Source organism: Tenrec ecaudatus, chromosome 8, assembly GCF_050624435.1.
Source record: "Tenrec ecaudatus isolate mTenEca1 chromosome 8, mTenEca1.hap1, whole genome shotgun sequence".
NCBI lineage: Eukaryota > Metazoa > Chordata > Mammalia > Afrosoricida > Tenrecidae > Tenrec > Tenrec ecaudatus.
Genome location: NC_134537.1, coordinates 157111360 through 157183448, shown reverse-complemented (window position 1 = coordinate 157183448; position 72089 = coordinate 157111360). Strand labels below are relative to the sequence as shown.

Genomic DNA, 72089 nt, shown 5'->3' with positions numbered 1-72089 from the left:
CCCTTCATCCACTTTTCAGTTGTCCAGCCCTTGGGAGTAGGGTTAGATGTAGATCATTGTGATCGGTCCCCCTTTCTCCCCATACCTTCCCTGTGGTATGCAGCTGCCTTTTACTTGTCCCGTGCCTCCATTTGCAAGCTACACTACCTGTGAGACACCTAACTCGTGGATTGTGTCGCTGTAACTAGAGGTTCCTTCAAGTCTGGCTTCGCCACGCTACTGGAAGGTACATCTCTTGAGCTGAGGACTGTCAGACCCTGCCATCTGGCTGACTGTTGACCTGCTTGCTGTTTGCTGCCTGTGGCCGGATAGCCTGAATTGCATACCCTGCGGCCCTCAAGACTTGAAGGACTGCCAGTGTACTAGCTGTCTCATGGAAGTGAGTTGCACTGAGCCATTTGTACTGCTTTATAGATTAATTAACTGTCTATTTCTTATGTTATCTATCTCTACATATAAATATATATATAAAATTATTAGTGTCCTGGTTTTGTTTCTCTAGAGACCCCTAACACATTCCCCTTCCCCTCCTGGTATCAAGGATTCATGAGGGAGGGAGGGTGGGGGAGGGAGGAGAAAATGGAGAAGCTGATACCAAGGGCCCAAATAGAAAATGTTTTGAAAATGATGATGGCAACAGATGTACAAATGTGCTTGACACAATGGATGGATGTAGGGATTGTGATAAGAGTTGTATGAGCCCTCAATAAAATGAGTTTTAAAATAAATAAGTGCAAATTATAGGCTAATAACAAATATTGGCAGAATATATGCCTGACAATAGTCCAGCATCATCTAGACAAAGTGTTTCTAAAGAAATTATAAGAAAAGTACTATTCAATTAAATGTGAGCATGTATGGAAATTTCACCAAAGATAAAACCTTCAGTGGAGCAGGCTTATCTTTCTCCCACTGAGTGACTAATGAGTTTGAAATTTTGACTTGGCAGATCACAGTCCAATGTCTACGCAAAAGAGTTGGTGGTCAATTGTTAATAAGCGCGTGAAAATGTTACAAACACCATTTCTCAGAAAAATTCTAATTAAAACCCCAACTAGATACCAATGTACTCCCATTTATTGATATAAGAGTGAGCATTCCAAGTGTAGTAGTTGGATGATTTTATGTCAACTAGAATTTATATGAATCTGTATGGGCAGAGTTCAACCTGTCAATCAGGTTACAGCCTCTTTCTCTGTCCCTCCATCTTCCAGTTTGCTCAAACTGCCTGCCTACAGGGGTGGCCACATGTGGGCCATGCAGCACTAAGCACTTTCAGCACCCTGCCATGTTTCTACCAATCCTGGATCCATACAACCCTGCACCCTTTGGCCCATTCTGATACATATGTGAGGGCCACTGGTTTGTTTCTCTTGACACCCCAGCCTAACACACCAAATATTGGTAAGCATGCAGAGCAATTGGAGTGTTAAATGGTACAGCCACTTGGGGAAACAATTTGGAATGGTGGTGTGAAGAACTATCAAGACAGTTATAACTCAGAACTACTTGATAGACAACAGAATGAAACCTCGCCCAGTCCTGTGCCATCCTTAACAATTGCTCTGTTTGATCCCATTGTTGCAGCCATTTTGTTGATCCATCTTATTGACAGGCTTCCTCTTTTTTAGTTCTTTCTTTGGCCAAAAATGATGTCCTTTTTCCAAGGACTGCTCTCTCCTGATAACATGCCCAAGGAACATGAAGTCTTACCAGCCTTGCCCCTCGTGAGCATTTGATCTGTACTTCTTCCAAGACAAACTGGCTCGTTCTTTTGACCATTGATGTTTTCAATACTCCACCAACACCACAATTCAAATGCAATGATCCCTCTTTGATCTTCCTTATTCAGTGTCCGACTTTCACAAGCAACAATAGAAAATATGGCTTGAGTCCAACATGCTTAATCCTCAAAGCAACCTTCCTGTTTCAACAATTTAACGATGTCTTGTCTGAATGTTATACATCCTTTCATCTCTTGACTACTGCTCCACAAGCAGTATTGTAGATCCAAGCAAGATGAACTCCTGGACAACTTTAATCTTCTCTCTAGTTATCAGCATGCTACCTATTGATCCAGTTGTGAGAACTTTGGTCTTCTTTACATCGAGTTGTAATCCATACTGTGGGCTGAAATCCTTGATCTTTATCAGCAAATACATGGAGTCTTCCTCACTTTCAGCAGCATGGTTGTTCCATCTGTTAATAAACCTCCCTACAATCCTGATGTCACATTCTTCTTCATATTATCCAGCTTCTCTGATTATTTTCTCAGGGTACAGACTGAACAAGTATGGGGAGAGGATGCAACCCTGACACACCTTCTCCGATTTTAAATCATGTAGTATTCCTTTGTTCCATTTGTAGAACAGCATCTTGACCTATGAGCAGGTTACAAACAAGCACAATGAATTGGAGCACAATGAAAGGGTAATTCTGGAATTACCATGTTCCTCAAGGCTCTCTATAATTGGTTATGGTCCACACAGCTGAATGCTTTTAAATAGTCAATAAAACAAAGTAAACCGATTTCTAGTATTCTCTCAGCCAAGATCCACCTGATATCAGCAATGACATCACTTATTTCAGCTACTCAAAATCAGCAGCTAAAAGCAGGCCAGGGGCTGATTGTGGAATAGACCATCAATTTCTCAAATGAAGGTCAACTTATAGTGGAAGAAAATCAAAACAAGTCCATGAGAGCCAAATACCACCTTGAATCTATCCCACCTAAATTTCTAGACCATCTCAGGAAGAGATTTAACACTTTGAACACTAATGACAGAAGACCTAATGAGTTGTGGAAGGACATCAAGACATCATTCATGAAGAAAGCAAAAGGTCATTTAAAGAAGGTCCACAAGAATGAAGGGAAAGATCAAAGTTATTGTCAGAAGAGATTCTGAAATCTGCTCTTAATCATATAGTAGCTAAAGGAAATGGAAGAATTAATGAAGTCAAAGAGCTAAACAGAAAAATTTAAAGGCCAGATCAAAAAGATAAAGGCAAATATTACAATGAAATCTGAAAAGACATCGAATAAGAAAACCAAAAGGTAAGAGCATATTCAGCATATCTGTACCTGAAAGAACTCAAGAAAAAAGTTCATGCCTCAAGTTTCAGCCTTGATTCTATGAGCCAACTATTGAACGATGCAGGAAGCATCCAAAGAAGTTGAAAAGAATGCACAGTCACTGTATCAAGAAGAATTTCCTCATCTGTAGAAACACTTAATCCCTAGACCTTTAGACAGCATCATGATAGAGGAGAAATGGTGTAAGTTGTGAGGTATTTTGTCTTGCTTGTATTCACAACTGATGGTTACAGAAACAGCGATCTAGAGATGACAAGATGTTGCATTAGTAAATCTGCTATATAAAATCTTTTTAGAGTATTGAAAAGCAAAGATGTTACTTTGAGGACTAAGGTGCACTTGACACAAGCCATGGTATTTTCCATTGCCTCATATGCTTGTGCAAGTTCAATATTGAACAAGGGAGACCAAAGAAGAATAGATGCATTTGAATTGTGGTGCTGGAGAACAACATTGAAAGTACAACAGACTAGGAAAAGGAAAAATAAATCTGTCTTGGAAGAAATATGGTCAGAGTGCTCCTTGGTGGCAAGGATGGTGTGTTAGTCTGGTTAGACTAGAGAAACAAATCCAGGGAGATTCATATGTATATAATAAAGAGCTTTATATAAAAGAGCAGTTGAATATTGAGAAAACATCCCAACCCAGGCCATATTAAGTTCACAAATCCGATAGTAGCCCATATGTCTGATACCAATCTATTAAGTCTTCTTCAGACTCACGAAACATATGCAATGACACTGAATGCAGGAAGATCACAGGCCAGTGGGTGTAAAGTCTTGTGGATCCAGTGGTGGTAGAAGCATCTCAACGCTGGTAGGGGTCTCCACGTGGTTCCTCCAGTTCCCAGGGAATGGGGTCTATCAGTCCAGTGCCATGTGTCTCGTCAGTAAAGTATCTCTCAGGGAGTGAGTCAAGAAAAAGACAGTGTCTCCCGCTTCCAAGGAGGAAAATCAGGGGTTCCCAGAATCCTCAGAAGAAGGCCACTCCCACACAGAGGCCTCATTGGCTATATCCCGATTGACAGGCTAGACTCCACACCTACACTCTTAATCCTCAAATTGGTGCCAGATTATGTAACTACCACAGATGGCAAAAGTTTGTCCTACATACCTCGGACATATTATCAGGAGAGACCAGTCCCTGGAGAAGGACATCATGTTTTGTAGGGCAAAGGGGCAGCAAAAAATATATATATTAATGTGTTAATCTGGGTAGACTAGAGAAACAAATCCATGGACACACATATGTATATAAGAAAGATATTTATATACAAGAGCAATTGAACCTTGAGAAAACATCCCACCCCAGTCCAGATCAAGTCTATTAAGTCCAATATTAGCCCATATTTCTGATATCAATCTATAAAGTCCTCTTCAGACTCATGAAACACATGCAATGATGCCAAATGCAGAAGATCACAGGCCAGTGGGTAAAAATCTTTGGATCCAGTGTCATTGGAAACAGCGCTGACAGGGGTCTCTCTGTGGCTTCTCAAGCTTCCAAAGTCTGGTTGTGTCCATGTGGCTTGTTTTCTGCGATGTCTCCCAGGGAGTAGCAGAGAGAGAGAGGTGTCTTCCACCTCCAAGGAGGAAGTCCAGATTTCCCCGAATTCTCAGGAGAAGGCCATGCCTACAGAAGTCTCATTGGCTGTCTCTGGATTGACAGGCTAGACTTCACCCCTACACTCTTAATCCTTAAATTGACACCAGATTAGGTGAATATATATATATATATATATATATATATATATATATATATATATATATATATATATATATATATTCCCTCAATAAGATGTATTGACACCGTGGTTGCAGCAATGGGCTCAAGCATGATAACCATGGGTGGTGCAGGGCCTCGCAGTGTTTCATTGTGTTTTGCACGGGGTCCCTATGGTGCATCTGAACCAACTCAATGGCACCTAAGAGCAATAACAGTATAGCCTAAAAAGGATGAACATGCATGACACTTTTTTCTTAGTGGTGAATTGTAAGTGTTGATTAGAGAAACAAATCTAGTGACATTCCTATATGTATAACAAAGAGCTTTGTATCCACAAGTTATGATATATCAAGAAAGCATCCCAGCCCCATCCATAAATTCAATACTAGTCAATAGGTGCCCTTCAGCCACATACAATGATGCAGAATGCAGGAAGATCACAGGGCGATGGGTGCAGAGTCATGCGGATCTAAGGTTGGGACAGATGGCCGGGCTCTGGCAGCACCCAGGTCATTGTCCCAGTCCCAGCTGGAAGATGAAGAAAAAAGAGAAGGGGCCGTCCTCTCTCCCAGGTTAATTCTTTATGAGAAGGCTGTACTCCCAAGGAGGTAGCATCCGGCTGAGACCCGAATTCCAAATTTGACTCCACCCTTCACCAAGAGTGTCTTATTGACATAAGATCATCTAACCGCCACAGTATGAAATGCAATGTTTTAACTTCAGTTTTACCTTGGTAAAAGGAATGTCTCCATATGTCCCAGGTCATGAAGCCCCCACTAATGAAGTGGTAGGGTTTTGTTTGGTTGGTTTTTCTTTTTTGCTGATATATTTTAACTTTCAGTTATGATTTGTATGAAGATTTACAAATCAAGTTGGGTTTTCACTCAATAATTCACATACATTTTGTTTTGTGACCTTGATTGGATGGAATAGTCCTCATAACTCTCCTATGCTGACCATCAGTCTTCAGTTGCCTTTGTCTTCCTTCCTTCCATCCCTGCCTTCTGAGCCTAATCTTTGGGCAAACATCACCTTTTTCATTTCGAATGGTTGGTTGTTCTAAAGTATGAACATCCCTGGTGCTGCTGCTCACCTCTAGGCCAGTGGTGACGAAGGTGTAGGACGAGGCAGTGCTTCATTCCATTGAACACAGGGTCACTTTTAGTCAGAGTTAACACACAACAACTGTTTCTAGTAGTGTTTCTCTCCCTCCTGCCTCCTGGAGCAGGTGAGTCTTCTCGGGGCCTCCAAAATGCTTGCCATATTTTGCTAACCGCTGGTCAATATACAACCCAGGATACAGTGGGACAATTTAATGATCCACAGAACACTCAGGTGCTTTACCTCCCTTTTTGTGAATACGAAGAGTAAGAGAGAAAACATAACAGTGGAACAAGATTGTGAATGTATCGTGTCATCTTTATTATGTGAAGCCAAACTGCTCTGATCCTTTCTAAGAGGGGGCACAGGAAGAATATATTCTCCAATCTCTCCAGAGCAAAGCCTGCCTGTTATGTACCTGGCATTGCATTGATCCATTCAACTAAGACACCGCATCTAGCATAACTGCTGCGATTGGAGCTACTTGTTGATTAAGGCCTCCAAAATCCATCTGAGTTTTGTAGTGACTAGACACTACAAGATCTACTGGGGATGTGATAAAGAACATCACATCTGCATATTCCTTGTGTTTCAGAATGGTACCACTCTCAATCTCTGCCATTCCCTTTGGCTGGTTCTCTTAGCATGACTGGAAAGCAGGTGCAGTTTCAGAAGCTTCTAGTTGGCCTTTACCATGATACTAACCCTTCCATCATAGGCAAAGGACTAATGTAAAAGTTCTCCCAACTACCAAGTACAATTGTTCCAATGCTTAGGAATTTTTAAAATGACCATGTGATGAGTCCACAGACCCAGTGTATGCACGTGACCCAGATACGAGTTCAGAACTTGATTTTTTTTTTCTTTACTGGCTATAACAGATGGCCCATGATACCAGGTTCCTAATTTTAATTTTCTATCTAACAGTATTGAAGATGCCTGTGTATTTTCTTTCCCCCAGTATATGAAAACCCAAACAGTCCCTTTAGATAAAGACTTGGAAATTATTGTGATGTACATGTCATGTAGTATTGCTGTGTCTTTCTTTGGAAATTACCTCTCTTTTAGTCAGTGGATTATGAATTTAAAAACCATTTCACATTTTACCATTATTTGCCAATTAGCCATCTTTTGCCTTTTATTAAATTCCTCTAATATGTTGATAACACACAGCAACAACCATTCATTCCCATTTAATTTATACATAATAGTTATTTTGATTATTTATTATATAATAATTTACTCTTTATTGCTTATAATTAGTTACAATTACTACTTCCCTACCAGCCAGTGCATTTCCATCATGGCTATATATTCCAGTTCACCACTAGGGAAAGTTTTAATTACTGTTGAGCTACAGCATGCCGGGGCCTCTCACTCTCTTCCCACAGCTAGGAATGAGCCTCTTCATGCTAGCTAGTTGGGAATCGACCGTGTGAGATCAACATCTCTCTGGATGTTTTACTTCTTTATGTTATTCCTTACTTTGAATATTTAGATCACCATTCCAGAAAACAGTCTTCAAAATCATATTTTCCTACATAGAAAGTATTAGCGAATTTCTTGGCAACAATTGTGGGAGTGAGTGCAGAAAACAGGATTGAACAGAACAAGAAGTTAAACTGCCATGAAATTTCAACCAAAGGCGCACACAGCTTCAAAGGCATGTCCCCACAGGGTTACGGAGAACTGAGAGGGCTCCTCAGAGTTGTCCTAACCTGAAAGGAGAAGGGCATGGCGTTGCCCGTCTGAGGTGCCTAGTTCTGAATACCTGATGTTTATAATGTTGTGTGGTGCAGCTTCTTTTGGTCAAGGTCAAGTTCCAGGTAAGTGCTGTCATTCTTCTTTTTTTTCTTCCCCCAATGTGTCAAACATGCTTTATTCTGCCACAAATAAAACTTTTACATTTTAACAATCTTTTCCTTAGTAATCGTTCTCGTCTGCCTTTTCTGCATTACAACAATATAAATTTTTCCGATATGCTGGTGCTTATTATATTAACCTTAAAATATGGACTCATAGTGTTACTACTTGAATTGTCATGACCAGTTCTCCTCATTTCAGTTTCTCCACAATAAAAGAAAAGGTACTTAGTTGCTGTAAGGTTGCCATGTTCTTTTCTTATCTTCCAATCTCAGTCTCTTTTTAACATTTATATTAATTACATTGATAACTTTACATATGAACAAAGGAAAAATACCCACTGCCACCCAGTTGATTCTGATTCATAAGCTCACTGCCATCAATTCAAATGAGATTCATAAGAACCCTATAGGACAGGATAGAGACTGTAAATTTCTATGGGGGTAGAAAGCCTCATCTATCTCTTATGATCAGCTGTTGGTTTTGAACTGCCAGCCTTGTGGTTGAGTTTTAAACTGCTGAGCTTGTGATCAACTTAGTTTTCTGAAGCTGTAAGGGGGAAGATAGCTTCACTTTTGTATTGTTGTTGCTTAAAACTAGGTTCATTAAGCTAAAAACACATCACATAATTCAAAAGTTAATTATTCAATAGTTCAATCATATTAAGAAAGGCTGTACAAACATCACCACAACCAACTTTGAAACATTTTCTTCCTTCTTGATGTTGACTTCCCATTTTCTCCATTCTCCTCTTTCATGCCCCAAGTACTGTCTTCATAAATCTTGGCTTCCATATATATATATATATATATAAATAATCAAGGACAAAGAATAGAAAATAATTAAAGGGGCCCAACAGTAATGATTATATTAAACAACAAAAGACTTCTATTTAAGAAAAAACAAACAATAGTAAAATTGTAAGATAAATAGAAATGGGTCCAGAGGAATCTCGTGTGGCACTGTCGATGTGCAGTTGCTAGGAACCTCTTCACAACACTTTTTGGTAGATATTACGGCTCTTCACATTCCTCATCTGTGGGTAGTAGGGGTCACTGGGACTCGATCCATGTAAGAGCCCTGCAGAGGAGTTTGGGACTTCCACTAACATCCATACATTCTACAAACAAGGGGTGTAGAATTTAGGCACAGGTACTTTTCCCTCTTCTGGGTTTGGATCTTATTGTTTGTAATCCTTGCATCACACATGCTGGTGTGCTGCTTCTGTGTGAACTCAATTATATGGCTGTTTGTTTTGAAACAAGTTTCAGGTCCCAAACACTATTTTTCCTAATAGCTGAGCACCATCTGATTTCTTCATCACAATTTGCTATGGCACCCGTATCTTCTGTGATCTCGTGAGGCCGATTCCAGGTAAGTTCTTAATGGAGAATCATCATCATCCCATATTACTATATGCTGCTGGGGAATGCATGCCTAAGTATGAAAGCTGGGGTATGAGCAGGACCCCACGACACTCACTGATGGACTCCCAGTTTGTGTATCTCTTGGCTTCACACGAGCACAGCCCTATCTCTGATACTGCTCTCGTGTGGAAAGCTCTCCAGAGCAACAGCCCAGCCTCTCTGTCTCCAAATAAATAAACAAGCTCAATGTAACAGAAACTCTTGTGCCTCAGCTCCATTCCCTAATCCACCTTTAACAGCCATGAAACGAATAGCACACTTCTATTTTGATATGACTTGGTTGGCGGAGGGAGGTGAGGAGGGTCCTGTTTCTCAATTGGCTAAGATTCTAGAGTAAAAACTTCCTTTTTAAGTTCCCATAGGATAAGAGCAGACACATAACCTACAGATGAAAAAAGAAAATCAAATGAAACTATAAACAACACATGCCTACGGCATGCCTACAGAGAAAGCAGAACACTTCAAACTTTAATATTTATGGGAGTGATAAAATAAATATCCCAAATCAACACAAGCAGTTTCCAGGCTCATGCCAGCAGAGAGAGCAGGGCAAAGACTTCACAAAACAAAACTAGGAGAGTGTCTCATCCCGCCAGGGATGAAGGTACAGACAGTATTATGCCCAGGAGAGGAGCTCACTCTTAATGGGTAAATAGCAAGGAAATATCTGAGACCTACTAGGCCTATTATTGCAGGCTAAAATATGTAGCTACAAACGTGGCAGTATTTGGAAAAGCATCCCAGTCTGGTCCAACTCAAGTACACAGGTCTGATGCTCATTGCGAGCCCTCTTCTGACTCCTGTAGCTGCAGGCTGATGATGCAGACAGGTAGAGCGGGGTACAGGAAGATCACAGGCCAGTGGCTTCAGAGCTCATTGATCTAAGTCAGGGAAAACTTGGCAGGGCACTCAGAGCGCTCAAAGTCAAAGTCAGGTGGCCCTCAGGGGACTGTTCCTGGAAGCAGGCACAGAGTCCCAGCAAGAGGAAAGCGAAGAGGCAGAGAAAGAGGGCAGTGTCCCCAGCGGCTCTCTTCTCAAAAGGCCACAGACCTCATTAGGCTGTGACCTGGTGGACAGGTTGCATCCCACCCCATACACCAGTGCAAACATAAAATCGAATTGATATAAAAATCTAATGGCCACATCCTTGATAGCCTATCTGTCAGAAGGGTTGAACTAAACTTGATTTACCAACCAATTCTCCAGACCCACATCTTGATTTTCTTCATCAAGTTTTTACCTTTGTAATGATAAGAGGAAGATTGAACGTTGGGGAAAGAGAGCGTGTCTTTCTGAACCACAGAAAAAGTATGCCTATGGCCCGCAGCCACATGTGGCCCATCGAGGACATTTATCTGGCCTGCTGGGTGTTTTTGCCCCATTTTGTTTTTTTACTTCAAAATAAGATATGTGCAATATACATAGGAACCTGTTCATAGTTAAAAAAAAAAACAAAAAAAAACTATAGTCCTCCAACGGGTCTGAGGGACAGTGAACTGGCCCCTGTTTAAAAAGTTTGAGGACTCCCGGGCCCTAAGCCATTAGTGACTCCTTCCACAGCTCCACATTGATCTTCTAAGGTGAAGTCATTGAAAGGAAATGTCCACGTGGCCCACCAAATGAAATGAAAGAGTGAAGTGGTCCTCAAAGAATAATCACCGCGGGGCCAAGCCATCCATCATGGGTCCTGATGCAGAACGGAGACCTGTGAACTGCTCCCATCCCCCTTTCGCCACATTCTACCATCATTGCTTAAAGACAGAGTCCTGAGGACTACGGTTTGCCTTTGACACGTCTTCAGAGGTAGATGAGAGACAGTTATGCCTTCTCCAGAGAAAAGGAAGTCATAAACAAATGACATCCTTATATGGCAGCTTGTTAAAGTTTTGTTAATGATAGTATTCAAAAAGGCAACGATATCCTAGAACACTATGTCCATAGAGAGCCACTTCTGGGTCATTAGTTTCTCTTTAGCTGCCCATCCACCGTTCTGTTATTTTATTGTAGCGTTTATGTGAACCATTCTGCATCCCCTTGTGATAATATTTGCCTGCATAAAACCTAAAATTAGATTTCACTGGGGAAATATTAGACATAAGCACAGGAGCGACAATGTGTATAACCAGTAAAATGTGCATGAAATACGTTAACTTAAGCATTTGCCTAATTTCAGATTTACATATTCAGGATTCTATTGAAAGACACGACAGTTTTTGTGCTTAGTCAGGATAAAGAAAATGAAAAGATGCTGCAAGGTGTACACGTCTCTTTTTGATAAGCATTTTTCTTTTCCCTTGAAAATTTGTCCATATTGTCTCCAAAAAGCATCTTAATTATATTTTTAACAAACACTTCAAGGGTTGGATGATATTAAGTGTATGCATCACAGAGCCAGTACTGGTAATGCAGCTACATTATGTTCACCTGAACCGAGCAATATGTCTCAAATGTTTAATTGCTTTGGATTTACAATCTCTCATCTCCTTTAAGATGCAAAGTACAATTTATCAATATAGATATTTTGATCAGAGGAGCACTGAACATGGACAGTAAAATTGTGTAGGTCTCTAAAAAAACTAGGAAATGATTCCCACGATATATATATAGACAGTGTTCATAAGTGAAAGGTTGTAGCAGAAAGTTACTAAAAATTGGAGTAAAAACAAGAATGTGAACACTTGCTCCATTGCTTTAAGAATCTATTACTGGAGGACTTGATCAAGCTCTCAGGAGGTTTCCACCCTTCCCCAAACAGCAGGACACTAGAAAATGATGGAATTTAAATACATCACGGGCAAAAAGTCAAACATTAGATATTCACCCAGAGATGAGAACTCCACATAAAAGGAATATACTTGGGCCTACGGTGCCCATCAGTCATTCACCCTCCTGATGGCAGGATGTTTCATCAAATATGAGGAAAGTATGATATGCCCAAACTCAGCACTAAGCTGCATTGCAAATGAATCCAAACACAAAGAGGCCTAAAGGACTCTCAGGGCCACATATATACCTGTTGTCATTAAGTGGATTCCTTGTAGTCACCCTACTGCAACCCTATAGGATGGAGTGGACCTGCTCAAGGATATTTGCATGTCTGTAAACCTTTTTGGATACAGACTGCCACATCTTTTCTCCTATGGAGCAGGTGGTGGGTTTGAACCACCGACCTATTGGTGCCACGTGCACTCTTTCTCAGAACCATGTTATTGTAGTTGTTCTGACCTCTAGTGACCTTATGTACAACAGAAACAACATGCTGCCTAGTCCTGCACCATCCCCACAATTGTTTCTCTGTTTGAGACAATTGTTGTAGCCACTGTGCCAGTCAATCTCATTGAGATAGTTAACGGTTATTGTGCCAACCTGGCCAATGAACACATGTGGGATGAGTTGGAAGGCGGAGAGATAAATAGCTCGGTGAGCCTCACCTCTCTTGTCTCTCGCTCTTTGATCATTGGTGTGTGCGGCTGCCTTGCTTGTTCTGTGCCTCAATTGGCAAGCTACACTACTTATGGGACACCTAACCCGTTGACCGTATCGCTGTAATTTGAGGTTCCTTCAAGACCTGCTTCACCACACCATTGGAACTTACATCTCTTGAACTAGGGACTGTTGAACCCTGTCATCTGGCTGACTGTTGGTGACCTGCCCTGCTGTTTGCTGCCTGTGGCCGGATAGCCTGAATTGCTCTACAGAGGACTACCCAGCGGCCCTCAAGACTTGAAGGACTGTCAGTGTCTCACAATTGTCTCACAGGACTGAGTTGCACTGAGCCATTTATACTGCTTTGTAATTTAATTGTGTATTTCTTATGTTAGGTATCTATTTGCATAAATATGTATAAAATTATTAGCGTTCTGGTTTTGTCTCTCTAGAGAACCTTGTCTCACACACTCATCATGGGTCTTCCTTTTTTCATTGCCCCTCTACTTGGCCACGCATATGGCCTTTGCCAGGGATTGGTCTCTCTTGAGAACATGTTCAACGTGCACAAGACAAGATCTCGTCATCCTTGCTTCTATGGCATGTGCTGGCTGTACTTCTTCCAAGACAGATTTGTTGGTCTTATATGGGTACTTTCAAGATTCTTTGCCAGTTCCACAATTTCAATGCTTCAATTCCTCCTGTCTTCCCCAGTCAATGTCCACCTTTCCCATGCATAAGAGGTGACTGGAAATACTGTAGTGTGGGTCAGGTGCACCTAATCCTCAAAGTAACATTTTTGCTTTTCAATCATACCCTGTCCTTAAATCTAACTCATGGGGAAGGAGTGGGAGAGGCTCTGTCTGCAGGAGAGAAGAGGCCCTTTCATAGACACTCACCAGAAAGCCATTCCCAGACACTGACCAAATCAGAACTGGTGTTCCCTTATCTGAGGAACAGAGAGGGTGAGGACAGAATGAAGGATCTAAGAGAAGAGAGGAACTGTGTTCCACTTCAGTATTTCTCTTTTTAAAAAAGTGTGCAATCCAGATTTGAGTGACCTTAGTTTTAAAAATTAATTCATTAATTCAACAAAATATCTACTGAGATCTGGATAATAGCGTGTCTTAATCTAACACCGTCTATGGGGTGGTGAGTAAGACAGCCCATATCCCTTGTTTGAGGTGCTGGTGTTTTAATAGGAAGTAGAACCCAAACCCACTGCCACCGAGTTGGTTCCATCTCATGGTGACCATGTGTAGTGCTCTCAAGGCTGCAGACATCACTGAAACAGATCGCCTCATGTCGCTCCCAAGGAGCAGCTGTTGGGTTTTAACCAGCTACCTATACTAGCACCCCAACATACCTGATAGCATGCCCCAGGGCTCCTTGGGAAGACGCTTGCAGTATTTGACTAAATAGCGCTAAAGCCTAACTACTGCTGTGGAGGAAGTCATTAGGGTGATAGAATGGAGAATACCTTAAATATCACTTGCTGCAGTATAACAAAGAAAGACCCTTAGGAAAAGGTGTTCTGTGAGCTGAGTCCTGAATGCTGACAGCATTTCACCCCATTGAGGTCAATGTAAAGAGATTCAGACAGAGAAAAACCACAGTACAAAGATGCTGCAGTGGAAAGCGGAAAGACGGCCTTGATAGATAGGTACAGACCATGAGACGGAAAGAGAACGAAGGGACATACATTGTCAAAGAGGCTGAGTTCAAATGTAAGGCCTCCCAAATGCAAAGAGAAACTCATGAAAAACTTTTAAAAGGGAGCGATTACATGCTGATGTGTGTGTGTGTGTGTATGTATGTATGTATGTATGTATGTATGCATGAAAGCGCTACTTCTTACTGCTGTGCTGAAAATTGGTTTGGCAAGGTAACCAGGTTGAAAGTTTTGGATAAACAGCTGTTTAAATGACATATTATGACAGCTTGAACCAGGCTGTTAGTAGTAGAGATGGAGAGAAAATTAAAATTTTGAGATGCATTACTTTTATTTTTAATACTTTTGTTGGCATACAACTCACCTACCATATATATATATAATTCAATACTTCACTCATATTAAAAAGAGTTGTGAGCTCATCATCGAGGGCAATTTTAGAACAAGTATTTCTCTTTTCTTTCTTATTCTCATTGGCTCCCCATGGCTATCAACCTCCCCTTCCGTGCCCCTAGGGAATTGTTAATCCAGTTCCTGTCTCTAGAGAGTGGCCTATCCTGGATTTCCTATAGAAAAAACATGCAAAACAAATTTTTCAAAATGAAATAGAGTGAAACCTCAATCAAAAGAAAGCAAGAAATATTAAAAGCTGAAACAAATTTAACACAAGTCCAAAGGGAGATCAAAGAATAAGGTGTTACATTCTAACCTGACCTCATCCCAATGCTAGCAAGACTAGTCACGTCTCCTATGATCAGAGAGGGCTCACTGGAGGCTTCGTCCATGTGGGGACCCTGCACAAGGGATTCGGGGTCCACACTGTCATCCACAGCCTTCTGAAAACCAAGTGTTCACAACGGTTTAATCTTTGATACTGTTCCCGCCTTCGGATTTGGATTTTATTTTTTACAATCCTTTTGTCACACAGGATGGTATGCTTCTTCCATATGGATGTAGCTGATGCCTCACTTAGATGGATACTTGTTTTAAGACAAACCTATAAGATTCCAGACCCTATTCCTTATGATATCTGGTCAGTCACCATCTGATTTCGTCATTATATTTGCCTATAGCATCCATAAATTCAGTGATTTTTTTTCCACGAGGGTCCATAGGGCTACATCATAAGAACTAGATAAAAACTAGTTGTTCTTAGATTGGGCCTACAATTAACTGAAATCCCAAAATTCATTCATTTTCCTGTGGCATATATATATATATATATATATATATATATATATATATATATATATATATATATTTCACTGGATTCATATATATGAATCAGGTTCACTGTAGAGACTTTAGGATCCATTTTTAAAGGGCATAAAGTGAGATTTGACCATAGACAAAATGTAAGGAAGGAGAGAAGAGGAATTATCAAGGTGTCATTCATGGACCAGAACCCAAACCCATCGCCATGGAGTCAATTCTGACTCATAGTGGCCCAGTAGGAGCCTATATAAGCCCTGCATCCTCATGTTTCAGAGGTTCCACATCTGTACATGGACAGGCTGTCTCATATTCATCTCATGGAGCAGCTGATAGATTCAAACTGCTGACTTTATGGTGAGCAGCCCGACGTGTACCCCTCCCTGCCACCAGAGCTTCTGTCACTGAAAGGACCAGCAACTCAAGATTTGTCTCCAAATGTGGAGTATACCTTGAAATTAAAGAAAGAAGCAGGCAACTTCATTGTGGTGCCCGAAGGCGTTTACTAGGAGTATTGACATGCGATGACAGGTCCTCTTTGCTGCCTTCCCACGGGGAGGCCAAGGCTTTGATGGCTGTAATGAACAAAGGCAACTATCGAGGGAGACTTTCGACTTACAAGGCCATCCCCGCAGAAGTTACAGAAGATTGACTTAGCTTGAGCTAGTAAAAAAAAGAGTTGACTATGTTCAGCCTTCCAAAACCTATCTCCCATCTATAAGTAAGCTACTAACACTTACAATCTTTGGATCGAGCAATTGAGTGGATAACAATGTCATTTACTGAGATACAGAATATTGTAAGAGGCAGTTTGGGTGTGAGGAAGAGACAGAATCAAGAACTCTGTTTTGATGCCCACTGAATACGCACAAAGTCTCTAGGTAGTGCAAGCAGTCTGCAAATCAGCTGCTAACTTCAAGGTTAGTGGTTCAAACCGACCCAATGACATTGCAGAAGAAAGATGTGGGATCTGTGAAGATTAGAGCCAAGAGAACCTTGGCACAGTTCTAACCTGTGATACACGGGATCACCATGAATTAGAATTAAACTTGATGACAATGGACTTGAAATCAAAGGATGTCTAGAAGGTAATAGAAATGGTGAATCAGGGGCTCAGTATACACAAAGTAATAGAAATGGTGAATCGGGGGCTCAGTATACACAAAAGGCCTACCCATACAGATCTGGGGTTCATTAGAATGTTATTTAAAATGCAGAACTAGAAAAATTCCCTAGAAAGGGGTTTTCATTATTGAAGAGAAGAGCACCCCAGGACTATACCTCAAGGTATGAGGTAAACCCCCCAAAATGTACCCAAAGCCAGCAGACAGTGTATCAGGAAAGATGACAACAGTGTGACAGATCACGATGAAATTGAATGACATGAAAGGAATGCCCATTAGATTTGACAACAGGGAGATCATTTCGTAAATTGTATTAGTCTGCGTATTTTTGTGAAACAAAAGCAGGACACTCATATACTTATAAGAAAGAAATTTTTTAAAAAGTAAAAATAAATAAAAATAAAAAAGAAAGAAATTTATATCAGGAAGAAAATATATAAGAAAGCAAGCCCAGTCCAACTCCTATTTACTGATCAGATGCTATCTTGAGACCCTTTCTTCTGACTTATGCAGCTATCAACTGATGAATCAGGAAAATGAAGAAGGGTCTTGAACCAGTGGAGCCAGTCGATTAGATCCAAGGCAGTGTATGTACATTGGGCTACCAATAGTTCCCTAGGGTCTAAAGGCAACATGGTGGCCACTTGCCATGTCGTAGGAAGCCAGACACAGGATCCATGCCAGCAGGAAGGGGAAGAGTCAGTTCTCCACAGCATCTCTCATAGAGATCAAATAGGCCATACTCCCAAGGACGTGCTGTCAGGTTGCAACCTGATTGGCAGGTTGGACTCAATCTATGTACATCTTCCCGCAGTTGCAGCCAAGTTGAAACAAAATCTAACCATCACAGTAATCTGACCAAAATTTGCTTTTGCTTCTCTGTTGTCTCTGTTTTATTTTTGTTTGGTTTCTTTACTAAAGTGATAGGAATAGATGTCAGATTACAACACATTATAGAGCTCATGATACATAAAGAGCTAAAGAGGACTAGTAATTTTTTTGAGACGTTTGCCATGCAGAAAAGCAAGGACTAAGAAAAGCAAACAATGAAGCCATAACTGGAGGGGGCAATGGGAGCAAGTTACTCTGCAGGTATCCTAACCCCAAAGAAAAGGTAACCTTCTTAAGCGGATTGACAGAGGGGGAACTGTTGTCACGGCTAGGCTTAGAAGCCCCATGGATGTTTCTAATCTTCCCAAATAAAATAATCTAGATTGGCATGTCTTTTTAAAATGGTAGATGTTCTCCATTGTCTCCTGCTTCCACAGATGGCGTGTGAGGAGAAACATGAGAATCACGGCATCGGGAGGACTCGATTGTAGCACCGTCTGAGGAGTAATACCTCTTGCTTATTCATAGCAGCACGGCTGCCCACTGACAGCTGACAGGCGGAGGCTCCCCCTCTCTGTTTCCCACATTCTAAACATGTTAGTTGTCACCAAATCTTATCCGTTAAAATTTGCATCCTTGGAATCTACCTTAGAATCCTCTCCACTCTTCTCAGGGCAACACAAATGCAAGATACTTCAAACATGTGCCTACACTCCTGCACTACCCTTAGTGGGTCACACCAACTCCTTATGGACTGATTTTTCTCTGCTCACAAATCTTATTGCATTCTTCCATCTACGTGACTAAGAATGAATTTTCCATGCTTCTATTAAAGTCCTTTGCAATCTGCTTTGCTTTATTTTTGGTCATTCCTTCACAAAGAATTGTATAATTGGAGGATATTACATTACCCATATCTGTTTCTGAATATATGCTTTCTGTATATATTCATATAGATTTCCCTAGCAGAGCTGAAATGAGCCCAGGGAGAGCATGAAGCAGAGGATTCTGGGGCCTGAGCTTAAACAGAAACTCTATTTCCCAGGATGGCCCTTGCATTCATATGTAGAGAACAAGTTTGAAATGTATTGAGAAGGAAAGTCTCAGGCCAAAGCCGGATAAATGTAGCTGTGTTTCTTGTCTGAACAGTAGAAAGGCGGGGAGCATGAGCAAGGAAGACAATGATAAGGTCAGAACCAGGAAAACTAGGATCGGTATTGAAAGAGAATGTTAGCTCTCCAAAATGAGCGGCTCCGGGAAAAGCTCATTACTCACCAGAGAGGCAGGGTTTTAATCTTGGTTGAATGGTCCCTACCCTTCCCTTCTCCTTTACTTTTGCTTGGGTAGAGTTCTCTGACTGGAACACTGATGTCCATCACTCTGTCCAAAAATGACCCACACACTTAACATAGCTCAAATTTCCACGAAGCACCATGGTATTGTTTATCCTTCTATAGGATGGGCATATGTAACTTGTTCAGTTCCTAGGATTTACAGGTTTTGTTCTGAGTGTGTTGTGTGTGTGTGTGTGTGTGTGTGTGTATTTCTCATGGGTGAATTTGAGTGACTTGTATGTTTGCGTATCGGTCGAGTTTGATTTCCGGCCAAGGCACTTCATGTATAGTCGCCACCAGCTATCAGTAGAGGATGGAGTGTTGCTATGATGTTGAACACCCTTTGGTGGAAATTCCCAACTAAAAATGAACTAGGAGAAAAGGTCTACCAATCTACTTCCAAATCTCAGCCAATGAAAATCTGGGTCACAATAGTCAACCAGTCACGGTGATGGCACAGGACAGACGCAGCAGCACTCTGTTCAGTTCTGCACAAGGTCTCCATGAGTTGGGGGCAAGAATGGATGACCACGAACATCAATACCTTATGGGTAAGAACTGTGCCATCCACCTTCTTAGATCTGGCACTTCAACCTATTCCTGTACCTAGGAAACAATCTATTACCAAAGAGTCCAACCGTTTGCCACTTCAATTGACACGACGTCAGCAAGAAAGCAAAAGTGTTGCTATGTTTTCAATGCAGTCTTCCAACAGAAACCTTGTCTGAGTCAACAGAGTCAACACGTCTGTGAGCATTAAATTCCAAGTTGCAAGTCTCCAAATGCAAAGGGGACATCCTGTGGACGTGTAAGAATTAGAGAATACCGACATCACATCGAGTCCTCAGAGGTCACCGTTAGATTAAGAAGAAGAATTCTCAGTTCACTACGTTCTTGCCACGGGTGGAACTTTGACAAACGATTGTATTGGCCCAGGAAAGACAGGATTTAATGATTCCAATTTCAAGCTCTTTAGAAGAGAGGCACTGGAATTAGCATGAGATTAGCAAGCCAGGTCTCCCACTTGCTAGATGCGTGAATTTGACTAAATTGCATATTCCCTCCGAGATTTCTGATCTGTCAAATGAGAATAAGTGAAATTACCTTATAGAAGAGACCATAGGAAGAAACAATAATTAAAGTACTTGGACAAAGAATGTTAATGTATTTAGGAGTCATTTCAGTAGTGAGGTTTTATACTGCAGTTCACTGAATTAATATTGTAAAATTGCAAGATATTTTAACATAACATGGATATGTGTACATTAGTGTGTAAACTAAGATACAATTAATAATAAATAAAAATATTAGTTTAAGACATAATTATTAGTTTATCAAATTAATAAATGATTAGTTTAATAAATAAAATCAAATACAACCATTCCAAAACATTGGCTTTGAGGCAACTAACTACTGAAAAGTGGATCAATCAAAGGCGCCCATTGATGGAGCATAAAGCTTACAACTTAGAAAACCCAATGGCACAGTTCTGCTCCTACACACAGAATGACCCTAAGGTGGAATTAACTACATGCAATGGAGTTTTAATAGCATACTATTAAAAGTTTTAATACTATTAAAACCACAACAATTCATATCTATATATCTATATCTATATACATATACATATACTGCTGTGATTTTCATATAAACATCTATATTATAGGATATTCATATATATACTACATATATACATATAGACTATAGTTGTTTTCATATATCTATACACACAAATACACATTGTTGTGGTTTGCATACATACATACATATATATACTATTGTGGTTTCCATTTATATATATCCGTATATATATATTCACACACGTATCTACTGTGTGGTTTTCATATGTGTTGCAATGGTCTTCATATATATACACATATATTGTTGTTTCCATGTATAAATGCACATATGTATACTGTTGCAATTTTCATATACATACTGTTTCTTTAGAAGATTTACTGTGCACAAATGTTAGTGCCGCTCTTTTCCTGAATTATTTCCCCTCATTTGGAGGAAGAGGGAATTATAAAATGAAACATTATCTTTTCCCCATAGTTTCTGAGGACTTTGTTCTCTGGAGCCCAAAGATTCATTTTACAAATGAGATAATGAAAATTTCTAGCTAGGGCAGTGGTATCATGAGGATGTACGATATAAATTTTCATATCTTCCACACAGCAAAAACTTTACCTCACTATGGTAAATGGCCTTAGAAAAAATAATGCTTAGCATATAGCATATTTCACTTTTAACTTTCTTTAGCAATAATAAGCACTTTTACTGATAAGGGTATTACCTATATATTATGTGCAAGAACAAGAAAATTATTTTGCTGAAAGTTGTGAAATTAATTCTTATTAGTGGTACTTGGTAATCACATTCTCTAGAATAGCAGGCACTAAAATCTAAGCATAAACTACCTTAGACTTCAGTTTTAAAAATGCTCATTGGTAAGTGAGAGATTATTAGTAGCAAATCTGTTTTAGAATAAAAGGATCAGAGTCCTAATTTCCATAACAATTGCCGCTTTCCTGCTTGCCAAGCTATTCCCAGAGAGAGTTGGAGCTGAAGGGAAGGAATGATCCAAAGTAACTATATCAGCATACGTAAGCCACATTGTTTTTTTTTTTTGGTCAAATCTTCATAGCCAGTGTTAGAGAGAAGAAAAAAAAATACAGTGCTACTTAGTGGGCAAAGCTCGGAGCAAAGTTAAGTTCTCTGTTCAAAACCTGGCCAAACCCAATTGGAAGAGCCAACAAAATGTGAAAACTTTTAAACAATATCATTAATATCATGTACAAGTAAAATTTTGTGGAAGCTAATTTACAACCCATTGTAGCAGTACACTGACAGGGACCTGCCTGTCAGATTCATAAGAAGATACGGAATGAGGAAAATCATTGATGGTGCCAGATGGATCTTGGCTGAACGCAGAGAATTCCAGAAAGGTGTTGGTCTGCATTGTATTGGCTATGCAAAGGCATGTAACTGTGAGGATCATAATGAATTATAGGTCTGTTATAAAGAATGTAAATTCCAGAACACATAATTGTGCTCGGGAAGAATTTTTACATAGACTTAGAGGCAATAATTCTAAAAGAACAAGGAGATACTACATTATGTCCAGGTTGTATCACTTCACCATTCTCCATCATCCAAACTGCATGCAGAGAAAATAAAGCAGGAAGCTGAACCGTATGCAAAGGAGATGGAAATAAGACTCATAAACGATCTGCAAGACAATGTAATCTTTCTTGCTAAAAACACAGTATTTGAAGCACTTACCTGATGACTGTAAAAGATTACAGCCTTCAGTTTGGACTACTCCTCAACATACAGAACGCAAAAACCTTCACAATTGGACATATAAGACGCATCACGACTAAAGGAGAAAATATTGAAGTTGTCAAGGATTTAACTTAACCTAAGCAACAATCAACACTCATGGACTCAGCAGTCAAGAAATCAAATGACACATTACATGGCACACATTGGCTGAAAAGGACTACTTCAAAGCATTGAAGAGTATAGACGTCACTTTGAAAACTAAGGCATCTCTGACTTAAGCCATGGCATTTCAATAGCCCTATATGCATGTGAAAGATGGATAATAGATAAGAAAGAGCAAAGAATTATTGATGTTTTGAATTATGGTGTTGGTCAAGCATATTAAATATACCAGGGACTGCCAGAAGAGTATGCTCCTTAGAAAGCCAGGTGTTCAGACGGTGTCTTGTTCAGTCAGGCCCTGGAGAAGCACACAGGTGTAATGAAGTAGAGGGCAAGTGAAAAAGAGAAAGGCCTTCAACAAGGTGAAGGGACACAGTAGCTGCAATGATGGAATCAAATTTGGCCATGATCGTGTGGATGGCACAAGACTGGGCAGTGTTGTGTTCTGTAGCGCATAGCATTTCTGTGACTGCAAACCTACTGAATGGTACCTCACAACCACAACCACAATGAAATGCATGTCGCAGAACTAAAATACAGAGAAAGAAATGAGACCATTGCAATAAAAGTGCTTTGAGATGTTACATTTTTCTATAAATAAAATCCAATGATTGGTTTGTCCAAACCCATGGTAATCAAGCCTATTCCCACTCACAGCAACCCTGGAGGACAGAGCAGCACTGTCTTTTGTGTTTCCTGTAAAGCTTTCTGGGAGCAGAAAGCCTCATCTTTCCTCCGCAGAGCAGCTGGTGACTTTGAAATGCTGACAAGCGCGTAACAAAGGACACCGCCTTAACCACTGGCCCTTTCTCCATGTGCAGGTACCTGGAACTGACCCAAGACAATGTAGAAGTGAAATGGCCTCACTGAGGAAGAAAACACACCCTTATTTAGGCCCATGAGAGACAGACATTTTGTCAGACTCTTTGGCTGCATACATTGTTTGAATCCCCAGCGCTACCTCTAAAATGTACCCTTCCGTTCACACTTAAGCAATACAGAAATGGAGTTGCCCAGGTATGCTTATCTGCACGTAGCAGAATGACAGGGTGAACCTGAAACTGATGGCCATGCTCACACCTTTCTTGCTGCTCAGTAAATAGCCCATGGTTGCTTTCACCAACTCATTTCTGAAAGGAAGGCTCAGCTCACGCTGCGACTGTCTACTCCTATAAAAATTGGAAGTCCCAGGAACCCAAAGTGGGCAGACTGCCCTTTCTGATCAGGTCAGTAGGAGCCAGCGGCAATGAGATAGATGTTCAAGAGCACATTCCACACTCACTTCTGTTATTCATATTGGCCTTGTCATCCTTTCCTGTGTTTTCCATGACTTTTTTATTTTCTCATGTATGACATCAAGGTCCACAATTTGTCTAATCCATAAATTGCCATTTGTGTTTAATGCATCAAAAATTTTAGATATTCTCTAGATTCATACAGAAAATACTGGTGATGTAATGGGTTGCTAGACACAAGGTCACCAGTTTGAAACCAAAGCCACCAGCTGCTTCTTGGGAGAAAGGTGAGGTTTCTATTGCCATAAAGAGTGGCAATATCTCTCTCTCTCTCTCTCTCTCTCTCTCTCTCTCTCTCTCTCTCTCTCTCTCTCTCTCTCTCTCTCTCTCTCTCTCTCTCTCGCGTGCTCTTGCTCTCGCTCTCGCTCTTTCTGACACACACACATACACCAGGGGGCAGTTCTCCTCTGCCCTATAGGGTTGCTATGAATCAGAAATGACTGGATGTCAATGAGTTTGGGTTTTGTGATTTTGGGTTTTTGCAGATTTGTGTCGATTTTCTTCAGTTTTAACCAAAACTTGCACAGAAGCAATTGATGGTCTGTTCCACAGGGGCATCTGGCCGAGTTTCCTCTGATAGTAAGCTTCTCCGTGGTCTCTTCACAGACATAGTCCATTTGATTCTGATATCTGCCATCCTGGAAGGTTGGGAAAAGTTATTGAATGGTGGTCTCTTTAAATGAATTTGAAAAAAAAACCCCACTTATTTTGCTAAGGCCTAGAAAGTGTAATAAATGTTAGCATTACCTTTTCTTTACATTAGTTAAAACTTAGCTGGGAAACTATCTGCTCCTAAGGCTTTTTTTTCTTCCCAATTGTGTATTATTAATCGTCTTTCTAAAGTTCTTTAAAATTGCTCACTTCGAGTTCCCACTTTTGCTTTTGTTTTGGAGTTGAGAGTTGAGTGACTGGCGATGTGTGTTGAGGGAAAAAATAAAAGGTCATGTTGTAAGGAAACAGAGTTGTAGGTGGTCCTTTATCATTCTTTTGCTCTTATCTATATATCACATCACCTTTTCATTTTGAATCATATCTTTTTATTCCTTATTTTCTTGATCAGATTTATAAGGCATTTATACATTTTATTATTCCTTTACTATTAATTTTCAAGAAAACTGTTTTGGAGTTTTCTCATCCTTTATGCCAAGAAGCCCTGGTGGCAAAATAGGCTCTGCATTGGGCTGCTAACTGCAAGACCAGCAGGCAAACCTGTCAGGAGCTCGACAGAAGAAAAATAAGACTTTCTCATCTCAGAAAGATTTTTCCGTCTCAGAAACCCACAAGGGCAGTTCTACTCTCACTACAAGGTCACTTTGAGTTGGAATCGATTTGATAGCAATGAGTTGGATTTTTTGCAAGCTTTCCCCCCTTTATCGTATCAGTTCGCTTTTTATGTCATTTATTTTAGCATATATATCCATATATATATATATAACCTTTCTTATGCTATATATCCTGGTTACTCTTCTAATAATTCCTGCACTTTGTCATGTACTCTTTAAAAACAACAAATTTGAAGCTATGTGTTTTTCTTTGAATTCTTCCTTCACGCTATCTCAAAATTGAGGTAGGAAATGTGTGTCATCATTCTCCATTTCCACGTAGGACCTCTACTTTCCACCATTCTGTTTTCTTGGCATTCCAGGACCCTTCCCTAGGACTTGCATGTTTTGGATGGTTTTAGGTGAGCCAGTGGAAAGCAGCCACCGGTCAAAAGAGCACCGAGGAAAGAGGGGTTTGGCTCTGTGTTGGACAGAGTTCTCTAGAGAGACAAACCAGATGGCTAGTAATTATATATAAATATATTTATAAAGATAGATATAATATAAGAAATAAACCGTTAAATTATATACAGATAGATAATACAAGAAATTTACAGTTAAATTATAAAGCAGTGAGACACTAGCAGTTCTTTAAGGCTTGAGAGCCGCCAGTTGCCAGTCCCTTTCTGTTGAGAGAGCTGGGCTATATATATCCAGGCAGCAAACAGCAAGGCAGGTCACCAACTGTTGGTCCCCAGCTCCAAAGATGAACATTCTAATTGTGTGGGCTTAAAGGACCTCAACTTACAGCAACACAGTCCACAGGCTAGGCAACCCACAGGTAGTGTACCCCTTTAAACTGAGGCACAGAACAAGCAAGCCATTTATCCCTCCGCCCTTCAGTTAATCCTACTTGTGTTTATTGGCCAGGCTGGCACAATAAACTATCACAGGCTCCCTCCCTGTTTCCTGCTCGTGGTTTTGTCAGTGTCAGGGGCTACGTTTTTTGGAGCAGCACTTCCTACACAGCTCCAGCTCCCATTGGGGTCCTGTAGCACAATGTTGTCGCTTTTACACTTCAAGCCGCCGGAAGGACAGCTTGCCTCCGTGATTCCCTTCCAAGCCACCTAAACAGAGTGCTTGGGATTAGAACATCCTCTAAGGAGGAGTCTGAGAATGAAATCCTCTTTCTCACAGTCACGTCTCCTTATCAGAGATGACATGCTCCCTTCTCTGAGCTCACAGTAACTCTTCTTCCTGTTACTGTGCACGCGCCCGATGACACCTGGCCAACCCCACTGTCGGCATGACCGTGTAACATCAAAACTGCCCCCTCCCACCCGCCCTGGGGGAGAACTGACACCTGTGGTTTTTCTCACTTGCCACACCATTTGTTCAGAAAATGCAGGTTTACAAAATCAATTCCTGGAGCTCGAGGAGAAGTGCTCCTGCTGATTATGCACCATCCTCATGAGAGCTGAAAGACACCCCACCAGCATGGCCAGGCCGTCGGCTATGAACCCAGGCTCCTTCCTTACCAGCGTCTTGCCTTCCCTGTGCCAGCTAGCACTGACACCCCTGCAGTTTATGCTCTCTGAGTCCCACGTCCAGGGTCCCCTTTGCTTCCCTTCCCAGAATGCATGGGTAGCCTTGGGTGATGGTGGCTAAGCTTGGCCCCTTGAGTGACCGTCTTTTCAGGGCACCTGCCTTGTGATTAAAACCTGGTCTCTTTCCCATGATCCTGCTTACTACCTAAGTCAGAGGGTCCTGTGACCCCCACTTCAGTGAGCAGTGTCAATGACCTAGTCTGCCGTATCGCTATTCAGTTCGTTTTAAAATCCCAGGGGGAGCAGCTTTTCATAGCTCCCTCTCTCCCCTCCTTGGTCAGCCCCTTAGCTCTGCCCAGACCTCTGTGCAGCTGGATTTCAGTGGGTCCATCGGAATGGAGTTCTGTTCGTGCTAGCAAGTGTCAGAGCAGGGTTTGAGAATTCCAACTAGATTTCTTCTTTTATGTAGCTAGTGCTTGACAGTGTATTTCTTACCTTCCCCAAATTAAGGCCTTACGAATGGCATCCTTTTGTATTGATTTTAGAGTTGTAAAAATTTAAAGAACTATATATATGTGTGTGTGTGTATGTATGTGTGTGTGTGTGCGCATACAGATATACATATGAATACTTAGAGAGAGAACCAAGAAAAAAAAAGTTAAAGAATACAAGCATCCCTCATCAATGCAATCAGGAGCAAACCATAAAATTACTCTGGCCAAGGGACGCCATCGACAGCATATTGTAAACTACATGAATCAGCTCCAGCTCCGAATCGGAATCTTTATGGTTCCAGCGAGGCTGGGTTTCCTAGGAAGCCTCTGAGCACGTGGGGGTGGAGCCCTTTCTCCTCCAGCTCAGCGGGAACATGCTGTGATTGGTATACTGATAAAATCATGGCCCCTTTATTCTAAATACGAGCCTACTCAGGATTCTTAATCCCACCCTGCTCCCCACCAAATGTGACACGTTCTCTGAAAATGCAGAGCAGTGTGATTGTTGATCCCTTAGTCGTTCTCCCTCCCTCCCACAATCTAGTTCCCCCTGAGTCGTTCTTCCTCCCACCCACACTTCACGATGGAGCATGGGGCTACCGATATATCTGGAAGCCCATCCTGAGCTCAACAAGCCAATTAGCTGCTAAGGAAAACCCTGCAGCATGCTCTTGCTACGGCTTTGGCTCAAATTCCATGTTTTAATCATAGGCCAGCCAAACAGGACGCGCCGGTCCTCTATTAGTACCGCACCTGCGAAAGCTCCGCCCAGACTTTGTAAGGTCTGTTACAGAGGCAAGAGACAGGGCACCCCAAGCCTGCAGTCCATGAAGGAAGTGAAGCTGATGATGATTTTTTAAGCCCTCAGGAAATAGACCAGACAATGATCCAATTTGCAGCCGATAATTCTGTTGATCAAATCGAAGCTTTTTAAACATAAGCTTCTATTTGGTTTTGTGAAAGGATCCACATAACATTTGATGATTCGAAAAAGGGAAAATAACCCCCAACCTACTGCCATCAAGTCGATTCTGACTCCTAAAGGAAGGGCCTCTGGGTCAGAGATTTCCAAATTCCAGTGCCTGGACGATGGGTGTAAGCTAGTAGTGCATTTGGCAGCTAACTGAAAAGTTGCAGGTTCGTGTGCAGCCGAGGCAGCTAGGAAGAAAGGCCTGACATCCTAATTCTGAAAAATCAGCACTGCGGAGCTCTGACACAGGTGGGATCGCAGTGAGCCAGGAGGGGGCTCTAGGACGCTGGTGAGAGGGACAGGGAACCCGCCCCCCCACCACACACACACACACACACACACACACACGCCCCTTGGCCGTTGAAGAGTCATAGCGCTTTGTGCCCCCCTGGGTCCGCAGCAGCCCCAGCCACTCACTCTTCTGCTGTCCAGCATTTTACACAGGAGGAAATCAAGGCCTCCAGCGGGAGAAAACAAACTTGCCCCAAATCAAAAACCAGCAGGTAGAAAAGCGAGAACCAAGCTCGGATCCTCTGAGTCCACGTTCAAGGGTTTTGTCACTGCCTTTAACATTTTTTTTTTGGCCTTTCTTATTTTAGCTGCTTTCCTACTAATAGAAACTAAAACTGTATCCATTTCTAGAGCATTATGAAGATGTTACTACTCTGCAATTTCCCTGAGGAAAAAAGTTTGATGAATTATTTAACTATCCACTTTTCTCTGCTAAAATGTACACTGCGTGCTTTGTTGTTGTTGTTTTATCTCCAAGTAAAATGTGAAAACACTTCTTTTACGGAGCCATTTATATGCACCATTTTTCTTCTTAAAAGCTTCCCTTCGCCCATATGCATTACTTTTGGAACCTCGGGAGGTATTATGATGAAATATTGATTGCACCCGCTCTAGTCCCCACCCCATTCCAATGATCCTACAACTCCCGAGTCATTTCTGTGGAGGCAGTCTCAATCAGAAAGTTCGTTCACATTGGTTTCCCCAAGATACACTGTTGCCCTGGCCGGGCGTCCTGCAGCAGATTAGAGCACATCTCGGCAGCAGAACCATGGAAGGCTTGGCTTCAGGAGGGATCTTTGAATTCTCAAGACACTGGGCAGGTCCATTAAGTAAGAGGGTGACCACTGAAAGGCAGAGGGTGCCCATCGGAGTAAAAGGTATCATTTGGAGTTCCACTAAAGGAGTCTGCTTTCCCTCCTGCGGCTACCAGCCACTCCTCCTGCTGGTCCAGCTTGGAGGTGGGCAAACGCTGTTGCGGAAAATGGGTTTTCTTTCAAAACACTGGGTGGTGGGATCTGATGAAATACATGCTCTCCTTGGACTCATGAGTTTAGGCTCAAAGGCTGTTCAAATGCATAGTGGGCAGGTGACCTGGGATCACTTAATTAACCTTTGCTCAGTTTTCTCATCTGTAAACGGGTGATAAAGAAAGGATTACCATGTTATTGTGCAAATTAAATTGCATTCTAAGTACCGACAGGAAGCCTATAGACTCTTAAGGATTGTAAACACTTTCTCTTCTTAAAGGAGAAAGCAATGTCAGTGTTTCCAAGGAAACACGGGGTAGCTTTTCCCAGGTGGACTCCGGAGGGGCTGGGGAAACGGGTCCCCCATTATGGACATTATGACATAATCCCATCTATGAAACAATGCCTGGAAAGCCATCAACGGCAGAAAGCACTTGAAGGTGGTTTCAGATGAAAGACATGGGCCTGTTTTTCTATAACTAAACAATCCTGAACTCCCAATTTAGAGGCTTAAAAATAAGATAAGAAGATAATAAAAGGAAACAGAACCAACCATTGGGAATTTAATTGGTTCTATGAAATGGTGAATGCAAAAGCTACGATCTGATATGTAAACCCCCACCTAATACACAATAAAAATAAACGTATTATCCCTCATGGTTTGGAAGTCTGATTGAACTGGGAAGTTCTTCTGTTGGTCTCACTGGAGTCTCACATGAAGTTTGATCACCGTGTGATAAATAGGGAACCAGGGAACCCTCTGGAGGTTTCACTGAGATACTGGAATGGCTGGCCCTCTCTCTCTCTTCATGTGCACTCAGGCCTTCTCTCCCGCTGACCTCTCCAGCCAGTAGTTGAGCTTCTTACCTGGCAGGTCAGAGCTTCCAAGACAGATGTGTTACAAGAAAGAGGGAGAGAAGTTACCAGATCTTAACACCTGAACTCAAATCCCAAGGTGACTTCCTCCATATTCTGTACTTAAAGCAGTCCCAGGCTCAACCCAAATTCAGGGATGATTTCCAAAGCACAGCCACCTCTCCCCCTCCCTCCCTCCCTGCCCCAAGGAGTAGCAAACATGTACACAGTGGAGGGGGAAAGTGGGGACAAAGCACCACAAGAGTTGAGCCCAGCATTAGGAATAACACTAGCGGCCTTGAGAGACCAGGGCATGGTAAACACCCAGCACCCACTCCCGTGACAGTGCGCAGACCAGGTAGCGCTTCAAAAACCAACAGTGTGCTATGGACCTGAAGTGCCAGCGCCGGATGCATTTTCAAACGCTGTTTTCTGTAAACCAAGCTGCTCTCAGATTCCTGGCATGTAGTGCTCCCAAGAAGAAGTACCAGCCTGCCCGAGAGAAGACACTTTCCCAGGTTCCAGGTAGAGGCTGGAAGCCCAGAGAAGTAACTGGAGAGGGGCTGTCGATAGTTGCTCCTCCCGTGGCAAGCAGACACAAACCTGCCGCCAAGATGTGAAAATACAGAAGCGCTCACGCACCACAGACCCTCCGTTCACAAGCCCATTCAAATGCCCTGAGGCGGATTTTTCAAATACACTCACACAATTCTGCTCCAGAAAAATAAAGGGAAAAAACCAAACACACGGACGTCCTGTTGATCCGGTTAATGGTACCTCCAGGGGTACAGGGTAGAACTGCTCCAAACAGTTTTCCGTGTGGTTCTGTTTGTTTTCTGTTTTCTGTAAATAATGAAAGCAGATCACCAAGTCTTAGTTCTTCAATGCCCCTGGGTGGGTTTGAACTCCCAGCCTTCAGTTCAGCAGTCGGTCTTTGGATCAGTAGGCAAGTGCACACAAAGTGCGCCAACTAAGGACCTTTTCATTTTTCAGAAGAGACCTGACATTGTATACCCTATAGACACCAAACAACCTTAACACTGCCTGGTCTAGAAGGAGAGACAAGACAGCCGCCCAAGGCAGTCTTCATTCCTGAGATCCCTGGGTAAGATGAATTCAGAATCGTACAGGTAGAACTCGTTCCGTAAGGAAATGTCAGTCGATGGAGGAACAAGTATAATCCCCTTCATTCCAATGAAGTGCTTGCTTTTGGTTGAAGAACATCGTGAGGCGTTAACGGTGTGGCTGATCCCACTGCAGCAACTGCCATTTAGAACATTGTGCACATCACCAAAGACGTTCTTCATGCAGGACAATCCTCATGCGCACCTAGCTAGCTCCTGTGCTGGTAGACCATTCATGAGCTAGCAGTGACGATTTTACCACCCAGCATTTTCAAAGTGAATATGTTTGATGGGATTAAAACCTTACTTGGAATTCTAAGCTAACAACCATTGTGAGGATAGTGCGGGGCCAGACAGAGTTCTGTTCTGTTATAGGTGGGATGGCTAGGAATCCGAACCATCTAGCAACAGCATCTAACAACAACCACAATTTGGAAATGGGTATGTGACTACAGGTTCAAAAGCCGGCCCATTCTCCCCCTGCCACGACAAAGCAGGGCCACATTCCATGTGGTAGTTACATAATCACTTGTCAACTTGAGGGTATTAAGAATGAAGGGGTAGAGTCGAACCTGTCAATCAGGTTGCAGCTTGATGACCTCATTTGGAGGCACAATGGAGATAAATAGCTCTCTGGAGGCCAGACCCCACTCGCTCTCTGCCTTCCCTTTCCTTCTGCAGAGACACAATTAGGAACTAGAGGGGCCACTAGATCCACAAGACTTTCTACCCACCAGCTGGTGATCTTCCTGCATTCAGCATCATTGCATGTGCTGCATGAGTCTCAAGAGGAATTCATGGGCTAATATCAGATTTATGGGCTAATACATCAAACTTATGGACTTGATCTGGACTGGACTGTGATATTTTATTGGTGCATAATTGCTTCTTGATATAAAGTTCTCTCTTACACATATATGAATGTCTCTGGATTTGTTTCTCTAGTCAATCCAGATCAGGCACCAAGAGCTTGTGATTTCAGGGACCTCGGGAAAGAGACATGTCCCCACACATCTGTCTCTTTCTTATCTGCTGGCCACTTGTGGGGAGCAAAATGTGTCAGCCCACAAATTAAGATCAGGCTTATCAGAGGGACAGAATGCTTAGCACCCTTCATACGATATCAGTAATTGCTAGTAAATGACCTGGTATAACTGATGGGAGATAACACTAAACCCCAGAGCAGCCAACACTGTGAAGAACAAGCATGGGAATTAGCACTCTGAGGCAGATTTTCAGTTATATTACCTTTCCCCCAAAGCTTGAGTGAGCATCTTCAAAGCCAAAGTTAACAAGAAATATGGAAGCCATACATCGACCCAGTCAACTGTACAGCAAAGACATGTTACTTGACCACTTCCCACCATTTTTTCACTTTCTTCTCTCCTTGACCCTCCCCCATTCCCTGTAACTCTTCAGCTACTCAAGAGGCCCTTCATGATGAATCCTATAGTTTGAGCCTTCAGTTACAAGGGAGACAGAAATCTACCAGAAATAATTGTGGGCAGATTGAACATGTGAGCGACATTATCTTTGTCCCCACCAAACATACAATACAATTGTACAAAATCAAGCAAAGCAAAATTCTAAAATTCTGAATCTGATCGTTTTATAAAGCTATTCACTTCATCTGTTATATCCAATCCCATGAAATTCTACTCATTCTTCATAAATCTAACAACAAACATCATATCTTCCATAAAATCTTTGTGAATTCATATTTCCACACATAATTGTTCTCTTTAATTGACCTCTGAAATAACGACTCTTTAGCTGTGCCGGGTGACATCGTGGTTAAGTGTGGGGCTGCTAATAAAAGGTCAGCAGTTTGACACCAGCAGGCCCTCGATTTTGGGGGGAAAGACTGGGCTTTCTACTTCTGGGGAATTGCAAGTTTGGAAACTCCCAAGGCCACTTCCACCTTTCCCTTGAGGATCGCTGTGAGTCAGTATCTACTCGATGGAAATGAATTTTGGGTTTTTATGCCAAGTATTATTACTAATTTGATAAAATTTGCTACGTGGCAAATTGGAAACTGGGGATACAGACTTGAAGGAAGTTCTGTCCTAACCCCTTTCGTGAGTAATAAGACATAGTGTCCTGTTTTTTTGGGGGGGGCACTGAGGTTTAATAAGGAAGCTGCTGTTTCACTTTCTGTGCATGTCCACCTCATGGGGCCTATATAATTGTGTGACTCTGAAAAAGCGGGCTTCATCCCACTGATCTCAGCATCAGAGATTCCTTGGTACATACATGTCCCACTACCTATATAAAAATCTACATTAACCTCTACATTTCTTATTTCATTCAAAATGTTTCTCCTTACTGAAAACACAAAGTCTCCACCAAAAACTCAAAACAGAAACTATTTCAATCTTGAAAGGGTTAAGGAGCACCAATTCTAGGAGGGAGAGTTACAGGCTTGTACAATATCACAATATGGTACAAGATAGTAATAGTAATAATGTGATGGTGTGGTGGTTTTGTTTAGGCTGTTGTCTGCAAAGTCAGCAGTTCAAAACTGCCAGCTTCCCTTTGGGAGAAAGATGAGGCTTTCCACTCCCATGAAGAGTTACAGTCTTGGAAACCCAAAGGAGAAGTTCTATCCTGTCCTATAGGATCACTATTAGTTAGAATTGATTCTATTGAAACAAGTTATGCTTCGTTGTTTTTTTAAAAAAACAATGATATAGAAGGTACAGAAAGCAACACAGAGCAGAATAAACACCTTTAGAGAAAAATCAAGCATTGGAAGAAGAGTGTGAGAGGAGGGGAGACAGGATTGAAGGGCTAAGGGGAAGACCTTCTGAACCAACCAAATGCAAAGGCTTTCCTTCCTGACTCTCCGTGACAAGTGGTACTTGCACAAAGATAGGAAGGTGCCATGGAGTCTCTGGGTGGCACAAACAGTTAAGCATTCGATTACCATTAGAAAGATTGGTAATTCAAACCCACCTAGAGGAAATGTAGAACACAGGTCTAGTTATTCCTTCCAGAAGAGTATGGTCTTAAAAACTCTGTGGAGTAGTGAAACTCTGTACACAGAGACTCACCTTGAGTTCCAGTTAACTCAATGCCAATTGACAATGACAGAGAGGTGGTAACTGGTGCTAGATGGTCAAGATGGTGATGGGAACATTGGGGCTCATCAAGGGTGGGGCCTCCCATGTAGGCTAGAAGGGCACCATGAGGTTTTAAGCTAGGGAATGGGCCAGTTTTGCCTGTCATTACAGCTCTAAGGTCAATAAGTTCAATAACTAGAAATAAACCATGGGGCATGTGTTGTGTGTGGACTTCACATATTAAACTTGGTAGCTGCTCAATAAATGTTTGTTTTGCTACAGTTCCATCTCAGGCAGGCAGAATAAAAATTTCATGATAGCCGTAGCAGAGAGTAGGAATATTATAAGTTCAAAGAAGTTTAGCAATGAAAAAGTTCAAAATGAAGGAGAGGATCCAATGACTCCTCAGCTAAAAGCCAACCCGAAAATACTTGGGTAATAAAAAAAGGACAAGGTAATTTCTAAAGAGTCAAACAGATGAAGAAGATTTTCTAAACACTTTCAAGGGGAAAAGATAAACCATGGCTCATAATGGGTCTTCTAATAAATGAGAAGGGAAAGAACATTAACAATAAATGAGAACAGCTGAAATATTGAGCTCATACTTTGCAAGAAAAAATGAGAGGAGATAACTTAGAATCTTTGCAAGTATTAAAATCTTGCAAAATACTTAATAGGGAAGGAAATTGAGTGAGAAAATATTCACTAAATCTAATTCATCATTTTTTAATAGACAGCCAACCATCCTCACAAGGTATGCTTTCATTTTAAAAAATCAGATCAGCATTAATTCTCTCTCTTTTTATCTATGGCATCAGAAAACACTGACCTTGAAAGGAAGGCTAAGCATGCTGAGGAAGGAAAGATGGGCCCACACTTGAGTGTGGCCCTCTGGGAAATACCCAGGAGAGCCAAACTCTGAGAACATCAGTAGCATGCTGGGAAACACCAGAGGACTCTGGCTGTATCCGAACATTTGTGAGTTACTCAAACTGTCTGCTGTGAAGCTCTTTATTCACACGTTCAGGATTTCAGCATTTCCCTTCCTCTGTAAAGGGGGAGTTTGGGATTAGTAAAGGAACAAATTTTCCCCGTTTTATTTGTCCAATTTCTCACACGCTCATTGTCTGTTAGGTTCAGAAGGAGAAACAGAGAGAAAAACTCTTTATATGTAGTTGTATTTGTTGGGAAACACCTGGACAAACCTGGTGAGATGGCTGGAACGACATTCCAAAGCCTTGCGTACAGGTGTCATCATCAACCGAAGGATTCTGCCTCATCCGGGACTGAGACGTGCCCACTGATGACAAGGATGTTTACCAAAGTCATCTCCAAAGTTCTCTCTTTAAAACAAACAAGCAAAAAAAAATTAGGCTCTGAAAGAGTAGAGGAGGGGAAAACTGTAGACTGATAACCCTTAGGTTATAAAATAGGGAATCCAGGCTGGAATTGTACAGTCATTCATCAAACGGGCCAGCTTAAGGTCAAAGGCAGCAATTTTGAGATGAAAGGGTCTGACCGAGAACCAACAAAAAGAACCTTAACTGGAGCAAACCAGCTGTTCTCTGAAAAATGGAGGAATGTTATGTCAGAGGGACACAGGAACAAGTATCCACATGGTCAAGAGTAAGATAAAAACTAGGTAAAATAAGAGAGAAAGAGGGGCCACACCATGAACCAGGTAGAGAAATACTAAGCCCATGAGAGACAACATGTGTCGATGGGGTTCTTAAATGAGCAATAAAACAAACCCAGGCCTTCCAAACACACTTGGTATCCCCAGGTGTCCTGGAAGATAAGAGACAATCACAATATTTTACAAGCTCTTTTCTAGTCACCATAAGCATTTGGACCAGGGTAGAAGCAATTCCATCTGCAGGAGATGATAAAGTTAGTCAATAGAGGCATGTTCTGAATATGTCAACGAATCTCAAAATTCTACCCCAGGAATTTTTGTTTTTACTATTGGTGAAATGAGTTTAGCAAAAATAGACCAAGAATGAAAGCCAGAAATTGTTTTTAAAATATCCAAATGAAAACAGCCAGCAACAATTTCCCCAGGATATTGGCAAGAGCCTAGTATGCTTAGACTGATATGACCAGACCCAGCGGAGACAATTGACCTTCCCAGCCATGCTAGGTAAAGCTGCTCCCGTGTGATTCTTACTGTATTGAAGAATGGCATGGTATTGGCATTTATTTCAAATCCATGGGGAAAAAATGGGATGAGGTGGAATATTACAATCATGTCAATATGATCAACCTCAAGGCCAGCTTCTATCTAAGGTAGAAAAGAAGCGTTTTTGAGGAAAATCTTCACAGCAATACCAAAACCACAGAGCTGTTATTGAAAGAGCACAGTAATAATCAAAATTATGGTTTTCTCAGACATCTGAGAAAAATGGGGCTCAGAGAGGAGAAATAGCGTCTGGTAATAGCCGAGTTACCTCTGGTGGAATGTTAGGCAAAAGAACTAAACAAGAAGATGGAACAGGGGTGCTTAGAAAAACCAGTGAGAAAGGCAGTTGCTAGGGGAGATCAAGGTGAAGCATCTCCTGAGCCCCCCAGCATCCCATAGTCTGGTAGCCTGCAGGACTACCTCCTTGCATCACTCAAAGCAAGGTGGCAACGTGGGAGCCTGCATCCTGTGTTTTTACATTCCTGCATCATGCTCTGAATCTTCTCTTTCCCTTCCAGCCGTGAACTCAGTGAGGGCAGTGGCTGTATCCTATTCAATATCATCAAGGGTTCAGGAGGGAGGGAGAGGAAGGGAGGGGGAAATGAGGAGCTGATATCAAGAGCTCAAGTAGAAAGAACATGCTTTGAAAATGATGATGACACCATACGTGCAAATGTGCTTGACACAGTGGATGAATGTATGGATTGTGATAAGAGATGTAAGAGCCCCGATAAAAGCATTTAATTATAAAAAAGATAAAGCAACTAGAGAGATTAGATAGAAATCTTGGGGAGCAGAGAATTCATGACAATGAGGAGCGCACACTGCAGAAAAAGAGGGGGGAATAGTTGCATAACTTGAAGAATGTAGCCCATGTCACTAAAGTGCACATCTTAAAAGTAGACAAACACTGTTGAGTTGGTATATATTTTACTGTGTACTTTCTCAGCAAAAAGAAAAAGCAGCACACTGTTCAACGCTCACAGTGGGCACTCTTGTTGAATGAACACATGGATACGTGCACAAAAGGAAAGCCCGGGAAAGTGAGTTGTTGAAAGCCCCAGCGAGAGAGGATCATGACTGCAGACTGGAAGAGATTGGCTATTTCTGGGCCACCAGCACTGACCCTCTCAATCCTTGCCTTACTGTCTGCAGGCCCATCGCGGGGAATCCACCATCAACTGACTAAACGGACAGCAGAAACAACACCAAGATCTGAATAAAGCCCCGGATTCACCCAGCTGCCTCCTCTGTGCGTCTCACAGTGTGTGCCAACGGAGAAGAGTGACCCAGCGGGAATCCTGAGCAAGGGGTGGGTGGGGAGGTCAGATCGAAATGAGATTCATTATAGTGAAAGCAACACAGAGACTCTCCAGGATTCATACACGCGCAGAGGGGTGTAAGTAGATGGTGAATGGTGGGCAGGTGTCTCCTCTAGAATGCCTTCATCAATGAAACTTAAACCCCAAGGAGCCAAAAGCAACTGCCTCGTGAAGACGCTCAGCTGCCTCTGTCAGAAATACCTTTTAAGTCTCGGGGCATTTTTCTTTTCCCTCCATTGGAGCCTTTGCCACAGTCTGCCTGGGACGCTGGTATATGGTTGCACAATTAGACTCCCTGTACAAATAAACAAATACAAACCCATTGCTCATGACTCATTCATAGAGGCGCCATACAGGTGCTCTGAGTCAGGAGCTCTACACAGGAACAGGTAGACTTGTCTTTCTTCCAGGAAGTGGTTGGAATGGTCCACCTTGCCCTTAGTTGTCCAATGCTTACCCATCAGCACCAGTACAGAGGCTATTTCGAACTAATCAGTTTAGCCTGAGATGTGTGTGCACAGCATCATAAAGCATGTAGCCATGGCATTGACTCCAACACTTGCTCATCCCACATGCGTCAGCAGAGAACAGTGCTCCCAAGGGTTTCACGTGAGTGGCGGTTAAAAAGTAGAATGCCAGGCCTTTCTTCTGAGGTACTGCTGAGTCAACGACAACTCCCCATCATTCAGGTACCAGCCAAGAGCATGAGCCATGTGCCTCATCCAGAATCCCCCGGAATATAAGAGGCATCTTAAAAATATTTTTTAATTGAGAGTTAATACATGTATCATATCATTCCATTGTTCAATCACATCAAGCAGTAGTATACAATTGCTAGCACAAGCACTTTCCCAACATTTCTAGGACTCCTTGACATTGTCTCCGCCCGCCCTCCCTTTGTTTTTTAATAGTTGCAGCAGCAGCAGCAGAAGGAGCCACTACCCTCTATTGACCACATGCTATGGTATTGGATGCTGGGGATACATTTTACCTTTTTTCTCCAATCCTAAAAGCAACTCTAAACAGTGGTTCACCCCAAACCCAATGCTATGGGGTCTTTTCCAACTGCTAGCCACCCCACAGCAGAGTAGAATTGCCCTGTCGAGCTGTCATGTTTTGGAAAGCAACCTCACATTTTCTTCCTGACGAGGGCTTGAACAGGCAACCTTTCTATTTCCCGCCAATGCTAGTGCTTGAACAAACGCTACTCCAGGGCTCCTTTTAAAGATACTAGGTACATAGTATCCTTCTCTTACATGTCTCTCCTCTTTCCGGTCAGAACATGAAAGATAAGTGAGATCAAACTTCTTGGTTAGCTGGAGAACCAGGACTCCAACTGCCATCTCATTGATGCCCATTGGATGCGGGCATTGGCTCGGCAGCTACAGTACAGAAATGCTGCCCTCGCCTGCGATGCTGGCCTGGCCGCAAGGCCCTTACTGTCCCAGAGATTCACCATCTCTGCCTGCCACTCCTGCCCAGGGTGTTGTACCCTGCTCAGAGAATCCTGGGCTTGCCCACCTCTGAGGACCTCACTGATCATCTTGACTGGTAGACTGGCAGTCTCCTCATAGTGTGGCCTGATGTGACCATGATCACTGGGCGGATCTGAGTGACCAGGTTCTCAGTGGGCAGTGCCCCCTCCATTATTCCACCCAGCTTCTTACTCGGGGCCATCAAATCCAGTCTTCAATACATAAATTACACCATCAAACCCAGTCTTCAATACATAAATTACACCGGAAACAAAAACACACAATAATTTCCTCCCACAGAAATCAAAGATGACAAGGCGGAGGACTCTCGTTATTTAACATTTATGAGAAGAGGAAGATTGACCTATTTCCCACGATCCACGCAAACCTACTGTCAATGATTTTGACTTAAATCCTTCAGGTAGATGTTATGCTTCACATACCTTCCGAGAGGTACATTTCCAGGTCGGCCTGTGGAAGGCAACTACAATGCATTTTTCCCTGTGTCTGTCCTGCCTCCACATTCCCTCCCTTTGGCCCATTGGCGCCCTGACTCTCAGGGTAAAATGGCTTCCTGTCTCCACTGGCATTCAGTGAGAAAGCGGGTTGTCCAGGAGGGGCCAGCCTTCTTCCATGACAGCCTCTGCCTGTCACACTGGGGATTATTTCAGCTGCCCCGACACAGGGGCACACCCAATGGCCCGGCCTCATTCGTCAAAAGATTGAAGCACTAGGAATGCACTGACATTGAACAAAGCACATTTTTGTCCAAACATGAAGCTAATGCAAAGCACCCGAGACTGTATATATGTTTGTTTATTTCCTACACATTGTACAACACTGGAAAAAATATGGGATGCCGTCTCTTCTTGTGTAAAATGGACATAACACATCACCTCGGAGCTGTGCGAAGGAAATAGAATTGGGTAGCAAGCCGCATGGAGAGCAGCTGGCCCCGCGGCGGGTATGCAATGGCAAGGAGTGCTTTCCCTACTCTGCACAATTCCCTCTAGACCCCAGCCTTCCCTACGCACCTCTCTGTACCTTATTCTGGGCTGTTATTCAAATATTTCCTGGACACTCTCATAGCTTCATGGCACAATGACCGCATCCAGAATTTCATTATGACTATTTGTGTGTCTCTAGGTGAATGACAAAGACCCTTCCTTAGGCTTGCAACAGGTGAACGGAATTCAGTTGCCTTTGGCACAGGCTTGGCATTGCCAGCTCTTCCTGGGTTGTAGCGCTGCCATGAACTTGCAGTGTGACCTCTCTGGACTCAAACTTGCTTATCAGCAAGATAGGGAGTTGTGTCTGGAGACAAGACCTTTGTCCTTAGACAGTGGTTCTCAAAGTGGCATCCTCAAACCGGAAACAGCAGGACTAGTGAACTTACTTGAAACCCAAAATGCCAAGCCCCTCCCTGTAACTACTGCATCAGAAAGTCTTGGCCCAGGACTCAGCAGTCTAGTGTGAAGGCGTTCTGCAGGTAATTCTGTTACCAGAATGCTCAAGTCTGAGAACCACTAGTCTGGAAAATACAGACAAACATCAGGGCTTCTGTAAAATCCTTGGTTATAGGCAAAATACCCTCTGAGCAGGAACACACACACACACACACACACACACACAGAGGTTTTGTTCCAAGAAAACAAAAAACCCATTACCATCCAGTCCATTCCAACTCCTAGTGATCCTCTAGGACCAGACATAACTTCCCCTGTCTGTTTACAAGACTAATTCTTTACAATAGTAGAAAGTTTCATCTTTCTCCTCCAAAGTGTCTGGTGGTTTTGAACTTCTGACCTTGTGGTTAGCAGCCCAACTTGTAACCCATCATCATAAGTCTTTTTGGAGCCTAGTCAAGTCCTTTAAAATTTGTTTTTCATTATTACTGCCTTTTATTATCAATATATCTACAAATCCAACTTTTATTTGTCTTTGGGAATAAGAAGCATTACATGTAAGTAAGCTTACTTGTGTATTCTATCATATATGGAAAAAAATAAACAGTCATAACAATGGACCATTGGACACTGTTGCCATACGCAGTTGTGGCAATAAATCCACATACAACACTTCTGGCTCATCTGGGTTAAACCTGACAAGAGGGGTGACACAGGCGGAAACCATGAAGTGTGTGTAGAGTTTGCTTTCCTTTTTTCATACCATTTGTGGTAACATCACACTGCGTTGCGCATCTGCCTATGGACTCTGCTAAAGCCATCGATGCTGGGGACCATGTTTTAAAGAACTGGAAGCCCTGACTTGGTTTAGTATATTGAACGGTAAATCATAAAATAGAAGAGTGGCTAGTTCCTCCAGTGGACAACCTTTTCCTTCTTTGTAGTTCATTCTCAGTCTGGAAGCTGTTCACGTTGAGGGACCCTGCTGGGATTTGAAATGACACTGGCCTGGCTTCCAGCATCACAGCAACGCACAAGTCACCACAGCAGGACCAACTGACCGAAAAGCAGTGACAAGTGCAGGTAACCCCCTCATTATGATATGTTTGTGCTACCATAGCCTGAACTTATGACTCTCTTTTATTTTGTCTGTGTATATTTTATCATGAGTAATAGGTACCACATACAATGTGGAAGCACTTGATTTCCTGATACTCTTATTTTCAGGTGTTCCATTTTATCATTTACTATTCAATGTACAACTGAGTATGACAACCGTGTCCAATGATGCTGATGCTGATGAAAGATTTCAGATTTCAGGATGGATTACAACTTGGTGTAACTCCAAGAAAACCAAAATCCTCCCAACTTGACCAAGATGTAACATTATGATAAATGGAGAAAAGTTGCCAAGAAATTTATCTTGCTTGGATCCATAACCAATGCTCATGGACACAGCACTCAAGAGATCAAATGACACACTGCATTAGGAAATCTGCACAAGACCTCTTTAAAGTGTGACAAAGCAAGGATGTTACTTTGTGGACTAATATAGCCCAACCAAAGCCATGATATTTTCAATCACCTATACATCTGTGAAGAATTGACAGTGAATAAGGAAGACAGAAGAAAAATTGATGGGTTTGAACTATATTATTGGTAAATAATAGTGAATGTATCATGGATTATCAAAAGAACAAACAAACCTGTACAGCCAGAATGCTCCTGAGAGGCAAATATCTTGTCTCATGTGTTCTGGATAGGTAGTAGATGAGACCAGTACCTGGACAAGGACATCACGTTTGGCAAAGTGAAGGGACAGCAAAAGGGGGGAAGGCTCTCGTCAAGGTGAATCGACAGAGTGGCTGCAACAATTAGACTCAAACCCAATAACAACTATGAGGAGGGCACACGACCATGCAGTGGATGGCTTTGTTGTCCTTAAGGTTGCTATGAGTCGGAACCAACTGGATGGCACCCGACCACAACTATGACGTCCTGCACTTGTATGTTCCTCCCTGAGGAGACAGTGAGGAACTTTCGCAGCTTTCTCAAATGTTTAATGACCTTAATTGAGGCGGGCACTCGAGGTGAGCTGAGCCCTAGAGATCATTCTTAATGCAAAATGCCATGAATCTTACTAAAAAGAAACGGAGCATGTGATACTCTAAACATTGCTTAATCTCCGCATTAGTTGACCAGACGAACATAAGCTTAAGGACCAGGGCACTATTCCGAGAAGGAGCCTGCGATAGTTTATTGTGCCAGCCTGGCCGATAAACACAAGTAGGATTAACTGAAGGGCAGAGGGATAAATGGTTTGCTTGTTCTGTGCCTCAGTTTAAAGGGGTACACTACCTGTGGGATGCCTAGCCTGTGGACTGTGTCGCTGTAAGTTGAGGTCCCTTTGGAATGCTCATCTCTGGAGCTGGGGACTGACAGTTGATGACAGTTGGGGACCTGCCTTGCTATTTGCTGCCTGGATATATATATAGCCCAGCTCTCTCTACAGAAGGAGACTGGCGACTGGTGGCTCTCAAGCCTTAAACGACTGCTAGTGTCTCACTGCTTTATAATTTAACGGTTCATTTCTTGTATTATATATCTATCTTTTTAAATGTATTTATATATAATTACTAGCAATCTGGTTTGTCTAGAGCCCTGTCCAACACATTGCTTTTCACATTTGCCTCTTGTGGAAAGTTCTGTAACGAACCCTGGGGGACAAGCTTCTGCGTGCACTCCTGTTTTCACTTCTCTGGGGTGCATACTTGGGTCAGGATGGCTGCTCGTGCTTGTGAGTCACCGCCACAGCTTTGACACAGCGGCTGTGCCAGCACTTCACCCCCACCAGCAATGAGAAAGCTTCCAGTTTCTCCACAACCTCGCCAATATCTGTGATTTTCCATTGTTTGTTTGTCTATTTGTCTATTTTTTACTCATGATCATGCTAGCCAGGGTGCGATGGTCCGCACTGAGATTTTGATTTGTTTTCTCCTGGTAACAAATGGACGAGCCCTAGTGGATGATAGGTTGGGCTGCTAAGTGTAAGGTCAGCAGTTTGAAACTATAGACAGCTTTAGGGGAGAAAAATGAAACTTTCTACTCCTGTAAAGAGTTACATTAAAGGGACCCACCCACAGGGGTGGTTCTGCTCTATCCTGCAGGGTTGTGATGAGTCAGAATCAATCTTAGGGTGCTGAGAGGGGGAGGGAGTAACGAATGACATAGAGCAGTTTGTCACGGGTGGTTGGTCATCTAATACTCTCTTTGATGAAATGCCTCTTCAAGTTCTTTGCTTGTGTTTTAATCGGGTTGTTTTTGTTTTTGCTTTTGTTGAGTTGTGGACAGTGGGATATCTTGGATGTTAGACTCTTACTGGATAATTTTCTCCTCATCTGTATATTGTTCTATAGAGTTTTCAGTGTCTCCTGGTTTTGATTTCTTGTTTTTGCTTCTTCAAAAGTGGTCTACCAGCTCTTTCTTCAGAGGCAACTTTGAGTTAGCAGCCAAAATAAAAATTGTTGCCATCAAGTCAATGCTGGCTCCTAGTGCCTCCCTGTGGGTTCCTGGCACTGTAACTCTATACAGGAGTAGAAAGCCCAGTCTTGCTCCCAAGGAGCTACAGGTGGTCTCAAACTGCCAACCATGAGGATCGAAAGTCAACGCAGTCACTGGTTGATAGTTTCAGAAACCGCAGGGGCAGTTCCACCCAGATGGGACTCAACTCTTTGGCAGCGAGTTCAGTTGGGATCTTTTAGGGAGTCCTGGTGGCATCGTGCTTACATGTTGGGCTGCTAACTGCCAGATCAGCAGTTTGAAACCACCAGCCCCGCGGAGGGAGAAAGATTGGGCTTTCTCCTTCCATCAAGAGTTAGAGTCTTGGAGACTCACAGGGACAGGTCCAGCCTGTCCTGGAGGTTTGTTAGTCATAGGCGTGGACTTGATGCTGATGCTAGGGGAGTGCTGCTAGGGCAGACGGTGGGGAAATGGGGAGCTAATGAGTACAAGAAAGTGCTCAGACCTTGATTGTGATGAGGACTGCACAATAGCTTGATGCGTTAAAACCATTGGATCGTGTGATGTGTGAATCCTATGTAAATAAAACTGTTTGAAAAACAAATGTTTCCGAGTGTCAGGGAAGGAATTAGCTAAGGAGTAGGGGAGCCACGGGGAGGTTGGTGATGAGCTGCCCCCTCAGATGTGGGCCACAGTGCATGGCTGGCGAGGTGCTGGGGGCGCACGGACGGCAGAGCAAGCACCCTCAGAAGCAGCTGTGGAAGCAGCCTGGTAGGGTTTGCTGCTTCCCAGCTCTAAAGGGTTAATTTATTCCAAAAATTGACGCTCTCAGGCTTTGCCTGGTGCTGGCAGGATTTTGTTTTTGTTGATGCTAATTAAAAACAGGTGCATTTGCTTGAGAATTGTGCGCAGAGCCTTTCTGGGGCCTGGTTGCCCAGGAGACTACCATCTCCACAGGCGATCTCAGTTTAAGAGGAAAGAGTTCTGCCTTCATCTGCATATGAGAACTTCGCTTTCACCTGAGGTTCATAAAAGAAGCCAAAACATTGTGCGCTGAAATGTTCTCCAAAGGAGAAAATAGTTTGATGGAGTAGATTTCTGCAAAGGTTCCCCCAACACCCTCGTCCCCCAACAAAGGATCAAGAATGAGAATGGCTACTTTAAAGTGTGGGTGGGAAGTCAACAGGCCCAGACTCAGGTTCCAGGGCTGCTGAAACCTCACCATCACACTATCGATGGTAATAATAATGCATCTAGATCAGTGGTCCTCAACCTTCCTGTTGCCGTGACCCTTTCATACAGTTCCTCGTGTTGTGGTGACCCCGCAGCCATAAAATTATTTTCGTTGCAACTTCATCACTGTCATTTTGCTACTGTTATGAATTAGGCGACCCCTGTGAAAGGGTCGTTCGACCCCCCCAAAGGGGTCGTGACCCACAGGTTGAGAACCACTGATCTAGACTGTATTCTATCTCCTTCAAGCTGGTGCTGATGTCCACTGTCCGCCACCTCTGTCCATTTGCTGTACTGTTGCAAGTTGTTATGATGTTTCAAAACAAGAGAATGTTTCAAAAACAAGAGAACCACCCAAGGTGGCCAGGCTTCAACAGAGGTTCCTGACAAAAACAGACTAGGAAGAAAGGCCTGCTAAGATTCCTTCAGAGAAGAAGAAAGAAAAAAAATCAACCAATGGAAACCCTACAGAGTACGACAGAACATTGTCTGACTTACTTACTCTGGACAAGTCATTGGGAGGGATCAATCACTAGAGAATGGCATTACGTTTGGTGACATAGAGGGCCAATGAGGAGAAGTAAAATCATTAGTGAGAAGGGTTGGTCTAATAGTCCCAACACTGGACTTGAACCTGCCAGTGAGTGTGAGAATGATTCAAGACTAGGCAAGGATTTTTTTCTGTCATACATAAGGTCATTGTGTTAGGCAGGGTTCTCTAGAGAAACAAAACCAGGACACTTATGATTTTTTTGTATATATATGGATAGATTTATACGGCATGAAGGAATTTAACAGCTAATTAGTCCACACAGCAGTACAGGAGGCTCAGTTCAACTCACTTCCATGGAACAGTTAATATACTGGAAATCCTTCAACTCAGGAGGGTGCTGGTCCAAGGTCAAGAAAGCTGACAGCTGAGTCTTCCCTTGGGCAATGCAGGCAGTCCACTCACAGATAACAAACAGCAGGGCAGGTCATCAACAGTCAGCAGTTCAGGAGCTGAGAGAAACAGTCCCTCACCCCCACCCCATGGGATATCGAACTTAAGCAATGCAAGGGTCAAGCTCAAGTGATGTACCCACCAGCAGCATGGTGAAGCAGGCCTCCAAAGAACCTCAAGCTCTAGTGATGTGATCCACAGTTTGGCTGTCCCACAGGTAGTGTAGCTCACCAGTTGAGTCAGAGAACTAGCTAAAGCAGTCACATGCTGCTCTGATCGCCAGAGAGTGAGAGAGAGAAGGGCGGGCCTTGCCAAGCCATTTATCTTTTTTGCCCTTGGCCAGTCACTGTGGAGTAGGAGTTGATGCAATTGCACCTAACAGCAACATATCTCAGAGAAGTGAAAACTGAAGTACGGAGAGAAGTAACAGCCCAAAGTCACTTCCCTGGGTCACCAAAACGGAACGTGCTGCTTTCCAGTCAATTCCCACTCACAGTGATGTTCTAGGGTAGAACCGCCCCTGTGGGTTTTCAATTCTTTATGGGAGTAGAAAGCTTCATCTTTCTCCAAAGGCCCAGCTAATGGGTTAGAACTTCTGACCTTGGGGTTAGCAGCCCAAATTGTAACCACTATGTCACCAGGGCTCCTCCCACTGCGTGAAGATGACCTATCCTTTAAATCCATCTTTTTACTCCTCCATCCACCACTCTACTTTTTCAGCTCTGAGCCTCAACCTCTTTTGTATAAAATAAACCAAACACAGTTTTCTTCCAAACCTGAATCCAAACTTCAGACCCCTCATATGTGCTAGAATATTTTTTTCGTTAGGCTACACCAGTTTTGCCATCACAGGACCAAGGCTGGCCAGCGAGGCCAGCATGGATTTTCTGGCTCCAAACGCTAAGAAGAGAGGGGCTTCTCCAGGACCCGGCGTGATGGCGGTTCAGTCAACAGCAACTGCACCAAAGCTTTCATTTCACTGTGGGTTTTGTCGCTGGGTAGAATCGAGGCTGGCATTTGGGATGGATGATTTGGATGTCAAAACGAAGCCAAGAACCTGATTTACAGTGAAGATGATCTGCGCCCAAGGACTTAAGATCTGATTCCCTCCCACTACACTTTTTAATTTACGGCTCTCAAGCCAGTTTAATTGGATTTGTCTTCTATGGGGATAACTGTTTATTGCCATGTGAGAAGCCAAGATTTCAAAAGTGTAAGAGCTTTCAAAATTGTTTGGGGGATAGTGAAGAATCAGAAGATGAAAATTCCAATACTCCTTCCTAATATACCCACGCAGCATGAAGGAAGGTTAGAGGGGCCTTGAGTTAGTGTATTTCCCAGAATGCCTTGGCTGGATGACAACTTGGTGAAACTACCCAAATCAACTGCTTTCCCCAAGTCAAGCACACGAGGATTTCAGAACGTGCCTGGATTTCTTCCTTGGAACAAAAAACTCAAAGTTACCTTTAAGCTCCATCCTCTCAACTCTAGCTCCCAAGATGTTGTCGAAAGTAAATTTTTGAACAAGCCACAAGCTTGTCAAGATCACTCAGCGGAGCGGCCCCTCAGCCACTCTGGAGGAGTTGAAAGAACAGTAAAACTCACCCTGTTTGAAGCCGGTAACTGCTGCTTTGATTTTTGTCTCCAGCCTGTTTGACCTTGAACAAGTCACTTCCTCATTTAACTAGAGAGCTTTCTCCTCTGAAAGCCTGAAGGCAATGTCAGCCTCTCTGCCAGCAGAAATCCACGAGGCTCCGTTGGTGTGGCATGAGTAGATGCCAGCAAAAAATAACAATAAAAATCGGAAGCACTCAGATTGCCTAACTGGAGACTGCTAGAAAGAAGTGACTCTCGCTGATGGTGTGGAGGGCAATTGCATCCTCAGGGTACCTGGTTTCCCAAGGCTTTCAGACTGGCACACACTGGGGCCCTAGCCCAGCTCTGCCTTTGACAATTACCCCCTATGGCCTTCATCACCTTGCTTAATTGGCTTAGCCAGAGCTTCTCCCACTATAAAATAGGAGTAAGATGTCACCTGTTTCTTGTCAAGATCTAAGAAAATAACTTAATGCTCATTGCTAAGATTAATTAAGCCTTCAATTATGTTCCCTTCTCTAGTCCAACGGTTAAGGACCAGTAGCCAGGCCATCTGGCTAAATCCCCAGCTTTGCAGCTGCTTAGCTGTGTGGTCTTAAGAAGGTAACTAAACCTCTCTGAGTCTCAGTTTCCCCATTTGGGAAATGAGAATGATTACAGTAACTCGTACATATGGCTATAAGGTGACGATTAAAGAATCAGTATCTGGAAAGTGTTTGGAAAGAATCTGTCTGTAATAAGTGCCGTTTATCAACCGAGACACTTAACAGCAACAACATAACTCAAATCTCTGCTTGACTCAAGCAGCCCTCATCCTAAATGGGATTCGTTATAGAAAAGGCTGACCCTAGCCTTCACCTTCCACCACTTCACTTCAAAAGATCTAACTCTCCCAATTAGTGAAACTGACCTTCCACTTGCGCACACACACACCACCACCACCACCACCACCAACAACAACTCATTACTTTGCAGATGACCATGTGACTTCAGGGAAGAAGAAATGTTGGGGCACAGACATGCAGGACAACTCTCTTTACCTATTTATTTAGATTTCATCTTTCATGTACTAGCTCACTGCGGAGACTGCGAGTCCCTGCTCCGCCGGTCCTGGGTCTCTAGCTAAGTGATGAAATTTCTCATCATGTATTCATTAAAAAAAGAACAACATAAAAAACCTTCTAACAAGTCAATCTAGAAGTCCTACGGTGTTCAGTGGTTACAAGGGGATTTCTATCTGAAATAATGTTAGAGGCCAACGTTTCATTTGCCTCCTATTCTATATCCTGGTCTGGAGCTGTTTTATTTTAAACCACACAAGGCAAGACTGAAATTTCCCAAGAGCATTTCAAAGAGCAATTTCTCATTTCCTGCCCCTACACATTTATGTTCTTAAAATAGAATTGTACTAAACAGTTTCTTCTGAAATCAGGTTAATATGAACATGAAATGGTGGAGGGGGAAAAAAACTTGAAAAGAAAAACACTAAACCTTTTACAAAACCTATTAAGAAGAGACAAGAGAGCTCATTTAAGGCACGCTGGTAACACCATCGGGTAAACGCTCTGCTGCTTGTTGGAAGGCTAGCAGTGTGAACCTGGCAGTCATTGCTCTGCCAGTCGAAGATGTAGCGGTCTGTTTTCTGAAAGCACGACAGTCTTGACGCCCATCTGGAACGGTGCTACAAGGTCCCATGGAGTCCCAATGTACTGAAATTGACTCAATGGCAATGGGGTTGACCATCCATGCATCAGAATGAAAACAAGCCACTCAGGGGACCTGGATTATATTTAACTTCCATTCACTCATCAACTCACAATCATCTCTCAAATGTCTTCACTGTGGGAAAGTCTGTGATCAGCATGGAGCTTTTGGCCTATCAGGGAAGGAAGGCAGAGAGGAGTAGACTATAGCTAGGCCTTCAATGTAGTAGAGGTAAGAGGTGGGTAGAGAGTGAGAGTTAGAATTCGGTCCCTCTAATGGCTGAGAGATCAGGGATGGCTTACTAGAAGAGCATCTTAGGGTGTGAGTCATTTAGAGCTAGTGGAGTTGGGCAAAGGAAGGATCCTCGAGCGCGAGGAGGAAATCACACTTGAAGCCAAAGAAACTTGATGATCAGGCAAGAGAGAAATAAAGCATGTAGGTAGTGAACTGACAGAGGAGGCTACAGAAGAAGACGAAGACCAAATCAAGTAATTTTAGAAGTGAAACAGGGTGGGGTGGGTGGGAGGGAAGAATTCCTATCCTGAACATTCCAGAAAGCCATGAATGAACTTGAAGCAAAGGTGTAATGTGCGCTGATGCTTGTGTGCTGATGCTTGTATTATGAGCAAGAAAAGCTCGTGGCAGTGTGGCTGGAGCGTTGGAGAATGTCAGCCAGGGGGAAGGAAGACCATTGCACTAGGAACCTATTGCAACCATCCAGGTGAGGATGGTGACACCTGAACATGTTAGGATCCATGCAAATGGAAAAGAGGGCACAGATCCAAAAGGCATTTAGAAGACAGACGAGAAAGGCTATTCGCTGGTAGGGTGTGGAGTGGGGGTGACAGAAGAGATGGCATGACTCCTAAGTGACTGGCTTTTGGTGAATGGCTGGATTTCAGTAGACTTTTCTGAGAGAAAGGATTCCTACAGTGTATATTAGGAGATTATTATTTGCACCCGGGACACATTGAATGGAAGAATTTGGAAATGGACATTTGTGGGACCAAGTGGAGTGATAAGTCAGGAGGTATAGATATTGGTGAGGCCAGGAAAATTTCACCCTCCTTCTTCTGAGATGCCTTTACTTCGCACACCACCTCGTCAATGGTTGTGGTTCTCAGCCACTGAGTTCTGGAGGTAGCTTTTATGCATGAGGTGCTCACTGATACGAATAAGACAGGAGCCTGTGTTTGCAGTGAATGATGGGGCCAACGCTGAGGAACAGGTAGACACAGGGGACAAGTTCGGTGTCCTTCCTATTTCTCTAGAGTTGAGATAAAGGATGGAAAACTAAAAATGGACCTGTTTATTTCAATTGGATATTCTAGAAAAAGCAGTTAACAAAAATGGCGTAAGTAGAACTCTGTACTGCAAGATAGTGGAACTTAGTCGTTGACACTAAGGATTTGAGATCAGGAATTGCTGTATTTGAAGCCTGTCTTTGCATATTACCTATAAATTACTTAATCTCCTTGAGTGGCTGTTTCTATCTGACATTAAGGATAATGGAAATAACTATCAGGTTGCCATTAGGATTAACTCCAAATGCTTAACAGTATGCCTGGACTTTTCTTTGTCTCCCTCAGCCATATCCTGCTATACGATACCCAACCAAGCCGGAACCCTCTGTAAGCTTGTTCCAGATTTTTGAAACTAGAAGTTCAATTAAGAGATCTTTGAGGCCCACGGTACCACTATCATTCAAGAAAGTAAAGTCAGTATAAATACCCTTCAGGATCCAGTACTCAACTCACAAGAACCCCCATGAGTTTCTTAAAGGTTTTTCACTAAATGTACTGCAGCTGCACAGAACATCTTCATTGTTTTCTTGATTTTTCTTTTTTTTTCCTTTTATTCCTTAAAAAAATCAAGAGTTGCTTGTCCGTGTGAAGATGAAGCCTATCTCATCTGAGTTACATTCCGCTGACGGTCTGTTTTGTCACATAGCTAACTGTCACGCTTGGGTTGCTTTCTGTGAAATATCTACATATGTACATGTAGGACGGATAGCGTATATCAAATCTGAAGAGCCATGTTTCTCACTGTGACTACTGTAAGGTTGCACAACAATCTTGCCCAGCAGATGGGCCACCCCGTGATGACTGCTAAGCCCTGTCTGATAACTTCCTGGCTCATCCTTGTGGTCTCGGCAGGTGCCTCCTGCATTTGAAATGGCTAAGCCTCCAGTCTCGGCATCTGAGCCTATCTTCCTTTCAGATATCCCAGTAAAGAGACAGGACATCACAGGCACCGTGGGGATGGTTCAGTTCCTGCGCATGCTCTCAGCTCCCCATCCATAAGGTGGGCCATATTGTAACATCTTCCTTGTCCGCCATGAATAATATTAGCGAGCAGAAGCAACACATGTGCTTTGTCATGTTCCAATTAGGAGCCAGTCATTCACTGGGTGGACCATAGACAGCCCAGGAATGTGTATGCACTTGATCTGTATAGAAAGGGCCAAAAAACTTAAATATAATTTGAAGGTTCAATTGGGATAGTGTCTGCTCTCAAGCTTACTCACTTGGTCTCCGGCCTGATTAGTTCCTTGAGGGTTATTTGATGGAATACCTCAGTCCAATCAGTTTTCTGCTTGTTGGCCAGAGCCTGACCTCATCTCCTTTGCCAGGTGGCCTCTCTTCCACATAACAGCTGGCTTCATCAAAGCCAGCATAGAAGAGAGTGACCATAGGGAAAAAGTTACAATCATTTCTAACTTGAACACAGACACAACATCTTAATTACGTTTGTCATACTCTCGGTTGGAAACAAGTTAAAAAAAAACAACCCTCAGAACTCACTGCCATTGAGTTGATTCTGACTCACGGCAACCATCTAGGACAGAGTAGAGCTGCCCACTGTGAGATTCAGAGACTAATTCTTTACAGGAAAAGAAAGCCTCATCTTTCTCCCAGTGGCTGGTAGTTTCAAACTGCTGATCTGGAAATTAGTAGCAGGAGGTTACATTAAGAGACGTCTTCAGCCTGACAGCACAAAATTCAACCCACACTCACTGTTATCAAGTCAATTCCAATTCCTAGGGACTCCATAAGAAAGATTAGAACTGCCCCTACGGATTTCTAAGACAATTCTCTATGGGAGTAGAAGGCCCATCTTTCTCCTGAGGAGCGTCTGGTGATTTTGAACTACTGACCTTGCAATCAACAGCCCAACAGGCAACCTCGGTGACACCAGGGTTCCTTGACCAGCCACAAAGTGGGTCAAACTTTGGCTATCCTGAGTGTTGGGCCACAGGACAGCGATGAGATGGGCATACGGGCTCCCCCAGCCACATGCCCTGAAGCAGAGCTGTGAATAGTTGATAAGGCATGCCTTTGTATAGTAGGTCTGCCTCATTTTACACAAAGGCCCTACGTATGCAGGTGCTTAAGTTAGTACTGAGTCTAAGGGCTCAAGTCTGAGCAGAAGAGCAGCTTCCTAGTAAAGAGTGGTGGGACCACCCTGGCCCTAGAACCCTTACAATCCAGTCTCTTCCCAAAGAATCCATGTGAAAAAGAGAGATCAGAGAAAGCTCAGCATGTTCAGGAAATCCTGATAGGAGGTAACGGTGTTTGGGGGGAAATGGTGGATTAGAGAAAGAAAGTAGAAAAATATCCACATCACCTACTTTACTATTTTACCTATTACTCATCTTAGGTAAAAATCATCCATTCACACACCTGTTTTTCATTCACTTGTTCAGTAATCAGTGCAAGATGATCAGTGCAACCTTAGGCCAAGTCTCATAGCTGGTCCTTTCCTTTGAGGGGCTTATAGCTATGGGCAGAGACCCGTGGGCAGAAGGTGGCAGTGGTGTGTGGTAAATGCTAATAGGGTTTGCACACAGTGCAATGGAAGCAAAGAGGACTACCTGGGTGTATATTGGCTTCGTTATACACAGGGCAGCTGTGACAAAATGCCAAGTATTTTTGTGCTTTAAATAAATGATTTAAACAATCTCTTTAAATGGCCCGGGAGGTGGAGAGTCCAAGATCAAGGTGTTGGCCATGCTGACCTCTTCTGAGACTTTGAGAGAGAATCGAATCTGATCCATGCCTCCTGCTCGGTTTCCTGGAGCTCTAAATGTTTTTTGCTTGCACCTGCAGCATCAAGTACCACCTATCCTTCGTCAGTGTCTTTGTGCATGAATTCCTCTTTTTAGAAGGAGATCACCATATAAAATTAGGGCCAATCTTTTCCACTGTGACCTGGTACCGTCTTCAAAGATCTAACAAGGTCATGTCACTGACACAGGAATTCAGACTTCAACATACCTTTGTGGGGACAAAATTCACGCCATAACAAAAACGGGTATTATTTCATGAATCCAATACATAATTTTTAAACCCGTTTTATTGGGGCATAATCCCCATGTCACACAGCTCAATAGTTCTCGCATATCAAGAAGAGTTGTGCAATCGTTACCACAATCGATTTTAGAATATTTTCTTCTTTCTTGTGCTCCTCCTTATCAGCTCCCCATTTCCTCCCAAGCTTCCCTGCCACGCCCACAAGAAACCAATAATCCCGTTACTGTCTATAGTTTCACCATCCTGGATTTCATATACTGAAAAGCATACAAAACCAAAGAATGAAAATAATAATGACAATAGCAAAATAAAATCAAGAAAAGCCACAGTTGAAAAAAGAGTAGAAACTAGAGTACAAAGGAGAGCAAGTTTAAAGTGGGTCAAAGGGGAGATCAAGTGGTAGGATGTGAAAGTTTACCCTCATTGCATCTGCCACAATCCAATTTTCAATGCACTGGGCATGACAGCAAGTCTGTTCCGATCCTGGAGGCTTAATCCACACCAACACATAACTCACTCATTGCCATGGAGTCAATTCTGACTTCTGACTCATAGTGATCCTCTGGGACAGAGTAGAACTATCCTTAGAGACTATAAATCTTTACAACTCTCTCCAGTGGAGCAACTGGAGGTTTAGAACCACTGACCTTGTGGTCATCTGCCCAATGCATGACTCACTTTGCCACTAGAGCTCTTAGTCTCTCTCTTCTCTTCTCTTCTCTTCTCTTCTCTTCTCTTCTCTTCTCTTCTCTTCTCTTCTCTTCTCTTCTCTTCTCTCTCTCTCTCTCTCTCTCTCTCTCTCTCTCTCTCTCTCTCTGTCTCTCCTCAAAGCTCTAGTGGTGTAGTAGGCTATGCTTTGGGAAGCTAAAATCAAAATCAAAGTAAGCATCATGATTCACCAGCTGTTCCAAGGAAGAAAGATGTATCATCTCAGAAATCCAAATGAGGCCGTTCTCCTCTGTCCTAATGGTCATTTGAGCCAGACTAGATTCACGGGCAATGGGTTTAGTCCATCCTCCGGGGTGCTGGGTTCTGCTCTCGTGGAGTTTGTTTTGTTGTGAGAAAACTGAGTGAGAAAGAAAAGGTATTTACACAAAGGCAGGAAGGCATTTCAGGTAGTTCTGTCTGAAGCCTACACAGCAGGGCAAACCAAGAAGGGGACATGATAGATTTACAACTAGAGTAAACAAAGTCACAAAGCCCTTAAAGAGCCCTCAAAATAGACTTCAGGCTAGGAGGAGAAGCTCCCAGAATTCCTTCAAGTCCAATGGGAACACAGTCATAAAGGTCAGTGGACAGAACTAGAATTATGGATTTTTTTTCTCTTTTCTTTTCCTTTTTCAGTATTTTGTTTTCTTTTTGTTTGGTCTGTGTCATTGTTGGTTTGCCCACTTATCTAAGACAGGCATGGGACACAAGCTTGAGGAGAAAGCACTGGAACCATCTGCCCAGAGGGACTTGGAAGAAGGTGGGGGTGGGGGGAGGGGGAGCAAACAATGCCATAGACAGGGAACAACTAGGGAATTAAAATCAACAACAAGGAGGATGTAGAAATCCTGGGGGGGTTGCAGCGACAGCAATCTAGCTGAGAGGAAGCCCTAAGAGGGGGAAGTAGGGCAGTGTGACCATGGGGCAGGAGGAAGGTACAAGGAAACAGATGGATGATCTAGGAAGCAAAGCTATGGATAGAGATATAAGCACAGGTGTGTACATATGCAAATATATTTATCCATTAAAATAGATGTATTGACCTATGTACATGTATGTATATGGCAATACACTGAGGTAGTAGACAGACTTCGGGCCTCTGCTCATACCCTCCTCCTTCAATACAAGGACACTTAGTTCTAACATACTGGTATCTGTGATGCTCACCCTCCCAGCACAATTGCGGAAGACAAAATGGGTGCATAAGTAAATGTGATGAAGAAAGCAGATTGTGCCTGGCTATAAAAGATATAGCATCTGTGATCTTAAAGGCTTGAAGTTGAAATAAGTGGCCATCTAGAAGAGAAGCAACAAGCTCACATGGAAGAAGCACACCAGCTGGTGCAATCATGAGGTGTCATTGGGACTGTGTAACAGACATCAGAAGACCCATAACAAACAAACAAAAGCAAATTGTTGAGAATAAGGGAGATCACAGCAGAGACCCAAAGCCTATCTGTAGACAATGGGACCCTCTCCCACAGAGGGGTCACAAGGAAGGGATGAGTCAACGAGGGCACTGTAAAGCACCGATGAAACACGCAATATTCCTCTGCTTCCTGGAGGCTTCCTTGCCCCCTAACCCCAGTGCTGCCTCTCACTTCAGACTAGAGCAGAGCATGTACACAAGTACAAATAAGAGTTAAAAGCTCACAACACATGGAATCCAGAAACAGGAACGGGAATGGTGATACCAGAAGGATAAGTGGAAGGAGGGAAGAGGAGGGAGACAGGGGGAGCCAAGTGCAATATGGACACATAACCACACACCCCTCCAGGGGGAAGAACAACAGAAACCATGGGGGAAGGAAGACAGCAGTTGGTGTAAGATATGAAAATAACAATAATTTATAATCTATCATGGATAATGAGGGGGGCTCAAAGAGGAGAGGATATCAAGGGCTCAATAGAAAGTAAATGTCTAGAAAATAATGATGGCAACACATGTACAAACATGCCTGATACAATTGATGTATGGATTATAATAAAAGTTGTAAAAGATCATAGAATGACCTTTTAATAAAAATGTAAAAGAAATGGCAAAGGCTCGTGGTATGAAAGTGATGGGGATTTTAACAGCCTGCAAGTGTCCTGTCCCTGGTGCGTAGGCCGCATGCTGAGGAATGGGAGGCGATGGGAATTCTATGGCAGGCAACAGTAGTAAATCATGAGCAACTCCTACTAAATACTAAGGAAGGGGAGGAGTGGGAAGTCATCAAACCCTCTTAAAGAGAAACCAACATCAAAACATCAATAACGCAGTTGCTGCAGAGTCACGGAAACCCCAGGGCATTAGAGTAGAATTGCGTTGCATTGGGTGTTCCAAGATTGTGTGCTATCAGAAGTAGAGTGCCAGGCCTTTCTTCTGAGGTGTCTTTGGGTAGACTCGAATTATCAACCTTGCAGTTAGGAGCTGAGCATTTACTCATAAAGGAAATTTTAGGGGAAAGCGGAGGATGGAAGAACCAAACCTATGGTCATTTAGTTGACCTTTAAATCATTTTCCTGGCTATAATCTTTACAGAAGCCAATCCTTTCTTTCACAGCAACATTGGGTAGATTCAAACGGCCAACCTTTCGTTTAGGAGTCAAGAGCATATCACCTGTGGCACCCAGGAACTTTGGCTAGCCTCATCAGACTGGCATTCTTAGACAAATCTTTCCTGCAGCTGATTAAATGCTTTGCAGGGAAAGGACTTTGAACGCAGAAAAGTTTTTCAATCTCTTAGGAAAGTACATAAAGGGAGAGAGTTTGTCCACACTCCCTTAGTCTTCATTGACCTTCCCTACCTTTTCTTTGCATATGCAATTGTTTTGACGTGCTACACACAGGCAGCTCCCTCACATGTCTCACACATAATACATCGGCCGTGGGAAAAGCCACATCTTCCTTCCAGTATTCCCAAAACGCTGCACATAAATATGGAGGACAGAGCAATTTGAAACTTAAGGGGAATGAGATTTCAAATGATACAAACTAAACCCAATCCAAGGATAGCACAATCGAATAAAATTTCTCCATGGGCCTTCTTTGAGGACTTTCAGAAAATACCAAATGCACATTACTGCCATTTTGAAGATTTAAGAGATTCCGAATCCCCCCAAATATATTCAAGAATATGTAACAGACTACAGGATGCTCGTTTGCATTTCTAGTTTGGAATAAATTGCTAGAAAGAGGTGGCTTTGTATTTCATACAGTACAGTGCCTCACAGTTGAATCCATGGAACCACTGGTCTGCCTGCAAAGTCTCCTCTCCCAGCTTATGCATATTAATGCTTTGCATTAATATATCAGACATCCACACTGAAAAGTGAGAAAATTCAAGGCAAACTCAAAATCGCCTCCTAAGTGAAGCTGAGAAAGTCCCAGCAGTGTCCTCCTGGAGTTGACGGTTATTACATATGCAAAGATGTTTCCCTGCTTCTGTCAAACCATCCCCCATCTAACAAGTCGTCCTCATGGAGTGGGTTGCATGTTGCTATAACACTGGAAGCTATGCCGCCTGGGGTGGATAGATGTCAGCAGAGCTTTCCGACTAAGACAGACTAAAAAGAAGGACCCGGTGAGGAACTTCTTTTTCTCAAAAGAGTCAAAGGACACCTTTGATTAACAGCCGAATGTCATCAGATAATAAGGGGAATCCTGAGGGCAGAACTTGCCTGAGGACTGAGTTCCGAAGGCAAGGGCAGGGAAGGAGCAGGACTGGAAATCATAAACATAAGGGAGAAGGGAGAAGAGTGATTTGCATTGTGTGGGTTGCAAGCCATGCTATGGAATAAAATGAGTACGAAGTGAGTGAAAACCTGATTTGCTCTGTTAAATTCACCCAATTCACAATCAAAAGCTAAAATAAAAACACACACAGCAGACAAAAGGTGGGAGCATGCTTTGCATGTCTCAAGCTGAAGAAAAGCGCCAACTGGAATTTTCAATATTTAACTATTCTATAATGCACAAAAAAAGAAACCCTGATGGTGTGGTGGATTACTCGTTGAGCTGTTAACGGCAAGAGCAGGAACAATAACGAGAGCAGCGATACCAGGAGGGGCAGGGGAAGGTGGGGGACAGAGGACCGATCACACTGATCTTCATATAACCCCCTCCCTGGGGGACAGACAACAGAAAAGTGGGTGAAGGGAGACATCAGACAGTGTAAGACATGACAATGTGATAATAATTTATAAATTAAGAAGGGTTCGTGAGGAAGGGAGGGAGGGAAAGCAAAGAGGAGCTGATCCCAAAGGCTCAAGTCAAAAGAAAATGTTTTGAGAATGTTGAGGGCAACAAATGTACAAATGTGCTTGACACATGGATGAATGGGTGAATTGTGGGAAGAGTTGTTTGAGCCCCCAATAAAATGATTTAAAAAAAAAAAAAAAAGATCAGTAGTTCAAAACCACAATCCACTTAGCAGGAGGAAGGTGAGGTTTTCTGCTCCTGTAAACATTTACTGTCTTGGAAATCCACAGGGGGCAATTCTGTCTGCCTACAAAGTCTCTGTGAGCCAAAATTAACTCAATGGCAGTGAAAGTGGCTGACAAGTCTCCCCACCTTGCTTCTGTGGAGCACTTTGGTCGTACTTCTTCCAAGAAAGATTTGTTTGCTCTTTAGGGAGTTCATTGTTCTTTCACTATTCTTCCCCAGCACCGAAATTCAAATGCACGGATTCTTTTTACGCTTCCTTAGGCAATATGCAACTTTCACATGCATGTGAGGGAACTGTAAGTACCCTGGACTGGGTCAGGCACACTTTAGTCCTCAAAGTAACCTCCCTGCCCTTCAGCACTCTAAAGAGGTCTTAGACAGTATATTGACCCAATATAATGGGCATTTGGAGCTCTTGACTGCTGTTTTTGTGAACATTGATTGTGAATCCAAGCAAGACAAAATCCCTGACAACATCGATCTTTTCTCCATCTATCATGATGTTACTTTTTGGTCTAGTTGTGAGAATTTTGGTTGTTTTTACAATGCAATCCTTGATCTTCATCAGGCAGTGCTTCAAGTCCCCTGGATTTAAGCAAGTAAGGTTGTGTCATCTACTGATTACAGGTAATTCGTAAGCCTTCCTCCAATCCTGCTGCTGTATTCTTCTTCATATAATTCAGCTTTTCTGATTATTTGCTCCGTTTTCGAGGTAGCATATGATAAGGAAGTGATGATATTCAGAGAAGACGTCCAAGCTACACTGAAGGAATGGGTGAGAAATAAGGTTCCAGGAAAGAGTGTCATAGCACGTCATGGATAATGAGAATAACACATTGCAAAATGGGAATTCCAGAACACTTCAGTGTGCTCATGATGAATCTAGGCCTCGTCCAAGAGACCATCATTGGAACAGAACAGGGCCTTGCATAGTTTAGCACCATGGTTGTATGCTCTCATCTTCATCATTCAATCTGTCTGCCGAGATCCTCAAAGCTCTTGGGTAGCCCCCTAAGTTGCTGCTACTGACGTCTCCCCATCTAAAAGAGTAAAGAAGGAAGAAAGCCAAAGACAAATGGGGAGACTGAGCCTGCTTGGCCATGGGGACCTCGGCCTCCAAAATCCTAAGGTGAGGACAAGTTGGTGACCACCAACCACTCTGAAATGCCACTAAGGTCCCTGGATAGAGTGGGAATCCCAAAGACACTTGGAACTCTTTGTCCAAATGAGTGGCCAAGCACCCAACCACAGCCTCCACAACCCTGAGCCCATAAGGACAAGATGGTGCCTGGATACCACTACCACTCCTATTAAAACGATCGCATTGAAAAGCCCTGGGTAGAGAGAAAAAAAAACAACTATGGAGCAAAATTCCAAATCATAAAAAGACCAGGCTTACTGCTCAGATATAGACAAGTAGAACCCTGAGGCTCAGGTCCTCAGCTATCCAACAGGCCTAGAACTGAAGCACCCACCCGGCTGATATTCAGCCACACAACAGACAAGTCTCAAACATGGAAAGGGATCAACAGCAGCTTGTCGGGTTAAGTGTTGGGCTGCTAGCCAAAAGGTCAGGACTTTGAGCCCTCCTCCACCTCTGGGGAGGAAGATGAGAAAGTCCGTTTTCCCGGCATTTTCTACTTGGAAACACCTGGGATAGTTCCAGGCTGCGCCAGAGAGAGAGACACACTCCACAGAATAATCAGCTGTTTGAGATGAAAGGGGAAATATTTGCTCAAGGTGACTTCAGACACCAGGAAATGCTCAGAAAGGAACAATGTCACAGGGAAACCAGAAGAAGTAGAATAAGTGAGGTTACATCATGGGGATTGCAACCAATGACGTGAAACAAAGTCTATGAGTTATTGAATAGAAAGCTGATTTTCTTTACCCAAATTCATTATACAGAAGCTAAAAAAAATCAGGCAGCTGAGCAAATAAGCCAAGACATCGGACCATATGAAAAATAGCTCGAATTCAGAATTGGAGGATGACTCATTAAAAACCTGTGGTATTCGGGTGACACAATCTTGCAAAGATGACTTGACGCATTTGCCATTAAAGATGAAAGCTCTCAGTATAGATTCCACCTCAATAAAGAAAACAAAAATTCTCACTACTGGACCAATTAGCAACATCATAATAAACTGAGAAAAAAAATTGAAGTTGTTAAGGATTTCATTTTGTTAGGGTACCAAATCAACACTCACAGCAGCAGCAGTCCAGGGCAATGGTGCTGGAAAAGACCCTTTGAAGGACTGCAGAGCAAAGATGTCTCTCTAAGGACAAAAGCGCACCTGGACTGAGCCTTGATCTTTTCAATCACTGCATATGCATATGAAAGCTGGACAGTGAAAAGGAAAACCAAAGACAGATGGACACATTTAAATGATGGTGTTGATGAGGAATATTGAATATACCAGGCACTGCCTTGAGAATGAACAGCTCTGTCTTGGATGAAGTACAAGCAGAATGCTCCTTCGATGGGAGGATGTACAACAGTTCATTACACACACATTTGAAACAGTTTATATCACGTCCAAGGACAAATCCCCTGGAGAAGGGCTTCCTGCTTGGTAAAGTCAAGGGTTATCAAGGAAGACTTTCAGTGTGATGAACTGATGCAGAAGCTGCCCCAAGAGACTCAAAGTGATTGGAAGGCTTTTACAGGACCGGGTAGTAGTTTGTCCTGTTGTACTCTGTGTGGGTCCCTGTGAACCTAATAACTGTCTTAAAAGGATTTCCTTTGAACAAACAGCAACAAAAACAACTCTTATGAAGTTTGGTTTTAAAATTCTTATTAGAAGACACGCTACCTCTGGAACCTTTCAAAGAAGAGGTTGCCTCCACTTATTAATTATTATTATTTATTCACTCATCTACTGTATTAGTCCGGGCAGACTAGAGAAACAAATTCATGGACATTCAGATGTGCATAAGAGCTTTTTATACAACAGCAACTGAATATTGAGAAAACATCCCAGCCCACAACAGATCAAGTCCATAAATCCGATATTAGCCCATATATCCGATACCAATCTATAAAGTCCTCGTCAGACTCACACAACACATGCCATGATGCTGAATACAAGAAAATCACAGGCCAGTGGTCTCAAAGTCTTGTGGATCTAGTGGGGGTGTAAACATCTCAGCGCTGGCAGGGGTCTCCACATGGTTCCTCCAACTCTAGGGCTCTGGCTGCCATCAGCATAGCTTCATGTGTCTTGTTGGTATAGAGTCCCTCAGGCAGTGAGTGAGTGTCCCGCCTCCAGTGAGCTATTTATCTCCTTGGCGCCTCCAAACGAGGTCATCAAGCTGTAACCTGATTGTCAGGCTAAATTCTACCTCTTCAATCTTAACTTAAGTCTTAAATTGACAACAGATTATGTAACTACCACATCTACCTACCTACACATTTATTGATTTAGGTGGTCCAGAGAAGTTGAAGCTTTTCCTCAATGCCTGCACTCCTCTTGAACAATTAATTATGGCTCTTATGAAAGGCCCCTTTAGATGCATGCATAATATTTCCAAAATGCAATGCTGCTGTCAAAGAGGGTTCAATCTCTCTGCTGATACGAATTATTTTTAATCTGTCATTTTCTAGCACCTGACTGAAAGCTTCCAACAGAGGATTGACAGTTTTGATTGGAAGACTTGCAGTTCAAATCAGAGCAAGTGCATTTCCATCTAAAGATATCTGTGTTTTTCAAAGATCGACTTTTGAACTTGAGGCCTGGGAAGTCATGGAATAGAAGAAGCATTATTTTGACATTTTCAAAGATTGTTATCATTAAGTATCAATCATTGATACCTTTAAGCTCCTTTTTGGTTTATAGAGCTCTCGTAAACATGACCTTATGAAAGGAAATCTCTTAGTACCGTGTCCAATTCTTATAATAATTCAGATTTAAATACTCAGGAAATTTTAAATTCAGAATTCTGGGAAGAATATGGTGGGATAGGATCCCCTCTTTCAGAAAAAAACAGTCACTGTCCAATTGGATCCAGCTCATGGTGATGCGACATGTGTTAGAGCAAAAGTGTTCCCCAAGTTTTTCAATGACTAATTTCTCAGAAATAGGCCTCCAGGCCCACAGCCATTCTTCCGAGATGTCTCTGAGTGGACTCAGATCTGCAACTCTTGGTTTATAGCACCTAACTGTTTGCATCACCTAGAAACTCCCTTGTTCATATCAGAAGGGTACTGTCTTCTAGAAAGATCCAGACTAGAAATACTCGCAAACCCTAGCATGAAGTTCCTCATGTTGGTATTTACCATGGCAACATTAGGCTCCAGTTTCCTTCTTTGCTAATTATTAATCAGATGATCTATTTTAGTCTTCTTTCCAACCTGTAAAATATGCTCATACGGGAGTGAGTTATGATTATATAAGGGTTCAGAAAGTAGCCAAGAGAATTTCCTGGGCTGCAATTATCTCTGTGCTGGGGGCTCCTGTATTTCCCCTCTTTAGGAAATGACATCCCTACTCCCTTTCCATGTGGCGACACGTTCTTCCTTTGAAGTTTCTGTTCTGGTGAAGTAGTTTTGGGGCCCCCACTCACAGGGACTGGTCTTCCCATTCCTTCCTCACAGTGAACCCCATAGCACTGGATTCTCATTGCCGTTTCACATGATTGGCTGTACATGTTCCTGTCTCTTTCTTTGACTGTGAAATGCTTCTGGGCAAAAACTATGTTTAATTCCACAATGTGATGCACTGGAAGAGTTCGATGAAATTACATCCGATTAAATTAAATTAAGTGCAATGGGCTGAAATGTAGTTTGTTCATCAAATGTTTTAACTCACCCTTTAGATTATTTGTCCCATGAGAAAAATAATAAATAAAAACTGTAGGATTCACCTATCCTTTAGTCGGTTTAGCGGCTGATTCTACTCTTCTTTTAAGCCCGTGTTGCCTCCCAGGGCAGTGGATCTGCAACTTCAGTGTGCTTGAGAGTCCCCCCAGGGAACATGAAATTCAGATTTCTGAGAGGATGATGGGCCAGGCTTCTGAAGTCTTAATAAAAGCTTTCATGGTCCGATGCCAGTGGCCACAGAATCGCTTCAGGAAACTTGGCAATGGTGAGAGGAATGGATCTTTGTCGCTACAATCATTGAGTTTAGCAAGGGCTGACTTTGAACCAGTCACCACAGTCTCCTCAAGACAACGCCTGCTGCACTTTAGGGTTTCCTGGAAACTGCAGGCATTTGGCCAAACGTTGCAAATGGCAATGAAGTAAACTACAAAGGACTCTGGTTGAAGAGATCGTCGTAATCTTGGTTCCAACACAGATTAAGATCGGCTTTGGGCAAATTCATGGCACTTTCTTAAGCTCTGTCCTGGCATATGAAAATTAGAGACCAAAAGACTTTCCCAACTGGTGGCCATGAAGAGTAGAGAAAATACATTTTAAAGCTCCTGGCTAAGTGACCACCCATATATTTTAGTCTGAAAAGGTTTCTAATTTATGTGTATTTTCCTTTTCTCAATAGCACTTTAAAATCGATACCATTGGCTAGATTAATGATGCTATTATAGAATTACTGAATGTCTCATGGAGGCTAGTCAAAGTTTTTCTCATCAAGCTGATAATGCTGCCCCTAAAGTGGACCAGGAATATATAGATTTTTGAGCCTGCACTTAATTAGAAGCACTAATGAAAGAATAATTAGTTCTTGCCATGTGGCCCTGCTCAATCCTTGCCCTCACACAGCGATCACTTATGATATGGGTGATATAGAAATGCATTTGGAAGAAATCAGATGATCCAGCTATCATAAAGAATGGCATTTGAGGTCTTAAAGGCGCATCTTAAAACAAGCAGCCATCTAAGTGAGGTGTCAGCCAAGTCCACAACGAAGGAGCACATCAGCCTGTGTGATCGCAGGATTGTAATAATAATAAAATCCAAAATCACAGAAGGAAATTGTAAGAGAGATTAAATTCTGGGCACCCAGTTTGCAGAAGGCTACGGATGACAGTGAGACCCCAAAATTCATTTGCAGAGTCCCCACATCGATTAAGCCTCCACTAGATTCCCTCGGACCATTGAATAGGAACATGAATAGTCTTGCCACCAGTCAGTAGATCCAACCAGGGGTAAGGAGAGACTTGCTACCAGTGCATTGGAAAAGAGGTTACTGCATATTTAGGTAGGTTAATATTTAGCATGTGTTGTTTGCTTTTCTTTTTGGCCCATTTTTAATTTCTTCTAGGTTCTATTATCTCTGCTGTCAGATAATTGACCAGGGATATGGATAGTCTTGCCACCAGACAGAGTGCATTGGAAAGTACATGACTAAATATATAGCTAGGTTAAAATTTAACCTATTATTTGTTTTCCCTTTGGGCCCACTTTTTATTTGTTCTAGTTTCTATTAGCTTCTGGATTGAGAATTTTCTGTTTTACTTTATTGTAATTGTTTTGTTGTTACTGATTTTGTTATGGTTTACTTTATATGAAATCCAGGATAGATAACTCCATAGAGATCATAAACAGATGAATACTTCCTTAGGGTTGTGGCAGCGAAGGTTAGGGGGCAATGGGGAGCCAATTATAATGAATGAATGAACAATGAAGAAACTGTCCTAAAATTGATTGTAGTGGTGATTTCATCTCTCTTCAAAGTATTTAAACCACTGAACAACATGGTATGTGAGTTATATGCCAATAAAACTTTTAAAAATGTGTCTGTCATGTAATAGGTGCTTAATAAAAGAGAACTAATATTTTGGATTTATTCAACAAGATATTTTATTGAAGCTTCCTTTATCATTTGAATGATAATTCAAATAAGTCTCATCACCGAATCTTTCCATTATTTACTGTTTACACTTAATTCATTTATTTCCCCTTTGTGTTAGTTTTCCAAGATTCCATAGGTTTCCTTCTTGTTAGTTTTGTAGGTTGTTAACAGATTACAAACTTTCCGCTATGTCAGAAACAAGCAAATGAAAGTTTGCTTGTCCTTTTTTTCCCACGATAATACTTGTCCTTCCTTCTCATTATTTGTGACTCTCTCTAGTGACCTATAATAAAGACCTAATGCCACACCTGCTGCACTGATTCCAAATGCAACTTGCATGAATCCATAGGGACTGGAATTTTATGGTGATTACTTTTATTTCTAAGCATATTATCTTTCATAACACAAAGGGGTACAAAGAAAAATGGTATCCCCAATAGAGTCAACAGAATGCCTGCTATTCAGAAAGAATAGTGTCTGAGATCTTAAAATCTCATCTTCAAACAAGCAGACATCTAACAAAGACATCAACTAAGTCCACATGGAAGCAGCATACCAGTCTGTGTGATCCAATGGTTGTAAATAATAAAATCCAGGTTTGAAGGTGTGAATAGTATCAGAGCTTAAATTATGAATACCCAGTTTGCTGCACGAGACCTTTTTGGATTATTGAAAAGTAAGGATGTTACTGTGAGGACTGATGTGGGCCTGACCCAAGGCATGGAATTTTCAATTGCCTCATATGCACATGCAAGCTGGATGTTCAATAAAGAAGCCCGAAGAATGGATGCATTTGAATTTTGGTGCTGGAGAAGAATGCTGAGAGTACCAGGAAATATGAAAAGGACAACCCATTGCAACTTAGAAGAAGCAGGGCTCCTTATAGGGCTCCTTAGAGTCAATGATGGGCAGACTTCTGACATGCTTTGGACGGGTTGTCAAGAAGGACGGGTCCCTGGAGGAGGACATCATGTTAGGTGGGGTGAAGGGGCAGGTAGGGTGAGGAAGGCCCTCAAGGCTATGGATTGACACCATTGTTGGAACAATTGGTGCACGCCCGGGCAGTGTTTTGCTCTGTTGTGCATAAGATGACTGTGGGTCAGACCTGCCTCGATGGCTCCTAAAATCAACAATACAGAAACATGGGCAAAAGTAGAAGCCCCAAATCCATGTTCCGGGGCAACACAGCTTAATGCTCTGCTGAACACTCTCTGACCACAGTTCAGATATGTGAACCGTCTTGCTCTCAGACTTAGATCATTATAAAGTCGATTGTGGCATATGTAATACGGTTAAAATGTAAAACCTAATCAGCCAATCTCTCCTTTGATGCAACAATTGTAAAGATGTTTTCATTTTTAATATTTTCTGCTTTCTTTTCTATTGAGGTTTTTCTATGTTTTGTCTAGTCATCATTGTTATTTGGGATGGGGACTTTTGCTTGTTTGTTTTCTTCCTATATGTGTTTCATATGATTTTATTTTTTAAGCATTTTATTAGGGGCTCATACAGCTCTTATCACAATCCATACATCCATTGTGTCAAGCACATTTGTACATTTGTTGCCATCATCATTTTCAAAACTTTTTTTTTTCTAATTGAGTCCTTGGTATCAGCTCCTCGTCCACCCCCCTTCCCCAACCTCCTTCCCTCACAAAGCTTTGGTAATTTATAAATTACTATTATTACTCTTAAAAATCATCTTATTGGGGTCTCATACAACTCGTATCACATCCATACACACATCCATTGTGTCAAGCACATTGCACATATGTTGCCATCATCCTCAAAATATTTTCTTTCTACTTGAGCCCTTGGTATCAGCTTTTTTTTCTTCTCCTCCCCCCACACCCCCTCCCTCATGAACCCTTCATAATTTATAATTTTTTTTCATGTCTTACACTGACTGATGTCTCCCTTCAACCACTTTTCTGTTGTCCGTTCACCAGGGAAGGGGTTATATATAGATCATTGTGATCTGCTCCCCCTTTCATCCACCACCCCCACCTTCCCCTTCTACTCTTGGTATCATTAGTATTGTTATTGGTCTTGAGGGGTTTGTCTGTTCTGGATCCCTTGTTGAGGTAGTTCCATAATCTGATGTCAAGTTGGGACTTGAGAGGATTAAGAGTGAAGGGGTAGAGTCTAGTCTGTCAATCGGGTCCTAGCCAATGAGGCCTCTCTGTGGGCTAGGCCTCCTGAGAATTCTGTGAAATCTGGTATTTTCCTTCTTGGAGGCAAGAGACACTTATCTCTCTCTGTTCACTCCCTGGAGACATTGCAGCTGACAAGACACATGGAACTATGCTAGTGCCCTGAGCTGGAGAAGCCACATGGACCTACCCTGATGCAACCAGACCTCTGAAGCCAGAGAAGCCACATAGAGATCAAAGACTTTCTACCCACTGGTCTGTGATCATCCTGCACTGGGGCATTCCATGTGTTTCGTGTGTCTGAGGAGTTCTTCATAGATTGGTATTGGACATATGGGCTAATATCAGACTTATGGACTTAGACTGGACTGGGTTGGGATGCTTTCTTAATGTACAATTACCCTTTATATAAAACTCTCTCTTATACACATGAGTTTCTATGGATTTGTTTCTCTAGTCTACTCAGACTAACATGCCCGTGTTTCCAGTTCTTATCTGTATCTGTGTACATACTCTAGGCTAGCCAGATTTGTAAGGTAGAATTGGGATCATGATGGGGTGGGGGTGGGGGGAGAAAGCATTAAAGAACTAGAGGAAAGCTGTATGTTTCATTGGTGCTATACCACACCCTGACTGGCTGATCTCTTCCTTGTGACCCTTTTGTAAGGGGATATCTGATTGTCTACAGATATATATATATATATATATATATATATAATCCAGGGTAGGTAAATCTAGATTAATAATCAGCTAGGGGAATAGCAGAGGAGGTTGGGGGCAGGGAAACTTGGGAGCTCACAGCACAAAAAGGAAAATGCTCTGAAATGGACTGTGGTGGTGACTGTACAACTGTATTTCATAGGACTAAATGATGAAGTAAGTAAATGCCAATGAAACCATTTTTTTTTAAAAAAGGAAAGAGCCAACATATAGAGTCAACAATATATATTTTTAGGTAATAATTTTATATATCACACTTAATGAAAGCTTTGGGTAGAAATTATTTTTTCAATTAATGAGGTTTCTTATGTAAGAAATAGTTAGATATCATCATTAAAAGAACATCTCGTTAAATGTGAAATATGAATGTGCTCATTTTGTTCATTCTGGTGCATATAATAAGCAATCATTTTTTATGAGTCACATTTTTGCCATTCAAATATTTTATTATGTTTCTCAACCTGAAAGGAAATTCAGTTTCCTTTAAGGAGTTAGCCAGGTTGGGGGAGGGGGGGGTGTTTGTTTGTTTGTTTGTTTGTTTTCAAGAACACATATTTCACCAAGACATTGGTTCCTACCATATGGGTCATGAAATTTTCAAAATTATAGTGGAGTTAGAAAGGACTGAAGCATCTACGGCCACACCACCCTGCACGCCCCGATCTCGTCTGATCTCAGAAGCTAAGCAGGGTCGGGCCTGGTTAGTACTTGGATGGGAGAAAGTACTGGAGAAAAGCAGGACTCTCTGCCAGAACAGAAAGAAATCTTTGAAGGTGAAGAAGGAGTCCTTGACTCTCAATAATTGTAAGTGTACCTCTAATTCCCCTCTCCCCTCCACTTTCTATTGTCCTCACTGGGTAGAGTCCGCTTGAGGTCAAATCCCTGGGACCTTTGGCCCCCATCAGACTGTAGGTGACTTTGCGGGGCCGGAAGCACAGCAGAGACCTGGATTGGATTCTGCTCCTGGGAGGAGGCCTTACAGAGGGTCAGGAGAGCGGGCGGTCTTTCGTACCTGGCCTGCCCTTTTGTCCTCAGGTGGCTTTAAAAGAAGCTGCTTCCGGTCTCTAGTGTGTGCCAGAGGTCAGCAGAATCACCTGAAGTGTGGTTTTCAACGTGTGCCCCGTTACTTCTGAATCAAAGCCGAGAGCTGATGTTTATTTAAATGTCAGCCTTCAGAGCCCTGTCCCAGACCCACAGAATCAGATAAATGAAGACGGTTTTAAGGAAGAGCCATTTTAACCAGCTCTCCCTGTGTTTCTTCCACACCGTTATGCTTAAGCACCACTGACCTAGATCTATTAGTATACATCAGAATTGCACATTGACATATTTATTCACTGGCATTCCCGCGGGCAGCAATTTTTCTCCACAATGACAGAGATTTAATGTTGAAATGAAGGGCGTTAACTTTTTCACAGTTCTTTGGATAATCAATGTGCAATGACACTTTTAGTTTTTATTTCGGTTTAAGTTCCCGTGTTAAGAACAATGGACAAATGTTCACACATTTTAAAGAGAAATGATCGAGTGTTCTGTGGACCTTCCTAAGAGACAGCAAATTCAGTCCCCAGGTCAGCCTATGGCCAATTTCTGACCTTGACCTCCAGCTTTCGTCAAAGAAGATAAGAAGTTCAGAAGGAATTGACCAGAGTGAGCATTTCTTTGAAGTTCCTCGTCAGCCTAGAGAACTGTGGCAGTATGCCGTCCCTCCCCAGGGAGAGCGGCCACCCAGCCCAAACCAGAAGCTGAGAGCCTGGAAACTCACCGGACTTCTTTCTTTGATATGATGCCATGCCGCCCCACCCCCGCCCCCAGTGCCAAATACATGTTGAGATTCAGAAATTGATAACTTGACCTTGAGTAAGGAAGTTGATACAAGACGTTTCTGGGAAAAGTTGACTTTTGACCCAGGAGTTAAGTGGGGCTCAGAAACTGCTGCCTGACTGTGTGTGGAAAACTCTGTGAATGAGAGGTTTTCCAGGTCCGCAATAAAGACAGAGTGAAGACAGAGCTTCTTTAATGGGAGAGGCTACTACCTCCACTGGAGGAGGACCAAGAGAGAGGTTTTTCTCGAGACCCAAGTTGACACCATCTTGGAAAAACTTCATCCAGGATGACTGTGTTAGTCTTGGTAGACTAGAGAAACAAATTCATGGACACACTCATATGTGTATAAGAAAGAGCTGTATATAAAGAAAACACCCTAGCCCAGTCCGGATCAAGTCTGCAAGTCCAATATTAGCCCACGTGTCTGATACCAGACTAAGTCTTCTCCAGACTCAATGACGCCGAATGCAGGATGATCACAGGCCAGTGGGAGGAAAGTCTTGCGGATCCAGTGGTATTATAAGCATCTCAGCACTGACAGGGGTCTCCACATGGCTTCTCCAGCTCCGAGGCTCTGGCTGCCATCAGCCTATCTCCATGTGTCTTGTCAACTTCAATGTCTCCTAGGGAGTGAGAAGAGAAAGAATGTCTCCCCAATCCAAGGAGGAATACTGGAGTTCCCAGAATCCTCAGGAGAAGGCCATGCCCACACAGAGGCCTCATTGGCTATGACCTGATTGACAGGTTAGACCCCACCCCTTCACTCTAAATCCTTTCAAATGACAAACAATTACATAACTACCACAAAGACCACTTAGAAAAGCAAGGAGCCACCAGAAGACCTAGACTGTGAGGCAAACTGCTGGAGGAAGTCTGCGTGTGAGCATATTGCCTGGATCAGGGAAGAGCAGTGGGCAACGAGAGGGTTGGCCTCGGAGTAATTATCAGCGAAGAGAGTCAGCCTTTCAGAATCTGCTGATTTCAGATTTCAGCGTCCGTCATATGGGGTTGTTTCCTATCCCTGCTCCCCAATCACATCCCCAAAGTACAGAATCAGCATCAGGGGTGATGAAGGAGGATCATAAGAACGGGAGAGAGGAAGGGTGAAAAATGGACCCAGCCCCGCCCCTGCATATTGCTGTGAAATTGGAAGGTCAGCCTGTGTTAGGGAAACGGAGAAGCGGAGAGTAGGATGGGCACTGTATGTTTGATTTAGATGGGACTGGACTTTTTAATACCTGAAAAGTAGACTGCCGTTATATCTGAATAAATGATGAGCTCTACCAGCAAAACCATCCAAGGGTGGGGCAGTGGTTTCTGATAGAATCAGCTTAGGGATAAAATAAGATAAAATAGAAGCATTTTCTACTTGTACCCCGAGTCTCCCCTGTTCAATAAACCAATGAAAACCCTGCTGTCAGTAGCGTCTCATATACGGTGCCTATTGATGGCTCCTGAGTGGGATAATAAGCCTGGATCATTTCTGCACTGTCAGCATAGGACATCCGGTCAGGCATGGACCGTGAGTAGATTTAACAAACAGACTCCAAAGAGCCATGAATCACATGATGGACCAGTCTCCTGCTGAAGCATTGCTTTTCTAATCCTGCCTCTTTGTAGCGTATACCACATTAAAAATATATATATTATCACAAAATAATAACTGGAGAAACCAGAACCAGG

General features: G+C 42.6%; 1 pseudogene; it reads left to right on the top strand.

Moving 5' to 3' along the window:
• The window catches only part of LOC142455319 (spermine synthase pseudogene), a 2212-nt pseudogene extending 1742 nt beyond the window's left edge, over window positions 1-470 (top strand).
• Window positions 471-72089: the final 71619 nt, after the last annotated feature.